Source organism: Gobius niger (genome assembly GCF_951799975.1).
Source record: "Gobius niger genome assembly, chromosome: 1".
NCBI classification, from domain to species: Eukaryota; Metazoa; Chordata; class Actinopteri; order Gobiiformes; family Gobiidae; genus Gobius; species Gobius niger.
Window position 1 is genome coordinate 45,987,024 of NC_136852.1, and position 66,233 is coordinate 46,053,256.

Here is a 66,233-nt window from a genome sequence, read left to right on the forward strand (position 1 = left end):
GTTTGGACTATCAGTAACACTTTATTATAAAGGCACCTTGTTTAGCCTTAATACATGATGAGTTAACACTTAATTCATCATGAACAATTCATTAGTTAAGTGTGACTAACACTTGATAACTACTACAGTTAATGCCTCACCTCGCACCATAGTTCACATACTTCACTGTTAACTAATGAATTGGCCATGATGAATAAAGTGTTAACTCACCATTTATCAAGGCTAAAGGTGCCTTTATTATAAAGCGTTACTATTTTATTGCCAATGGAACTCAAATTATTTTTCTTGACTTTCACTTTCTTGTTTCAATTCTTTTTGTCTTATTTTACACGTTTATTTCCCTCATTTTAACCAAATTAAAGCTCGCTCTACTGACTATCCTTGTTCAAAACAGTCCAAACATGAATCGTCTTAATTTGGGCACTTTTCAAGCAATGTATTTAAAACAAGATGGCATTTTCCCCAGTATACTTGACCATTTTATATCTGTTGTTTAATACTGTATGTGGGTTTTTCACCTTCAGTTCATGACAAAAGTTTACTTACTGCCAGTAAAACAGTCTAGATTCTTGGTTTTATTTTGGTTTAACCCCAGTTCCCACCACTTTCAATTCAGCCTCAGTTTGTTTAAGAGTACATTTTTGAGGGACTTGATGTGAAAAGTGTATCTTTATCTCCACAAAAAAACTTTAAAGGTCTTAATAAAGGTCATATTTGTCAAGTGAAACCCAATCAGCCAACAAAGTTATCAAAGCCATGAAATAAATGTATCTATTGTTCACAATATGAGAACAATAGACAATAGATGTGGCAAATATAAAAAAAAAACATTTCCAGCCTATGTAATGAGCGTAATGTAGTGAAACAAAATGTTATAAATCGCTCCGTTCACTTATTAGTCGCAATAATCTAGTCAAACAATATGAAGCCGTACCTTTTAGTTGAAACGTTGTCTCCTCGCGGCCCTGGTTTGGTGCGTTTTGTCAGTTACTTCCTCAGTCGTCGCCTTTACAGCTGCCGCTCTCACTTCCTCATTCTGTGCATTAAATGGAAAAACGGCCGACGCTGACCCAAAATATCACTGAGCCACCTCGTGTCAGAGTTCTCTCATTATGACAAAACGTGTGGTCTGTGAGCAAAATGGATATAGCAGGAGATGATGCAAGTGTTTAACCGTTATGCAGAATTCACAGCGACGTAAAGAGAAGCAGATTGTTTAATAACGGATTAATCTAGACTGTAATAGTAAAAGTAACCTCTAAACATAACGCGTTTTATTCTTCACATATTCTTCATACAAATATTACAAAACATGACTCAGGAAGAAGAAAAACTTAACCACCATCCCATACATCCGTGGTACTGGTAAATACTGTTTGGAAACACTTTTAATATTGTGTGATTCTCGTTGAAGATGTTAAACTATGGATGAACTCATGGGATTAAGTTCAGTGTTAATTTAGACACGTTTTAGTGAAGTAATTTAGTTTTAGTCAGGGTTTAATCAGATCAATCTTTTCAGTTTTAGTTAGTCAACAAAAATGTCCAGTACATTTAGTCAACTTTTCATTTTTCATTATTATGCATTTTGACGCTGATGACACAATAATTGACTGTTTTGGATTGAGCCCTGCTATACTGTAGCTGTAACAACCCTGCAGAAGGCTTTTGATGTGGTCCAGCACACGCTTCTGCAGCTAAAACACTGAAAAGATAAAAAATAATGTTGTTTTCAGACACGAAGAAGGTTCCTCAAACTATCCCCTAATTGTCCACTCTTGAGGGAAACATGCAGATGGTCCATGTGTGCAAATTCCTTGATATGTTGCTTGATGACTCCCTGACTTTCAAGCCTCGTTCACGAGACAACCTTGAGAAGAAACTTCTTTCCAAATTTGTTGTTTTTCTTTTGACATTTTTAATCTATTTTAGACGATGGAGACCTGTTGTACATGAATGCCTCTGCGAAATGTCTTCATAAGATTGACACTGTTTATCTGAGGTTTATTACTAGCCCAAATGTAGGGCCTTGTCCTTATCTTTACAAGCTGCAAATAACCTGTTCTAAACCGAAATATTAGCAATAACCCGGTCGCGGAAGGCCATGTAAATACCGGCAAAACCCCGAATATGACCCCTGGGTTACTCCTTTTCTGGCCCGAATGTTTGGTCATGTAAATGCGCATCGGAATAACCCCATCAAAAGGAGCGCAGTTTATACCATCTAAAGTGACGATCCATCCATCCATTTTCTTCCGCTTTATCCGGGGCCGGGTCGCGGGGGCAGCAGTGTCAGCAGAGATGCCCAAACTTCCCGATCCATACACACCTTTTCTAAGTGTTCTGGGGGGACCCCGAGGCGACACCAGGCCAGCTCGGAGACATAGTCCCTCCAGCGTGTCCTGGGTCTTCCACGAGGTCTTGTCCCGATAAGACATGCCTGGAACACCTCCCGCGGGAGGCGACCAGGAGGCATCCGGAACAGATGCCCGAGCCACCTCAGCTGGTTCCTTACGACGTGAAGGAGCAGCGACTCTACTCCGAGCTCCTCACCCAATCTCGGAGGGTGCGCCCAGCCACCCTGCGAAGGAGACTCATTTCGGCCGCTTGTATTCGCGATCTTGTCCTTTCGGTCATGACTCAAATCTCATGACCATAGGTGAGGGTGGGAACGTAGATCGATCGGTAAATCGAGAGCTTTGCCCCGACTCAGCTCCCTCTTCACCACGACAGACCGATACAGCGACCGCATCACTGCTGACGCTGCACCAATCCGTCTATCGATCTCACGCTCCATCTGTCCCTCACTCGTGAACTCCTGCTGATGACCAGACTGCGATAAAGTATAGCTCCAGTGCACTGCAGGTAAGATCCAATCTTGGTCCTAATCCGGCCTGAAAAGCTTTGTTTCCAACAAAGCACAATGTTGTCCAAGAACAGCCCAAAACACCAGCCTCAAATCTGCTTTGTGTGGTAAGTGAAACTGAAACTTGGCCTAGACACTTTCTTTTCTGTTCTATTTTTGTTTGTTTTTTACTTTCAGGCACTGTTTTTTATTTTATTTAGCGCACACGGGGCTTCCAATCTTTTTCTGTTGAACTTTTATTCTGGCTATAATTACATATCTGGTCAATAGAAGAATAGAAGAAGAAAAAAAGAGCTAAACATAGCATTCTTTATGGGTGAAACCCAGAACTGGCATGGTAGGCCGACAGAAAGTGTGCATCTGCCCATAAACTCAAATAGAAGGCGGTGAAACACACGCAGCACACCACACTTTTGGAGTGAGGAATAAACCGATTACTTTATAAGTGTGGTGAAAGACATGAATATTGGCGGTAGAAAGCATTGAGATAGCATATTTACATCATGATGTTCTCCGTGTGTGGCGATTTGGATCGGGACATCCCAATTGATTACAAAGACCATGTAACAGGACTCACTCTGTCTGCTCATGCATGTAAACAGATTATTGCGAATGGTTCAGACACTTTTGTTTACTCTGCTCTTTCTACATGGAACACGTTTCAAAAAGACTGAACTTACGCCATTGAACGCCTTTAAGTCCAGATTGAGACACTTGAGACGACCTCTTAAAATTATAACTGCTTTTCATCATTTTATCATTATTGGTCATTTTGTTTTGACAATTGTAATTGTAATTGTAACTGTGCATCTTTTGCTGCCTCTTGGCCAGGACTTCCTTGAAAAAAAAACAAAAAAACAAGTTCCGCTGCTTCATGGAGCTTCTCCCACACGAAACACTGCTCTGCATTCACCCACTTTGTTGTTGCGTTCGTGAGTTAGGAAAGAATGGAGCCTGGAATTGGTTCCTATTATGGACTGCAGCATTGCAACTGGTCAATATAATACTACGCTCAACGAAATGGTTTTGAGCCCTGGGTCATGACCGAAAGGAAAACATTCAGAGTACAAGAGTTCAAGCTGAGTTTTTGATCTGCAATAGTAATTGAAAAACACACACTACAGAGAAAACTTTTACACATTTGATATAGTATTTTCTTCTACCCAAGTTAATAGTTGCATTTAGAATCACAGTTTATAAAGATTCAGGCCTGGGTTCGGTGTTCTTCTTCTCCTCACTTGTCCCTCTGTAGAAACTCAGACGAAACTTCATCTTGTCCAGTTCATGTAATATTGTCTCAAACTCTTTCTGCACTGCCGTCATCCTCGATAGGGTCACGGTGTCCGTAAGAGTCTCCATCTGACCCAGCAGCTCTTCGATGCTCTCCTCCAGTCTCTCCAGGTTCTCTTTTTCTACTCCGCCCCCTAAACTGCCCTTCACATCTTCACAGCGCTGCTTTAGCTTCCCCAGTTCAACAGCCAGAGGAAAAACGGTCTTCTTAAACTCCCCAATGTGCAAGTTAATATCTAGTGCTGCTTTGAAACCAAATACGACATGCAAGACGATCACAATGACTAACAAAACTAATCCATCCATACGCGAACCAGCATCATTTTTCTGCTCTGATTTACGACCTCCCACAAGGAAACATAATCCCAGCATTAATCCTGTAAGTAAACCGCTGATAAACACCACAACTTTAGATACGTGCTGGCATTTCTGCACACATGTTTTAATCCTATGATGGCGTGAATCGAAAAGGTCGATGAAGGTTGCTGCTTTTTCCCTGAGTGAGTTCATCGCGGGGCGGGTTTCTGATCCGGCCATTTCTTGATCTTTGGACTTTTTTCTTCTTGGACCTGAACTTGTTGTCGTCGTCTGTTGGACACATAAAAAAAAAAAGTGAACCTATGCGCTGGCTCAATCCAAGCTACGATCAACAAACAGAAATTACACTGCTCATAGTAAATACTCAATAAGCTATACGGCTGATATTACTTAGTAGCCTATAAAGAACAAGCACTTACAGAAGCTGTTTCAGTTAAGTCGCAGTTTTGTTAGTCGTGTTATTTAGCAGCTCTGTCTGCTATCATTTCCTCCCCACCTTCCTTTTTTTCTTTTTAGAGTCCAATCATTTGAAGCCTGCTGCGCTCCGTGGAACAGGCTGGTCGGCTTTTGAACCTAGTGATGTTTGATTTGGCTCCTTGGGTAGAGAAACTGACTACGTTTAAGAGCAGCCAATAACCCGTTCAAAGTCGGAATATTGGAAATAACCCGGTCGCGCACGGCCATGTAAACACCACCCGAATATGACCCTTGGGTTTAGGGTTGCCAACTTGAGTACAGAAAAATAAGGGACACCTTTGGGCGACCGCGGTGAGGGGGCGACAACGTCATCAATAGACGACTTTAGATCTTTTATTTATGTTTTTTATTATATATTTTACCGGTTAAGCACTTTCTTTCTATAAGGTTAGGTATTGCAGGCTTATTAGCATTATTAGTGGCTTATTAGTGGTTAAAATTGTGAGGTGGTGGAACTCTAATCTCAAAGACTCAGAACAATACATTAGGTCGACGTATGAAAGGATGTGTGTAGATAACATGTAACAGAAGGTGTTTTATATTACTTTTAATGTATATCGGAAACAATTTTGTGCAATCTGGTGTATTTTAGGCAAACATCTGCTGTTTAAATTAGCCTTTTACACTGAACTGAACTGTCTACATTGTGATTACTTCCCAAACAAACAAAAAGAAAAGCAACAAAGATTTTTATAGCTGCAAATAGACTATTTTATTATTCACTTTTGTTATTTTTTATGTGCTGTCAAAATCCTGTGTAAGCGCTTCCCTGTGGGGCCCCAGTCCCTCTGCTGCCCGTGTCAACTCCGCCCCTGTTCCTCCTCCGTGAGAAGCTGCTCATCCTGAAGAGGAAGAGACACTCCAGACAACACCAAAGACTCAACTTTAACCAGGATTCCAGACGTTTTTGTTGCTCTTAAACCGGTCATATTCAGAGCATCAGATCTGAGGAAAGATTGTGTGGAAAAGGCCGACATGCCCCGCGCCTTCGCACTGTCCGCACCGCCTCTTCCTTTTATTGGGAAGAGTAGACTTTCTTTCATGGGTTAGTTTATGTCTGATGACTTCATGATGAATGCTGTTATATTGAGGTGCATTAAACCCGCGCGCATGGGGAGCAGATTGAGCTTCTGCTGATATGATTATTCTCCAGTTTCTCTCTGAAGAGTGGACTTCTGTCCAGCCCAGATTTAGACTTGTGTGAAATTAGCCCCCACAGTGTCCGATTTGCTTCAAAATGGTGTCATTCGTTTGTGCGTCGTTTGTGCACATAAAATTAGCGTTTGTGCGCACTATTGACATGGATCTATTATAAACGACTATTGATCATTGATTGGTAATTGATCAGTCCCCAACATTGATTTGTGTTCTGCGCATGTGCTGTCCTCATCTGAATACTTGTAGGGCCATGCGCTGTCTGGCGCACAGCCTATGCCTTCTGAAGTGAAGGTGCAAGTTTTATATTTCTGAATATTTAAGCTACGTGTCAGGCGTGTGTACGTGTCATCATCACTTACCGCTAAACTGAAGGCAAAGTTACATCCTCCAGAAACACTTTGTAAAGGTTTCTCCTGCTGATGACCAGACTGCTGTAAATTATAGATCCGGTGCACTGCGCGTAAAATCCAATCTTGGTCCTAATGAATCCGGCATCCGAAACACGAGCCTCAAATCTCCTCCATGAGCGCTTTAGCTCCGTGTGCGGAAAACGAAAGTGAAACTTAACACACCGCTGCTTTTATTTTTTTAATGTATTTGTATTTTTTAAAACCTTAGAGCACTGTGGTTTTATTTTTATTGTATTGTGAGCCAGGGCGCACCATTCTATTGTAAAGCAGCTTTGACAAATTAGAAAGCATTGACATTTTTTTCTGAAATTATAAATAGGCTGCTAAGAATGAACATTTCGGCTCTTATTTGAGAACTAACTTATAGCATTTATATCGCACTTGCACCGTAAACTCAACCTGAACGTTACACTCGAGGAAATACAAGAATAAGAAACATGTTTGCATGTTTATACTTTTTTCTGTTGAACTTTTATTCTTACTGTAATTACATATCTGTTCAATAGGCCTAGATTTAAAAAAAAAAAAAAGTATTGTAAGCTCTACGGTGGCCCTGTAGGACAAGCCAGAGTAAGTTGTACAAAAATCTCACAAATGATAGTGCTCCGTTGTCTTAGATAATGACATTGGGGTATGAAAAAAAAAAAACTAAGTGCCCACCCAATGATCGATGAAGACTGGAAACATACAATATTGGTATTTGTTGGCAGCTTCTCAAAAAATGTTTGAAAATATTCACACTTTGATTTTAGGTTGAATTGTGCGTATTCTTTTCTTCCCAGTCTTTGGTCAGTGTTTATTAAATGGTTACAGTCGTGGTGCATGTAAAGCACTTTGCATTGTTTTTATGTATGAAAAGCACTTTATAGTTTGATTATTGATTGAATAATGACAAAGTAAAGATGGAGTTCATGTTTGCTCTGTATTTACCCACATGATTTACTTTCATTTTTCCTTTAAAACATATTGAACCCTAAATCTAGAGCTAAATGATATTAGACATTATTTTGTTCCTAATGATTCTTTATCTGGAGCTTGGGATCCCTCTGGTGGACTCCCAAGGTATTACGGAGAAAGTAGTGTCTGTAAAGAGTATTTGTAATAGCAAAATCCTGACCGTTTGAATAAAATTAAGAGGTGCATTATGCAACTTTTTATGCGGTGAAAAAAGGTTTTTATGTTTGAGTGCCGCTGCCGTTGGTTTCACCCAGTGAGTGTGGGGTCAGCATGGTGCCTTTACTTTCCATCACAGTGGTCTCTAAGATGCTCCAGGATCAATGGTTTTGTAGTTTTTCTGGTGAGAGCAGTGAAAACCATCCCACAGGCCACTTAACTGTGTTGGAAAGTAAACACACCAGGCTGATTACTCATACGGCCGCTGGGTCAAGGTCAAATACGCACAAACAATCAGCTACATTTCCACATAAAAAGTTGCATAATGCACCTTTAATGTAGAGACGAATAGAGCAATGATGACTAGAATCTTTCTTGAAACAGGATCTGAGCATAAAAACACGACACAAGGCACTTGTTTTCATGTCCTACTTAGCCACATCATTTTCTAAACATTTAAAAAAAAACAAATACAACATGGCTTGCATGTGTTTGAGATTGAACAGAAGAAAAACAATTCAGCACAACAGTGAAATAAAAAAAGAACACATTCAGAGTTGCAAACATTCAAGTGAATGTCACAGGTTTGAGGTTTGTTGTAAGGAGAATATTAGCAATGGCCGAGTATTAAGCTATTGAATATTTTTGAAGTGGGAGTTATGGTGGCTCATCCATTAAACAAGACCAGTTAAAAATGTATTTACCATTTACCATACCATTTATTGGCCTAATGAAAACAGCTCTACAAACAATATAAATACGAATAGGCTAAAAAAAACATATTGGAGGAAGATAAAAGCTAAAAACTGCCAAAGTCCGGGAATAAGGTACAATCCGGATCCAGCATTCCGTTACCGTCAGGGGCGACCTGGACATATCACTGGCGTTAGCTGATATGAGTCCCTTTGAGTCCCTTTTCACAATACTCTTCTTCTTTTTTCAAGCTGTAAGCCAAAATCATATCATGCAAAGTGAGACATATCAAGCCTTAATGTGTTATAATTTTGATAATTGTGGCTCACAGCTTGTAAAAACTCCAAATAAATCATCTCAGAAAATGTGAATATTTTGAAAATGGACTGTAAGCCATAATGTTTTACATAACTCTCTTTGCATGTCATGAGTCTATATCACATGTTTCACATTCTAAGTTGTATTACAGAAAAATATGAACATTTCACAATAATCACATTTTCTGAATATCACGGTGTACATTGCTCTTTCTGTGGATTTCTCTGACGGAGAAAATCAGCACCTTGTATTGCTCAATTGTACACTTTGCTACTCATTGCCATATGAGTTTACTGCATACATACACAGTTCATGTACGTTAACCTGGGCAGGGATTGTTTTTCTTATTATGTTTCAGTGTATTTTTCTCATTTTGTAAGGGATTGCTTTTTTTGCCATTTTGCTCTATCTCCAAGACGCTGTCATTCCATATCAGCCAACCAGAGACTCCGCTCTCAAAACTCAGGGCTATAGTGATTCCTCGAGTCTCCAAAATCACTGTAGGAGGCAGAGCCTTTAGCTACCAAGCTCCGGTTTTATGGAATAAACTCCCAGCCCACGTTAAAGAAGCAGACACAGTCCCTACATTTAAGACTAGGCTCAAAACGTACCTCTTCGAATTAGCTTATAATCAGGTCAGTTCGGTAAAGCTCTGACCCACAGCCTGAAGTAAAGCTGCCTAAGGAGGAACACTGCTGTGGGAAGTACGGTCCACTGAGCGCTATCCTCTTCTTCTTACTGCAGACTTTGTCTTATCATGATACAATATTTAATTTATCTGTAGTCTGTTCATCACTATTCACATGGTGTCTCCTGTCCCACTCCCCCTCGGGAGTGCCTGTCTAGATCGAACGGAGGAACCTGGGTGAACGGAGGAACCCTGCATTCTGGAATCTGAGGACTGGACGGTCTGTGATCTTGGCCCGTCTGCTGAGGGATCCTTCGGCCCTGGGTCTCTATAGCCTGTCCGTCCATGGGAGTGGGTCTCTCCTTCTGTGGTTTTCCCCAAGGTTTCTCTTTTCTCCTGCCGGGTTTTTGAGTTTTTCCTTGCCGTGCTGGAGAGTCTAAGGACGGGGGACGCCCACGCCGCTCGTCGCTACCTCCTATTGGACATTATATTTGCCTGGATTCACCTGAACTTTTAATTGTCATATTTATTGCTCTGTTTTATTGCCTTAATGTTTGGTGCAGCCCTGTGAGGCGACTTCTGTTGTGATATTGGGCTATACAAAACCATTAAACTTAAACTTAAACTTAAACTTGAGTTTCTCTGCCCATCACAAGGGAAATGGGGATGTGGGGAACAAAAAGGGATAAAAAGGTGTGAGTCATGCAAACAAGAGTGAAAATGTAAATGCAATGTAACATTTGAATAAAAAATAATAATAACAATTTAAAAAAAAGAGCAAATAATTTGGCCGGGAGTGGAGTTCATAAAACAGAATTAAGTCTTCCCTCGAGCTGACATGTGGCTGTGCCTTGTGCGTCCAATGTTTGAGGGCCTCAAAGACTGTAATATACTGTGTATCATCCATTTCACTGTGTTCCAGGGTAGAAGCTCAGCTGTATCTTCATCTTGTTGAGTTCCGAGAGGATCTTGCTGTACTCCTCGCAGACCTGAGCCACACACTCAGTAGTAGGTCTCCATCTCAGCGTCTGTGTTAGTTCTGTGGTGAGCAGAAACACTTTGAGAATATTCCTCTCCAGCCTCATCAGCCTCACTCTGTCAGAACCACCCAGACGCCTGCGCAGGTTCTCACACACACACTTTACCTCCTCCAACTCCACGTTCAGCAACGAAAGTGTCCTTTGAAAGTCTCGTAAAGACGCATTTACTTTGTTACGTTTTTCTGCATTCTCCATTTCTGTTATGATGAAGAAAGGAAGTAAAACAAGACAACACATTATAACTACTCCAACTATAAGGGACAATATGGATTCATGAGCAAGAGCCATTAGTCCAAACAACCCAGTGAACACTGTCACAAGAGTAAAAGCAGCAAATCGTTGTTGTTTAATTCTGTCATTCATTGTCCTGCAGTTCTCCACACTTTTTTGCATCTGCTGTCGATGATGTTTAAACAGACGGATGAAGGATGCAGCTTTTGGATTCAGTTGGCTCGTGGACGGTCTGGGTTCCCTGTCCCGAGGAAGAGATGGGTCACTTCCAAACGTCATTCCAATTACCTCCCAGATGAACATTAGTCTGAAGAAACGTGAGGTTCGTCGTGTGAGTCTGGTGGAACTGCTGGGTCAATTTATCGTAACTGCAACAACAACATTAAAGGGATATTTCAGGATTTTTGACATAGGGGCCTCAGTTCTTATGTTTGAAGAGTTTCGTGGCGCTAGGCTGGTGCAAGGCTAGCGCATTTCTACGATATCAGCTAGCCTGCATTAAAAACAGTCTGACCCGCTCCACAGAGCACCTGAGGCAAATCACTTATAACACCAGACTAACCATGTAAATGTCTGTGTCGATAGAATAATTTTTGGAATATAACTGACCTTGCATCACATGAATGATCGCATTTTGAGGGACTATTTTCTAGCAGATCACTCCGCCGCTGTGTAGCTTATACAACCACGAAGCAGATGCTGCTCAAATATAAATTATTTTAAATGCAAAATGGTTAAAATTATCGACACAGACATTTATATGGTTAGTCTGGCGTCATAAGTGATTTGCCTCAGGTGCACTGTGGAGCGGGTCAGACTGTTTTTAATGCAGGCTAGCTGATACCATAGAAATGCACTAGCCTAGCACAAGCCTAGCGCCACGAAACTCTTCAAACATAAGAACTGCATGAATTACAAAAAAAAAAAATCTCCAGAAATGAGCAACACTCTGGAAAACTAGGAAATGGGGCCCTATGTCAAAAATCCTGAAATATCCCTTTAAGACAGAGTAAAGTTTAAACTGCCATTAAAGCACTGACTCACAGGGTAAAACAAACACATTCCATAATTAGACCAGTTAAGCTGTAAGGCCAAAGATAAAACAGGTCTAAATGAAAATTTAAAAAAAGACTATGACCTCAACTTGACCAAACCATGACCAAAGTGCAAAGGCTAGTGACCTGAACTACTAAACAGAGACAAGGACTAAATTACGCTTGATACTCAAAGGTAATACTGTTATAAACTAAAACGTTGTCAAAACTTACCATACACACCTGCATCGGGGCTGTGTTAAACTTTCCAAATCCGAAAGCCAAGACGTCCAAATAAATGCAACTCGTTTTGTCTCTCACTTTTATATATCTGTTTATAAGCGTTTAAGGAACAGGTTCAGACTTGCTGTGTCAGACTTTCCCCAATGAGTCATGCACCGGCACAGGCAAAGTCCAATATCAATGCCTCAATTTACCTAAGGCTGGGAACCAAACCATCTGACTGGATTGATGCCATTATCTTTATTAGGTCCGCTTTAACATCTGTTTGCCTGATGCCATTATCTTTATTATGTCCGCTTTAACATCTGTTGCCATCATTGCGCCTTCAGAATGATTTCATATTTTTGATGGCTCAGTCGGACATAAACATGAAGTGTCTCCCAGCATGTTATGCCCCTTTAAACACCGCAGCAGCGGCAGCAGATACAGTATTATAACCTTCTCAGTGACAGACACATGTTATTGTAGTTCCAGTTCTTTTGTATTACTTTGAAGAGCTGAGTCGCACCCGAACCACATGGCTACTTGTGGACGTCCATGTTGGATAAAGACGGCTCAGTTGGGGTGCCACAAGGCTCCATTTTTTGTAAATATAACAGCGTCATCAGCATTTAAACTGAACATTAGCATTAGGGCACACATCAGGCAAGTCATTGATATAAATTTAAAATAAAATAGGCCCCAGAATGCGGGTCAGGAGCACCCGCTAACGGCAGAGGTAGGCCAGGAGCGACCGCAGAGAGCAGAGGCAGGTCAGGGACGTCAGGCAGGTCAGGAGAGCCCGCAGGGAGCAGACAAAGGTCAGGGTCAGGTAGGTCTAAGCGCCCACAGAGACCAAAGGCATGCATGACGGTCATGGTACACGTCATGGTACACGGCATGGTACACGGCACGGTGCACGGCACGGTGCACGGCACGGTAGCACGGCACGGTACACGGCACGGTACACGGCATGGTAGCACAGCGGTTAGCGCTCTCGCAACACAGCTAGAAGGTCCAGGGTTCGATTCCCACCTGAACGGGGTCTTTCTGTGTGGAGTTTGCATGTTCTCCCCGTGTCTGCCCCGTATAGTCACGTCCTATTCTATACCCTAAGATTAGAATCGTTATTATTATTATAGTTTTTCAAAATAGTTGATTTATTTCTGTAATACAACGTATAATGTGAAACTAATATATGATTAGACTCATGACATGCAAAGTGACATATGTCAAGCTTCACAGCAAATGAAAAATCTCAGAAGTTTAGAGTATTGTGAAAAGGCACTATAGCTCAAAGTGTCTCCCTTTCATCAAACACCTGCAAAGGGTCCCTGAGACTCTAATGGTCTCTCATGGTTCAGTAGAATTCACCATCATGGGGAAGACTGCTGACCTGACAGTTGTGAAGAAAACCATCATTGACACTCTCCTTAAGGAGGGAAAGCCTCAAAAGGTCATAGCAAAGGAAGCTGGATGTCCTCAAAGTGCTGTATCAAAGCACATTAATGGAAGGATAAGTGGAAGGGAAATGATAAAAAAACAAAGGCTTGACATATCTCACTCTGCATGCCATGAATCGATGTCATATATTAGTTTCACATTTTAATTGAATTACAGAAATAAATGAACTTTTTAACGAGTTTCACCCGTATTTGACTGAATCTTGACAAAAAAATGAAAATACACTTTTCTCAAAAGGTTAAACTAAATAAAAATGAACCCGGTGTGTGTGGATGTTAGAACTAGCTGCGTTAACATTAGCAAATGTGTTGCGATTAACCTTTTTAGTTTTAATGACACCAAGGTTATGGCTGTACTAGAGATGGTTGACTTTTTTTTTTTTTTTTTTCAACCTCATTAAATTACATTCAGCGCCCTAAGGCCCAAAACGTGGCCTTACACAGTCACCATATTTTCATATTTTTTTCTACTTTAACTTAACATTTTGGCCAATAAAGGGTTGTGTAAATGTATGTGTCAAACAGAAGTAATCTGAGATTTTAAAGTAGAATAAAATATGAAAGTACAGTGACCTTATTTATTTATTGACCTTTATTTAACCTCTTTTTCAGGGGAGTCCTGGTCCCAGAGGGGAAACTATTGTACATGTTTTTAGTGGTAGCGGAAACCGGAGTACCCGGAGGAAACCTACGCAGACACGGGGAGAACATGCAACATGGAGACCCTACCAGGGGCACGAAGCCCCGACAACAGAGCTCCCAGGATCATTCAGGTGCTCAAACCCCCCACCACGTTAAGGTGGCGGTTCCAGGAGGGGAAAAATGATGCCCATAAGGGCATCATTTGAGGAACATCCAGTGAGTGAAAAGTCCCTAGGGTTTGTGTGCCAGGGGTTTCCTTTAGAAATCTGATTTCCTTCATATAAAATATGTACAATAGATTTATTCTCCGGCTTGACAGTCCTGATCACCTGACCTGGCACAAGATCTGGAAATGATTTCACTCTCCGGGCATTCACTCATTTGAAGGATGGGCCAAACACAGAGGACAAATACAGTGCCTCTCGTTAGTATTCATACACCTTGAACTTTTGCACATTTTGTCATGTTTACAACCCTAAACAAAAAGATTTTATTTTTATTTTTTTACTGAACGTTCACACACAAGTAACAGACAACTGTGAAGTGAAAGCAAAATGATACATGATTCTGTTAATTTTCAAAAAATAGAAAAGTGAAAAGTGGAGCTTGCATAAGTATTCATACAGCATTTTCTGAGTGCATTAAATTGCCTTTAAAACATTTTTAATGACTCCAGAATGTTCACACCTTGGCCTGTGTGTAATCTACTCTCAGTATAATTACAGCTGTTCTTTTAGGCCCTCAGAGCTGTGGTCGGAGTGTGTTGGTCACTGAACAGCATAATGAAGGTCAAGGAGCACCAGAGAGGTCAGGGATAAAGCTGTGGAGAAGTTTAAAGCAGCCTTAAGTTATACAAAGATTTCCCAAGATTTGAACATCTCACGGAGCACTGTTCAATCCATTGTTCGGAAATGGAAAGAGTAAAGCATCACTGCAGACTTACCAAGACACGGTCGCCCATCTAAAATATTAGATCAAACAAGGAGAGCATTGGTCAGAAAGGCAACCAAGTGCCCCAAGATAACTCTGGAGGAGCTGCGAAGTCCTGCCGCTGAGCTGGGGGAAACTGTACATGGGACAACTATAAGTCGTATCTACACGAATCTGGCCTTCATGAACCAGTTGAAGAAGAAAGCCATTATTGAAAGGAGGCCATAAGAAATCCCGTTTGAAGTTTGCTAGAAGTCATATGGAGGACACAGCTCCATGTGGAAGAAGGTGCTTTGATCAGATGAGACAAAAATTGAACTTTTTGGCTCAAATGCAAAACGTTATGTATGGAGCAAACCTAACACTGCTCATCGTCCTGAGTGCACCATCCCCAGTGTCAAATATACGGGGGGGAGCATCATGATGTGGGGCTGCTTTTCCTCAGCGGGGACTGGGGAGATTGTGAGAATAGTTGGGAACATGGATGGAGCCAAATATAGAGACATTTTGGAGGAAAACCTGCTGGAGTCAGCAAGAGAACTGAGGCTGGGGCGGAGATTCACCTCCAGCAGGACAATGACCCTAAACACAAAGATAAATCTACAATGGAATGGTTTAAAGACAAACATAATAATGTGTTAGAATGGCCCAGTCAAAGTCCTGACCTAAATCCTATTGAAAATCTGTGGAATAATGTGAAAACTGCTGTTCACAAACGCTCTCCTTCTAATGTGGCAGAGCTGGAGTTGTTTTGTAAAGAGGAATGGGCTAAAATGTCAGTCTCTACATGTGCAAATCTGTGCAAATCTTACTTATGCAAGCCCCACTTTTCACTTTTCTATTTTAAAAAAAATAACAGAATCATGTATCATTTTGCTTTCACTTCACAGTTGTCGGTTACTTGTGTGTGAACGTTCAGTAAAAAACTCAAAATAAAATCTTCATGTTTAGGGTTGTAAACATGACAAAATGTGCAAAAGTTCAAGGTGTATGAATACTAACGAGAGGCACTGTAGAGACAATTACAATAAGTGGCTACAACACTACTTTGGAAAAACATCCATCTATTCAATTTTGTGAAGGCGTTGTTCATGGATTAGGGAAATAAGAAAACCCACCTATTGTTTATTCAATTGAAGCATTCCTGTATAAAATTAAATGTCAGAAAGATAAAAGCAGATATGTCAAGAGACTGATCTGTCACAGAGGAAATCTCTCAACAGTAATTGACAAACAAGCAAACAGTACTAAGAAAACTTACTTTGACTAAGCATAGCCTTAACCAAGTTGGCAGTAGCATTATACTGGAGTCAGATCTTGGCTCTTTTATCATCACTTGTACCTTTGTAAAAACTCGGACGCACTTTTATCTTCTCCAGTTCATGCAATATCGTCTCATACTCTTTCTGCACGTCCATCATCGTCTCCAGGGTCACTGTGTCCGTGAGTCTCTCCATCTGGCCCAGCAGCTCTTTGATGCTCTTCTCGAGTCTTTGCAGATTCTCCCTTTCTAATCCACTCCCTAAGCTCCCCGTCACATCTTCACAGCGCTGCTTTAGCTTCCCCAGTTCAACGACCAGTGAAAAAACGGTCTTTCTAAACTCCCGCGTGTACAAGTTACTGTCGTCTAGAGTTTTCTTGTAACCAATTATGACGAAGATGACTAACAGAACGACTGTGAGAGGGGGCATACCGAAGACTAAAAGCAAATTAGCATTACTCTGTACAAAGGAATATACAGACAGACAAGTATAGACAAAGGTAAAAAATCCTCCCACTATTAGGCCTGCAATAAAAACGAGGGTAGACAGTGCACGATTAGACTCGAGCTGCCATTGACGCACACTTGATTTAATCTTCGCATGGCGTGAGTCGAAAAGGTCGATGAAGGCTGCTGCGTTTGCACTCATCAGGTTCATCACGGGCTGGGTTTCTGATCTTGAAGAGCATCGGGCCATTTCTTGATCTTTAGGCTTTTTTCTTCTCGTGCCACAGCTGGTTGTTGTCGTCGTCTGCTGGTCGCACAGTAATGAAGTCATGTGGTTAGTTACTGCTCCTGCTGCTCAGTGTGATCTGCAAGGAGAAATAAGAATAGTTTTCCTTTGGGATTCTCTTATTTTTGTCATGAGTCATCACGGTGACTCACCCGAAGACGCAAACTTTCAACTGAGAAACAATATTCTCGTAAACTGATTCTCAACTGGCTGATCAGACCAAACAGTCTGATAGTAGGCGACAGATAATATTTACTTTTGAGCAATTATTTGTGTCCTGTTGCTTATTTATGCTTATATTCTGTTGTAATCTAACCACCAACCTCCTCAAGACCAGTTTAACCTGGTCTGAGCTTGCTTAATCTCTACTTATCCTATTTTACTTCATTCCTCCTTTTTTTTTGTTTTAAAGTCAAGGTTTTGAGTCATTGTTAGCTTGCTTTGCAGACCTGCTTTGCAATATTTGGATCCATTTTAGTCTGTCAGATACTTAAAAAAGAACACCTTCTTCTTGTTAAGTATTACAAAAATGCAGGAATAGATTGAAATATTATAATAAATAACTAAATATGAGTCCACTTACAGAAGCAGCCCTGTTCCGTTGAGCCTCAGTCCTCGGTGTCTTGAGACAGGTTTGACTTTGCCTTGTTTTATGATTGCAGCTTGTACTTCTCGACTCCACCTTTTACAAGTACTAGCATGTAAACACCAGGTTTAATAAAGTACGGCCAGCACCTGCCAACTGTTTGTTGAAATGGGCCAAGGACAGAAAAACACGAACAACATTTGACGCGGATGATTTCTAAAGTTCTGGTCAACTCTTTTAAGCATGTTGACCGGTATGTTGCCAGATGTTTAGATGTTGCACTGATGGTGTTCCAGGGTCTACGGACGATATAAACCAGGGACTGCAGACAGGAAATAATCACTGGCTAAATCAGTCGAGCGCGCAGGGAGATCAGTCGTCTGGGGAAGGCTTCTCTCAAAAAATACGAAGTTCAACGTCAATAATTCAAGATTCGAGAGATTTAAGATTCAAGACTTTTTTGTATTTGTCCCGGAGGAAGTTTGTCTTGGACACACAGGGTGCAACATACAACGACATAATGGCAAGGACATACCATTCAATACAGAGCATTTCAAAACATTCCCAAGACAATCAGTGCTCTGCTCTTTGGCCTTGAGCTCAGGAGACCAACCGAAATTGGGAGGAATGAGTTCTTCTTATACCTGTTTATGAATCACAATGAGACGGCGTTCTCACTGGCACCTTCAAAACACACTTTGATGGAACATTACAGTTATTTCATACAAAAGTGTTCCAACTAAAACAACACATTTCCATTTCTTCACATCCTCAATTTCCGCGGTCATCCCTCTGCTTTCCACCAAGAAACTCTGCATGTTTTCGTAATGAGCATCGTAGACTTTGATGAAGGAAGCTGCGGCAAAGTTTAGTTCATTCATAACTGTACGGCTGTTGTGCTTTTATTTATGAAAGTGAGTTGTCATTGGTAGGTTCCTTCTCCAAATAGGCATTAAAAGTGGAGCTACCTGCAAAAGAAGGCATAAATCAGTTAATACACATTTTGTCTAAAGTTTTAATGGAGCTGAAGAAGCAATTTGAAGATTGGATTCACTATGTTCCAACATCCTGACCGACAGTCACACCCCTGTCACTCAGAGACTTTAAAGTAGTTCTGCTTGTGCAAAAGTCTCTCGATGGCCTAACGCAGTACAGCTCTGACAAGTGAGAGCCATCAACTCAACAAACCCTGATTTCTAGGCTGACTACCATTTCAATGATCTCCTCCTATTCCCAATTGGTCTGTTGTGAAACACCGAAGAGAGAAAAAAAGGGCCCACGAGGAGGTATCCGGGCAAGACTTGCAGCTAAGCCACACGAGCCTTCTGTCCCTACTATTGTCCTGGCTAATGTCGGTTCACTGGAGAATAAGACGGATATTGGTCACTGAGTCCTGGCTCATCTGTAAGGCAGAGTTTCACAGGTGACCCTCTGGTGAAGAACGGCGTCAGAGCCAGGGGAGAAGGAGGAGGTCGAAGATGAAGATGAGGAGCAAGAGGAGGTGGTGGGAGTGGAGGGAGCTGTGCCGGAGGAAGAGGAACGAGGAGGAGCTGACCAGTGCGGGAAAACCATGCTCTGAAACAGCGACAAACCCAAGAGGCGGTGCACTGTTTCAGGACTGTATTTCAGGTTGTTTTTTTTAGGATTTCTGGGAGGTTTTCTGGATGGAATGTATACATATGGACACAGATCCATCAGCAATGAAAACCTACCAGAAACCACACAAAAAACAATCGGCCCTAGAGCATCCTAGGCCACCGGGATGTACAGTAAAGGCAGCTCATACAGCCACTAGGGCACTGAAAAGTCAAGTACACACTAATAACTACTTCTTTCCCCATAAATGTTGCATAATTCACCTTTAACATTAATCATGTGTTTCCTGTTTGAGCAATGTGTTATTTTACCTAAAAAATAAAGTGGCAGAGCCTATAGTTACTCATGTTACATTATATATTTTATATGGGCCTTTACAATGTGCAATCCAGTCAGATCTCGGAAGGGCCTGGCTGGTACTTGGATAGGAGACCGTTTGGGAAACATCTGGAAGCTTGGGGTGAATGTAGTGAGTGAGTGAGTGGTTGGTGGTGGTCGGAGGGGCCGATGGCTCACACTGGGTGTCTTGCTTCCGTCAGTCTTCCCCAGGGCAGCTGTGGCTACAACAATAGCTTACTACCACTGAGTATGGAGTGAATGAATAATGACGACAGAGTAGTGCTTTGAGAAACTTGGTAATACAGTCTTGTAAAGCACAATACAATTATTATTATTATGATTATTATGATTATGATTATGATTATTATTATTATTATTAATCTACTTTTAAAAGCAGTCTAATCAGTATTGTAATATTCAAGGGCCTAAACCTATGTGCAGATGGAGTTAGTTGTTGTTTACATTTCCATGAGTATTGTGAAACGTGTTTGGATACTTAAGTTTGGACCAGAACGAACCATTTAGAAAGTACATGCCCGGTGCCAACATTATCCTTCTTTCTGTCCTTTTGTTTGTTTGTAAGTATGTTTGTTTGTATGTATGTATAAACAAAAAACAGGACCTTTAAAGTGTGTCTATGTTTGTAGGTATTTGATGAAAACAAACCAAAAAAAATATGATTTTCACATAATTTCATGTTTTGTACTTTTTGACTCTTACCTGGGTAAGTATTTTGTCTCCTCTTCCCACCTCTTATTATAGTTCAGTAATTGTGTTGTATCAGTTTGACATGATGCATGAACAGGTTGGTCGGCTTTTGGCTTTGATGACTTGTGTTGGTGTAATTTACTACAAAAGTAACTCGGCCCAAAAAAATGCAGCACCAAATCAAGTTGGACAATGGTGTGAGATCTGCAGTTGTGTGTGGTTATCGTCATCGAAGCAAAAACACAAGAGAATGTGAATGATGAGGAAAAGGAAATCTCTGACTGCACTTTTGCTCAGTGGCATTTTTACTATTTTTATAGTTTATATTTTGCCAAAACTCACAAGTAACTCAAACTAGAGTAACTCAGCTACATTTTTGAAACAGTAATATGTATTACAAACAAGGTACATTGTCAAAGCTGTAACTACTAATATAGAATATATTACAATCTTAAAGTAACTCGACCAACACTGATAATGACACTTGTTTGTTTGACTTTCTTAAGTGACTGTTACCTGGAAACACACTCCCTACGGTGGCCCCATTGGGACAAACCAGATCACATTTGATAAACACAAATTGAGTTCTTAATTGTTTTGGAAACAAGTTGGGGATTAAAAAAAAAAAAGTCTTAATGCAGTAGCGCTTCCCATATGAGCAATAAAGTTCTTGAAGATGTTTCACAGTGAGAGCCAAACAGAAAATAACACAGATCTAAAAAAATATTCATGTTTTTCAATAACAGTTTTTATTTCCTATATTGTCCAATGTTAGAAGATGGTTACAGTTACAGTCCAAAAATCTTAATAAAAGAAAAAAAAAGATGTAATCTTAAAGTCAGAAATACCCCAAAAGACTTTTTAAAGGTGCCCATATTAGCCCAAATATACCTTTTTATTTACATCAACAACACTGCCCTAAAAGGACAAAACAAAAGCTGATTTCTGATTAAATGTTTGATACTTTAACAGTCATGCATGAACTTCTTTCGAAACAAACACAATAAACTAAGTAAATAAACTATGACCATAGCCTAGTTTTAAAGATGACAATGCAATTTTTCCCCAGCAGTTCTTGTAGCTTTGTGTTTGTTTGTATTTGACGATACACATGATATTTTTCCACAATATATTGCCCAGCTCTACTTCCCATTGACAATGTGTGCCTCCCAGCACAGATTAATGTTGTTCTTTGAGGACAGATGATGATCATATCTCATTGTCAAGGCAGGACATAGATTAGCAGATTCCATGCAGTGTCTTTCCCGCAATGTAATTAAATTAAAACACCTTCAGTGCAATCCTTGAGCAGGTTCAGCCGGTCCTACGCTCTTTGTGAGTGAGGTGATCAACTCATTTATACTCTTGAAGGTAGAAAAGGCCTTGTCAAACTGCCAGTGCACCTGCGTCACAGAACCCGCCGTGACCGTGTTTCCGAGCTGTTCCTTGAGCAAAAACGCCTCCAGAATCTTCATTTCCAGTTTCATCAGCTTCTCTTGTTCACGTCCGAATGTCTCTTCCCGCAGTACTTCACACAAATGTTTCACTTTTTCCAACATCCTGTTCAGCAAAGTAACAGTTTCTTTAAAATCTTTCATTAAAACTTCCACTGAGTCAAAACATTGGTTCTTTTCGCTTTGCTGTTCAAATCTAAACCGCATAATGAACACCAACGGTAAAGTCAGAATTATAGAAAAAATTGTCAGCACAACACTTCCCAGTAAACCAAATACTGCTAATAATCCATAAATCACTTCAAATACTCTCTCAGTAGATTCCATCTCATTTATGGACTCAATCCTATGATGATGATGAAAGCATTCAGTCACCATTTGATCCATTTTCGCCCAGTTGGCATCAAAAAGATTGTTGAATGAAGATGCGTGTTCCTTAAAGTTCCTCATAAGTTCACCCTCGGGTTTGACTGCCTCTCCGTGCCTGGTTGTCTTGGCCATTTTACTTTAGTTTGTCGAAATAGTCCAAATGAGATGTGCACTGTGGGGCAGACTGGAAGCTTTGACGTTAGAGGCTCCACCCATGAGCACAGGTGGAGTCTGTTCACTGCGTTTCCTGGAGCCAATGGTCATGGAGTGAAGCCTGGAACAAATGCTTACAAGACCAATAGGCTACACAAATGAACATGAAATATTTTTGTTCAAAAAATAGTGCAAGTGATGGCAGTGTACAAAAATTCTGTGCAAAATTCATAAAAGGACAATTTCACACGACAGCATCAAGAAAGTTGGCATGCGTGGGCAGAAAATAAAGTTAAAGCACAATATTCTAATCTTAAAATATAGAAACTATAAACCTTCTCAGACCAGGTTTATCTTGTAATAATGACCTCACATGGAGCCCTCTTCAGAACAAGGTAAAGCATTCGGGGGGACAGGAGGGGCATACTTTTTACTATGCAAAACGATTAAAAGATTGATTGTCTCAAACAATCCAAAGGCCTCGACAATCTGCCGGTGCACCTCTCCCACAGACTCTGTCGAGACCGTGTGCCGGAGGCTGTTGATGAGCAGAAATAACTCCAGGATCTTCAGCTCCAGTCCCATCAGAGTATTTTTCTCCGCTCTACAAGTCTCACCGCGCAGTTCTTCGCACAGGCACTTCACTTTCTTCAACTTCATGTCCAGTAATCCAACAGTGTCTCTGAACCCCAACATGAATCTTCTCATACCCTCCAAACAGTCTCTCTCTGTGGCTTGATCAACAGTGGTTGCATATATGTACCCAGCAAACGATGATAATGTAACTAGGACGGCAAATGAACACCCAAGGCCGATCTGATTCCAATAAAATGTATTAAAAAGGAAAAGTCCAACTGAAACTCCGAAAGTTGCACCTACTTTGTAAGAAATATAGTTCCATTGTATCTGCATCACTTCAGCTGAGGTTTTCCAGCAATTGCCCACAACCTGCTCCATCTTCACGCGATTGGCCTCAAAAGCTCTGGTGAATAAAGCCCCGTGTTCATGAAAGTTCTTCATGAGTTCAGTTTCAACCTCGTCAATGTGAGAAATGTTTGCCATTTCTATGAATATTCCTCCCAGCTTATAGTCAAGTAAAAAAGAAACGAAGTCTTAAAGTTGTGCACCGTGGAAGTTGCCCGGCCAGTCACTCCTGCGTTTTGTTTCTATTCGAGAATAAGAAAAGTGTGGCCAGGCGACCGTGGAACAGGTTGATCATCTTTTGAGCCTATGACGCTTGTTTGGCTTCCTCGCGACTGTGGAGACTTGCTTTACGGTTTCCCTGTAGGACTTATTACACAGTTATTATTAAATCTAATACACCATTATTTTCTGCCATATGCAATAATACACTACAAATAATCTAAAAAAAAGAAAGAAGTGTAGAATAAAAACTAAACATTTTGTATCAGACATAACTGAAAAACATACTGAAAACACTGTAAACACAAGCACACTTCACAAATGATTTTCATGGAGGAATAGTTGCATGATGGAGTGGTGGGATTTGGGAAAAGTATGAGGATTTGGGTAAAGTACCGAGGGGAGACTGGGGCTCATCAACACAACCTCAGAGCCACTCTTACATGAAGCCCAAACCTTTGGCTGGATGTGGGTCTTGCTTCCTGTGTTATGTCTTATTGCACTAAATAGTTATTAACCGTCAAAGATAGGAATATCGACTGTGACAGTGTGCCCATGTGCGGGGGAGATGCTCAGAATGTGTGAGGTTGCTTGTCTCTGTTGTTATTAATGGTGTGTTTGAGACGTGAGATAAAAAAAAAAAAAAGGTTTTTTAAATACTCACCGATAAATGCCTGATGTGTCTGATCCTCTGCAATGAGCTTAAAATGCGGGAAATAACACAATGCAGTAAATCATGTGCTCAACAAATGCTAATGATCAAATGAATATGATCATAACAAAGAGACACAAAAACACATTTAAAATCCCTCTGTCAACCCCTGACCAATCTGTGATAACCAGCCCCAGCTGACCACCTCACAAAATGTCTGACCTCTCACATGACTGAGCCTGAAAGCTCAATTATTGTTCAATTCAAAGCTGTGACCTAAAGCTCTCAAAGCAGAACTAAGCAGCTTTTGCCCCTGGAGGCCACAAGCGCCACTGCAGCTGTCGTGACATGTTGCGCTTTTTACTCATTGTCCGTGAGAGTAAATACTACGCTGAGCAAAGACAAAAGGACAAAGGGATATTGTACATTGTGCCACAACTCAATTACACAATAGATTTTTTTCAGCTCAAACTTGGCTGTAAACACTGCTAAAGTGGCGCTAACTCAGTTAGCTTTGCCCGTTAGCCTGTTAGCTTCTTCTGATCGTGATAAACCAAATAACATTTTACAAAGTGTTCATCAACAAACCGAAAGCTGTAGACAGAATACAGGCAGGAGTTACCTGTACCATGTCATAAACCTCGGGAAAATTATTTTGTTGAAAACTTCGAGCAGCGAGGGAAGTGTTTTCCATTAGTGTGTATTGGGGCTGCCGGGTCGGAGGAAGGGAAAGTTGCAAGTGTGGTTTTCTGGCCAGAGACAGCGGGAGAGATGAAAGACCCCCCAATCATCCCATTAACACTTGTATTACCCCCAGAGGGACGACGGAAAGGATTTATTAAGGTAGGGAAAAAAAGTTAGTTCTTAGTTGCTTTAACCAGATATACGATTTTTCTGAAACTATAATCACCTCCAGGTTTTCAACATGAAAACATCAGACAGTTGGAAAACTGGCCAAACCCACACAAAAAGACAAATCCTCTCCACATTTCAATTGACTGAATGAAAACATTACAGCAGGAGAATCATGAGGTTAAACTTGATGTTCAATTACAATTTCAGTGTGTATTTCTAGTGTGGCTATAAAAAGTTATTTCTTTATTTATTTTTCCAATGCCAAAACAAGAAGTGAGCTGATTTAGTCATGTAGTGCTGATTTATTCGAATACATTCACTCATAAACCTCTTTAAAAACATCACAATCTCACAGCTTTATCTAAAAGATATTATCCCAAAAGTTTTTCCCACTACATTTTACACTAAAACATGTATCTCTATGGCCCCATTTCACAATTGGCAGCTTCAACGACATCAACAGAAGTTAGTGATGGAAATAACTCGATTTTTAGTTCCTAGGTTTATTTCCTAAAGCTGTAGTGTAACGGAGTTAGAGAATTTTACCGTTTTGTGTTTTATTTTGAAAATCCTGTATGCACGCTGCTCCCGGATGTTGTATTGGGTAACTTGCCGCTCCTCCTTCAGTAGCGCGGTGTCTGCTGAAGAGGGTGAGTGTGTCTCGGTGTAAAATAATATATTTAACACATTTCCAATTAGATTTCGTCCCCATCCAAATATATATTGATAAGATAACATTTTCGCACGTAGTGCACGTAACCTCATAATAGTTTTCATCCAAAATTTTAAGTTTGTGCACTTTTTCCAATTAGCTAAGTATTACATAGGTATTACTGTCCCGCCAGTTCTGCAGCCATTTTACGGTGCTGTTTTTATTTTATAGGGAGCCAGTGTGTGTCAATGAGGAGACGCTGAAATCGTATTTCTGCTGTCTCACAGGTATGTTTTTATTTTATTTTAATGCTTTTCTCTGTAAATGTATTCCCCCACTGACATCTATTGTTTTGTAAAGATTTATTATTAATTTTGGTTCATATAAATATTGGAGAGTCAGCTGTATCCTGGAAAGAAAAATATATATGTATGTAATTTTTGTAATACACGGCCATATATTGCTCCCCCTCTCTCTGAGTAGCGCGGTGTCTGCTGAAGAGGGGAGCCAGCGTGTGTCAATGAGGAGACACTGAAATTGCATTTCTGCTGTCTCACAGGAGTAAAAGCGACAAACTCCACACTGTTGTCCTGTCCTGATCGTTTACGGCCTGCCCTACACCGTGCAGCCGTTACACTGGTGCCGTGACCCTTTGGATCGCCAGATCTGCTCTACGCCGATCACCGTGGTTGCTCCCCTCTTGCCGCTCTGCTCTTCACCTGCACCTCCGCCTGGTCCTCCGCCTGGTCCTCCGCCTGGGACTCCGCCTGGTCCTCTGCCTGGTCCTCTGCCTGGTCCTCTGGGGGTGTAGTCGGTGTGGATAAGGGAACATTTGAGGGTGTTCCTACGCAGTTTAGCACTTTTCCGTGCTCTGGTTTATTTTGATTACACAACGCAAGTACAGTTAAGAAATATAAATCGGTGTTATTACGATGGAAGAGACTACCACTCCTGTCATGCCTAGGGGTGGGTTGTGGAGACGTGGTGGTGGGACTGTGGGACGTCCGGGTGTGTTGTCCGTTGGAGGAGACATTGGATTGGGTGTATGCGAGGGTTTTGCCGATACTGGTGGGTTTACAGGTGATGATGTACACACGTCTACTCCCAATACTGACGCCAATGCCATTCACCAGCTTACAGATATGATGGGACAGTTAGGCGCCCAGATTGGTGAGTCAATAGTGGCCAAGCTAATGTCCGCTGGTGTGGTTAATCTATCAAGCGATACCCTGACTCAGACCCCCGTTCGTTCCCCCTCATCTGACATGACCAAAAGTGACTCTCCCCATGTGACCGTACATGTTGCACCTAACAAAGACTTGCACACTTTTAAAGGTGACAGTACTGACAAACATTCCGTCCAGGACTGGATTGACATGACTAAGACTTATCTAAAGAAAAGGGGGACCCCGTTACATGAGCAGGCTGAAGAAATCATGGGGCATTTACTAGGCAAGGCCAGGGACGTCGTCAAAATAGCCCTTCGTGGGGACCCTGACCTCAAAGTTACAGAAACGCCCACTATAATCTTTGACATTCTGCTCCGCTATTTCAGTGATGTGTCCTCTTGCCTCCCCCTTGCGGACTTTTACGCCACTCTACCGAAAAACAAAGAAAATCCTGTCGACTACTGGATAAGGCTGAACAAAGCAGCTGACAGGGCACAAGAGGGCTTGCAGAGACAAGGTAATGCTACGAGCAGTCTGACTAGTGAAGTTGCGCTCATGTTTGTTAAGCACTGCCCAGATTCAGACCTGTCATCCACATTTAAATGGAAGCCAATTCACAAATGGACCACAAAGGATGTGCAGGCCAGGATTGATGATTATCAGAGGGAAATGCGAGCAAATCAAGGGACATCAAGTGCAACACAGGTTAAAGTTCATGCTGCGACTGTTGCCTCTGGGGACTCTGATTCACAACTTGCTAGTGCCCCTGACAGCCCCGCAGTTAAGCCTCACCTCACCTCAAATGCTCCTGGCAATGCTTCAGTGCCAGTTGTGGCTCAGAATCTTCAGCAGTCTGACGAGAGGCTTCTCCGTCGCATGGTTGAGATGTTTCAGGAGGTGATGGATAAAGTGCAAACGCGCAATCCCCATCCTGCTGTTGACCGCGGTCCTTCTGGTGCTCGGCAACGTCGCTTTAGGGAATCAAGTTGTAAAGTGTGCAAAGATTCTAGCCATTCAACTATCTCACACTGCAGAACAGAGAGGTTATGTTTTGAGTGTCTTGCCCCAGGTCACATTAAGTCCAAGTGCCCTCTTGTATCTTCCGAGTCGGTCCCTTCCCAGCGTCAGGGAAACTAGGTGACCTGTATTTGGAGGGGGGCAGTACGGGTCCTGACACAAACTCCCATTTTAACTCGTTTTCTGATGCCGAGTCTGTCTATTCCTCCGCCCTAGAGTCATGCCACAGCCATGAGACCGTTGTGTACCAGAACATACAGAAAATAGGCAGTAGTGACAGCCTCTTCTATGCCGAAGTGACTTTTGGTAATTCGGTTCATATGGGTCGGATGCTGGATAGCGGCTCTATGGCCTGTAGCATTAGCGAGGATGCAGAGTGGAAATTAAGGCAGGCTGGGGTACTCACTGACGAGAAGCTGTTTAGTACAGACATTGTTTTGGTCGGTTGCGGTGGGGTCTGTGTTAAGCCTAAATGCACTTTTGAAGTGGAGATGGAAGTCTACGGCTGTAAAATGTTAGTCCCTACTCTCGTGGTTCAGGGCCAACACGATGATGTCATTCTCGGTGCCAATGTTATAAAACATGTGTTACAGCAGTTGAAGCAGTGTGACTCATATTGGCAGACGGTGTCAAATCCCAAATCGCTCAAAGACCCTGATTCGATACAGTTTCTGTCTATGCTCTCAGGTCTGATCCCGTGGCAAGGTGAGGCCGTCCCTGACAAAATCGGCACAGTGAAGTGTAACTCAGCTACCTGCCTTGAGCCTGGTCGTGAATATCTCCTGTGGGGTAAACTGCCTAAAAATACTCCCGTCTCCCCAGGTGCAACTGTGTTAACTGAACCCACTTCCGCACGCTCAGCTCCCAGAGGTGTCATGGTCGCTAGAGTTGTTACTCATCTCTCAGGTGATAGGTGGGTTCCTCTCAAACTCATTAACACAACAAACAAACCAGTGCTGATAAGACGCAATGCAAAGTTGGCCGATCTGTACACTTTTGCCGCTCTAGAGGACATTGACACTGATGGAAATGACAATGTAACCAAACTGTCCAGCAACGTTATGTCAACAGCGCCACCTGCGGATCTTGAGACGGTCAAATCTCAGTTAAACTCAATGGGCCTTTCTACTGTTGATGTTGACTCATGTGAAGTGTCGGACGAGTGTAAAAGTAAAGTGGCTGACCTTGTTTTGCAGTACCACGATGTCTTTTCACGTAATCATCTGGACTGTGGAGAAGCTAAGGACTTTGTGCACCGCATTCGCTTATCAGACAACAGACCTTTCAGACTGCCATATCGGCGCGTCCCGCCCAGTCAGTACCAAAAGTTGCGTCAAGTTTTGACGGAAATGGAGGAAAAGGAGATTATCAGAAAATCAACCAGTGAATATGCGTCACCATTAGTGCTTGTTTGGAAGAAAAATGGGGACCTTCGTATTTGCACGGACTTTCGCTGGCTGAACAAAAGGACTCTGAAAGACGCTCACCCACTTCCCCATCAGTCGGATTGTTTGGCGGCACTAGGAGGTAACTGTCTGTTTAGCACTATGGATTTAACATCGGGTTTTTATAACATGCCACTCCATGAGGACGACAGGAAGTACTCGGCCTTTACCACTCCAATGGGCCTGTATGAGTACAATCGCCTTCCGCAGGGCCTCTGTAACAGTCCCGGTAGCTTTATGCGCATGATGACTAGCATTTTTGGGGATCAAAACTATCTAAGTCTCCTTTGCTATTTAGATGATCTTTTGGTCTTTGCGCCGGATGAGAACACAGCACTTAAACGTCTTGAAATGGTGTTCAGTAGATTGCGAGGTCACAACTTAAAGCTTTCGCCCAAAAAGTGCTTTTTCTTGCGGAGGTCTGTAAAGTTTTTAGGCCATATCATTGATGACCGCGGCGTTTCAACTGACCCTAGCAAAGTCGAGAGTATCTCTAACATGTCCTGTGCTGATCTGATGGAGCCGGATGGCAATGTTCCTTCTCAAAAGCGTCTGAGGTCATTCTTGGGGATGGTGAATTACTATCAGCACTTTGTCCCAGGATACTCTGCTAAAGCCAAGCCCCTGTTCGATCTCCTAAAGGGTGAGAAAAAGAAAGGCAAGAATCAATCAAAACTCCAGTGCAAGAAACTGTCTGCCTCTGATTGGACTGACGCCCAGGTTCAGGCCTTTGAAATGTTGAAACAGAGTCTGTTAGATGCGGTGGTCCTGGCCCACCCTGACTTCTCTCGTCCCTTTGTGCTCTCCACTGATGCCTCTTTGGATGGTATAGGTGCAGTTCTGTCTCAAGTTAAGGAGGGTGAATCACATGCGAGACCTATAGCCTTTGCAAGCAAGTCACTGACTCGGTCTCAGAAAAACTATCCAGCACATAGACTCGAGTTTTTAGCCTTAAAATGGGCTATATGTGATAAGTTCAGTCATTGGCTGAAAGGGCACACATTTTCAGTCTGGACAGTTAATAATCCCTTGACTCACGTATTGACCAAACCAAAACTTGACTGTTGCGAACAGCGCTGGGTCGCAAAACTTGCCAGCTACGACTTTGACATAAAGTACATCCCGGGCCCGAAGAACGTTGTAGCTGATGCTTTAAGTCGTGTCCCGTTTGTCAAAGAACCAGTGGGCCAAAGACTGTTTGCTGAGCCGTATCAAAATCTTCTCAGTCAAGTTAAGGATATGTCAAGTGCTTCAGTCCAACAAGCTTTCCGTTCTTCCTGTGGCCGTGGCCAAATCTTCTCCAACGTTCAGTCCATGCCCAGCCATTTCCACTTGCATGCGGACGCAGTTTCAGCCGTTTTAAAGTCACATGTGTGTTGGGACACAGGTCCTAGGGCCCGTGCTTTAGCTGCCATTCAGTATCTGCCCCAACTTGTCACTTCTGGTGCTGATGCCTTGCCGGCTTTTTCTGAACAAGACCTGCGTGAAAGACAACAGAAGGACAAAATTCTTGAGCGCGTTCTGTTCTATGTGGAGAGAAAACGGAGGCCTTCAAGGAGGGACAGAGCAAATGAGCCAGTCAATGTGATGAAATTGCTGAAACATTGGGATAAACTGACTGTGAGCAATGGCGTCCTGTACAGAGTTTCAACAGACCACAGAACAAAGTCTAAACGTCACCAATATGTTGTCCCAGATTCACTAAAAACAGATGTCCTGCGTGGCATTCACGATGAAGCGGGTCATCAAGCCCAGTCCCGTAGTCTCAGTTTGACCCGTCAGAGGTTTTTCTGGTTGACGCTTGACAGGGATGTGAGAGACTATGTTCGCAAGTGCCAGCGGTGTATCGTTAGCAAGACTTCTGATCCTGAAGGTCGGGCTCCCTTAGAAAGCATTGTTACATCTAGACCGCTAGAGCTCGTTTGTATTGATTTCTGGTCTGCTGAAGATTCTCGCAATAGGTCAGTTGATGTGCTTGTAATGACAGACCATTTTACAAGAATGGCACAGGCCTTCCCCTGTAAAGACCAGACAGCCAGACAAGTCGCAAAAGTTCTCTGGAACAGGTATTTCTGTGTGTTCGGGTTCCCGGAAAGGATCCACAGTGATCAGGGACCTAACTTTGAGAGTCAGTTGATCAGTGAGTTGCTTAAAGTCTCAGGCGTCAAAAAGTCCCATACTACACCATACCATCCCATGGGTAATGGTTCAGTAGAACGTTTCAACCGTACCCTGGGTGGTATGATCCGTGCGCTGCCCCCTGAAGCTAAAGTCGATTGGCCTAGCAGATTACAGACACTGACCTTTGTCTACAATTGTACGGCTCATGAAACCACAGGCTTTCCCCCGTTTTATCTCATGTTCGGGCGCGTACCCCGTTTGCCTGTTGATGTAATGTTTCGTTCAGTCCTTCATGATTCCACTGTGTCTGGCTATGATAGGTACGTTGAGTCCCTCCTCAGTGATCTTAAGGAAGCGCTTGTGGTCGCTCAAGAACATGTCACAAAGGAACAACACAGACATGCATTGCTGTACAACAGGAAAGTAAAAGGCTCAAACATTGAAAAGGGTGAACAAGTACTGCTCGCAAACAAAAAGGAAAGAGGAAAACGGAAACTCGCGGATAGATGGGAGTCAACAATCTACACTGTACTGGATGTCAATCACGACACCCACACGTTCAAAATCAGTGGCAATGGCTCTGGGAAAGTTAAAGTCGTCCACAGAAATCTCATAATGCCTGTCAACTTCCTTCCAGTTGAGCTTCCTGATGCTTCGGATAATGATTCAACGCTCGTTGGCGGCTACTCTGTTCCAAGTGTGGAAGGAACAAAATCGGACTGTGGAAGTGAACGTGAGGAAATACGGAACCCTGTTGTTGAGTCGGACTCTATAAGCCCATCCGAGCCTGCAGACTCTGAGAGAAGGACTGTTGAGTGGGTGACACAGTTGACTGAGCCAGGCTTGACTCAGACCGACTCTTCTGAACTGTTGACCATTGTCCCTGTTCCCCACCATGCTGACCCGTCTATTGACGATAACTCTAGTCGACCGGACTGTGACTCTAATCGTGCGACTGGTCTTACCTCTGACGCTCGAACTGGACTGTCTGACTCTAGATTTGGTGACCAGACTGATCTGACTGCTCCAGCTGATCCTGCTGATGACCGGACGTCGACTGTACTGTCCGTTGCACCTACAAATCAGTCGCGTGTAAGCACTAGACTTGGACGTTTGGTTAAGCCAGTGAACAGACTTATTCAAACTATGTCACGCCAAGACGTAGTTCCAGGCACCTTAAGTGTAAAGGGTGTTTGCAAATCCGTGTTCCAAACCCTTACGAGTTAGACCTTGAGTAGGTGTGTCTAACCTATTTTTTTGGTCATTGCTGTTCTCCTGCATTGTTCGTTTTTGTTTTGCCCCGTTTTGTGAGCCGGTACCGTCAAGTCTGTTGTTTACGATTGGGGTTTTGGTGGGGTGTATGAAGGCACCTTACTGCCAGTAGATGGGTTGGGGGGGTTGGCCTCCCCCTCTTCTCGCGTCATCCTCCTGGGATACTTAATAGTTGGTTTACCTTTGGGTTACCCCTGTGGTGTTGTGATCAGTCCTCGGTGAGGCATCCTGTGTACCAGTGGCTCAAATTCGATAAAATTCAGTGGGGGTGAATGTAACGGAGTTAGAAAAAGCGTTTTATTTTTATGCTGTTTTATTGTGAATTTTACCGTTTTGTGTTTTATTTTGAAAATCCTGTATGCACGCTGCTCCCGGATGTTGTATTGGGTAACTTGCCGCTCCTCCTTCAGTAGCGCGGTGTCTGCTGAAGAGGGTGAGTGTGTCTCGGTGTAAAATAATATATTTAACACATTTCCAATTAGATTTCGTCCCCATCCAAATATATATTGATAAGATAACATTTTCGCACGTAGTGCACGTAACCTCATAATAGTTTTCATCCAAAATTTTAAGTTTGTGCACTTTTTCCAATTAGCTAAGTATTACATAGGTATTACTGTCCCGCCAGTTCTGCAGCCATTTTACGGTGCTGTTTTTATTTTATAGGGAGCCAGTGTGTGTCAATGAGGAGACGCTGAAATCGTATTTCTGCTGTCTCACAGGTATGTTTTTATTTTATTTTAATGCTTTTCTCTGTAAATGTATTCCCCCACTGACATCTATTGTTTTGTAAAGATTTATTATTAATTTTGGTTCATATAAATATTGGAGAGTCAGCTGTATCCTGGAAAGAAAAATATATATGTATGTAATTTTTGTAATACACGGCCATATATTGCTCCCCCTCTCTCTGAGTAGCGCGGTGTCTGCTGAAGAGGGGAGCCAGCGTGTGTCAATGAGGAGACACTGAAATTGCATTTCTGCTGTCTCACAGGAGTAAAAGCGACAAACTCCACACTGTTGTCCTGTCCTGATTGTTTACGGCCTGCCCTACACCGTGCAGCCGTTACAGTAGCATGTAAATTAATAAAAGTTTTCCTCAATATTTTCTCAGATTTCACTAATGAGATCACCACATGCCAGATTTCCTGTTTACTTTCAAAGCAAATATAGATCCTAAAAAAATCCAGAGCTAAATCTACCCCACTTTGTTCCTAATGTTTTATTAAACATTCAGATCTCTGGATCCCTCTGGTGGACTCCCAAGGTATTGCAACTGACATAAGTGTTAAGAGTTAGTTTTTAAAGATCAAATAAATCCTTACTCTGAGATCGTTTAGCAAACAATCAAACAAAACATTAACCCTGTAAATAACAGTAGTTTTGTGAATAGAGGTCTTAATGTATCGCCCACTGTAGCAAGGAACAGAGTAATTATGACTAAAATCCTTCTTGAAACGGGATCAAAGCATAAAAACACGACACATGGCTTTCAGTCAAAAATATAGACTTTACCAAATCATTTTCTAAACATTTAAAAAACAAATACAGCTTGGCTTTGTTTGCATTGTTATGTGTTTGAGCCTGAACAGGAGAAATATGGTTACATTCTAAAATAATGAAAATGACTGTTCTGAGTTCAAGTCATTCTAACTATTGTGATGTTCTTTATTAATGGACGCCTATTCACTTTCTGTACAGGCTCATAAAAGGACGTACTAATAATACTTAAGTCAGTGTTTACAAGAATCCATGTTTCTTCTTGTTCTGTGCGTTTCTGTCAGCTTGACAAACGATTCTTCAAAGTGCACTCCGCCTACGGCCCATAGTGGCAACAACGTAGTGATGAGAGATAAATAACGTGGAGTCGAGAGTCTATCAGAAGTGAATTGTGCAAATTTCCCAAGTAAAATAAAGTCCATCTTAGCAGCTTCAAAAGTGACACTGCATTTAGAAGTAATGCTCTGTCTCGGTGTGTGGAGAAGATCATCGTTTAAATTACAAATTAAAATCCAGAAATGATAACGTGACGTGAATTTTCCCTTTAAAACCTTGAATATTATTGCTTAAAATAGATTCACATTATCCAGTTGGCAGCACAATTTGAAAGACTAAAAAATGTAGCTCATGGCAAGGTTTATTGGCTGCTCTCCTTCAGTCTGTGACGGATGTGAATCACCTCCTCGTCCTGGAAAGAAGAGAGGAAGAAAAAAACATGAGTATTTTTTTGAAACTATTAATAAAGCAAGTAAAGAGTCCATTTTATCAGATGTCATTTCAGCATAATGCATAAAGTTAAGAAAGGCTGTCCATTGTTTATATTCCTACCCATGTCATCTCGACTGCATTCTTTTCCCACTCTTAAAAAGACTTTACTCCAGGACTTCGTTTATTTACCAGAGAAATGTACGGTCTATCCATAGAAATAAAAAGGAAAAGCCTGTCAACCATCGACCACATTTAGGTGACGTCAAAGCCGGAAACCGTTAAAAAAATGTCACAAATTCAGTTTTGTGGGGTCGGAAACACCTCCAACGGCCATCATATAATATTTTAATGATGGAGAAACCTCACAAATACATGTAACAGATATTTCATGGCATTTTTTAATACTTTATAGAGGTCGACTGATAAGGGTTTGTCTAAGGCCTATGCCGATTTTGGGGGATTATTATTGGCTAATGCCGATATGTACGTCTGATATTTTCGGACGATTTTTCCAAATGTCCTAATCCTGTGTATGACGCTCCTAAACTGTAAAATGTATCCGTGTTGAACTGTGACAGCAGCGGGCGCTTCATTAGTATATTTATGTTTAGTAGGTACTTTAGAGTACCTGTAAACATCGGCCCGACCTTGAATACTTCAATACAATGCCAGGCTTCACCATTCATTAGTTTGGGGACAGAACGTTCAGTTCAGACAGGTGAGACTGTACTGTGCAGATCCTGTTTAAGTAAATCTGTTTTGGATTTCCTCTTTTTGATCTCACGCCTTTATAGTGACAGGCTCAGCTAGCTAAAGTATTTTTGTGATTTCTATAGGTCTATCCATTGGTCTGTATAAGAGCTGAAAAAAATTAATAAAAAAAAATCACATAAAGGACGGAGCTCCATCTTCAGTCAATTGAACAGGTGAAGCACTAGCACTGTTGATTAGAGACGCTTCAAAGTTGGCTCTGACTGATATAGCGATATTTCAGAGGAAATCCCTTTATACACTTTTGAGTAACGTTCTACAAATCAACAGCTATGGTTGGACTATCGTAAAATCGGATGGTGAAATCGCTGAGCTGTGGGGAGAGTTCCAGACGTACAGTTTCCGCGGTGGTCTCCTCTCCCTCCGTGTATTCGCTGCCTGCCGGGAAAGCCTCAAAATCGGACAGAGCGCTCTCCACCATCTCGTCATCGTAGTCCGTCTGGTACTCGTCCGATGGCTCCCCTACAAACAGCAGCAGTTTTAATTCATATTCTTACTAACAAATACTGTATGTCAGTCTTATTCACAGAGGGACTTACCGTCTACGAGAGCAGCTTTGACCGGCTCGATTCGGGACACGATCTCTGCCAGGTCGGTGAAGGAGGCGTTCGGACACGTCACCACCTGAAATACACGGACGGCGTTAGACGAAACTGGAACCTCTGCAGTGTCTAGCTGTGGCATATCTGTATAATCGCTCACGTGTCCCGTCTTGGTTTTGTGGAACTCCTCTTGGTGCCGGTCCTTGAGCATGCTGTCGATGACTCCGCTCCTCTGCCACACGTCGAACAGAGTCTTCCCGTGCTGGTAACCCACCTCCTACACACGCAAACCGGTGAGACTAAGATTATATACACAGGCCAGGGTGCAAACAGGGAGCGGCAAGTCCAAATGACTAAATATTGTGCTTTGTCACAAATGCAATAATCTCATTTCATTCGATCAAGAGGAATGAGCAGAAATGTTGGCATTCTCAAGCAAATTGTGTGTTCGACCATATTTTTTGGTCTTTTTTTACTAAAGTCATGCAGTAAAATATACAACCAATGTAATTATTGTGTTTTTAGAAAATTAGATTTAATGCCAATTGGAATCCATAAATGGAGAGTGGGCATTATTTTTGCAGGTATTTGGGATTAATCTGAAACACAGCTTTATCACCATCTTACATTTTGTTGGATTGAAAATACAATATTGATCTAAAACACTTCCTGACCCTCCAAGTGAGCGACCACAAGCCCCTCCCACCCCACCCCTTCCTCTTGCTCCCTTTGGCTGCACAGATGTTTCAATAAAGAGGAATAAACAATAAACACAAATACACCACTCAGCATGTGAGGCTGTAGTTAAGTTATGGAGAATGTTTTTACTCAACAGTATTTATAACTCCAGGATTGAGCTCAGCAAGAGATCAAGGAATGAGGAAACACTTTCCTGGATAAATCAGACCTCAGGAAGATCTTTTTGGGATCTGTCGCCTTGACGCTGAGAATAGCCACTGGGGAGGATTCAAAGATTACTGAAAGATGCGCTTGTGGCTTGACACACAACTCCAGGTCTGTTTTTGATGAGAACAACATTATGATAAACAGGCTTTGACACTTACTGCGATCTCGTCAAACTTCCCGAACTCGAGGGTGCCGTAGTGGTCGATGGGCGGACGGATGTACTCGCAGTATTCGCTCTCTTTGACCACTTCGAGCTGGCGCACACAGCACACGTACGCCAGGCGGGTTTGGATCTCCGCCATGCCCAGCACCTGGGAGCACAAAGGACACTTCTTAGTACTTTACTGCTTTACGTACAGATGCAATCTATCTATCAGAGAGGATGCAACAATACTGACAATAACATGATACTGGGAATAGAGCTAAATCTGCATAATTACCTTGACTCTCTCTGCCAGTGGGTTGAACCTCTTCCAGAGCAGCCACCACCCGTTCAAAGAGTCTCCGTAGTTTGTTAGGTCAGTTTCGTCTCTGCTCCCGACGTCGATGGCAATGACCACCTTCGCTCCCATCGACCGAGCCACATCAGCTACAATAAAGAAAAGGAAGAAAAGTGTTTGAGCAAAGCAGCTCAGCATGAAGGTTTAATTTCAAAACTCAATAATCGGAAAGTGTTGATGTGATTTTAATTTTGTTCAAGGCCCAATAGGCTGAAACGCCCTGGAACTACACTAAACTGCCTTGGATTTTGTATTTATTAGAAAGACATATACTTGCTGAAAAAATATGCTGATATTAATGGAAGGTATTTTGTATTGTTAAAATGGCAAAAAGAGAAAAACAATGTGTTTCCAATAAAACGTCTTTTTACATGTTTTCCAAAATCAAAACAAAAAAAATGAGTTAGGCAATTATGCTATGTGGCTAACGAAATAAAGGCTTGACAGTTTAACAGTGACAGTTTAGTTTCACAGTTTAAGTTGAAAAACTGAAGTAAATGCACTTTTTCATGATATTGTAATTATATGACGAGCACCTGAATGTGCTAAGATATGCACACTAACTAGAGTGACCACCTTAAATAGCACAAAAAGTAGAGCTAGATGTGCAATTAGGAGGAACATTTAGGGGAAGACTTGAGAAAGCACTGCTTTAAATATCTGGTTTACTGTTAAGGCACATTATCCACAAAAAAACAAACAAAGCACTAAGGAGCTATGAATTGTAAAACTAATTTAAGCTAATGATTTATGATTTATTTTCTTTTTTTTTACTCACACTTTACAAGGAACCAATGACAAAGTGGGCATCATCTAAATAGGTGGAGCTCAGAGACCTGAATGGCTAAAATACAACCATAAAGGACTAAACGGAGTTTTAAAAAATGTTAATTAAGTATTTTCCTCCCCCTACATGTTCCAGCCATGTCCTAATGTGTAGAAAGAGCCCAGACCTGTTCACCACAACTGCCTCTAAAATCCTGCACTGTCGCTCAAAAAGGTGTTACTTCAGGTCCGAAGTGCCGTCATGCACGAGCTTAATATAGAGACTGCAGTTACGCATAAGACCTGAGGTGGCAGTAGTGAGTATAAACATGACCAACATGCATCTAGTCCCTTTAACCTTAACTGGAGCCTAAATGGCTGTGCAATACGACCAGAAGAGGGCCTGGTGGTCACCCTTGCACAAACGTTTCATCAGAAACACTGAATGAATGGGAGTAACAGATCAGCTGCTATTGTCAATCCAGAAAACTCACTTCCATATTCTAATTATTGATATAGTGCTATTCATGCTGTAAAACTATTTCAAACTTTGATCTTAAACTGACCGGGGAGGTTGTTGATGTAGCCTCCGTCCATGAGTAAGTGTCCGTCTTTGGGGTCGCAGAGCGGGGGAAGGTATCCGGACAGAGACATGCTGGCTCGGACGTACCTCCAGAGGGAACCTGGGACAGGGTTCATGTGGTTTATTCAAGTGGTTTTCAATGCTTGAAATCAGCTTTGTATCGTATTACACAAACCGTAAGTGTGAACCCTCATGGCAGAAGCGGTGATGTCCGTTGTGATGTTGAAATACGGCAACCATAAATCCTACAGGAAAAAAGTGAATTGTATGTATTTGTAATTCAGTTAAAGGCAGGCAGACATAGCGGTAGTTGTCAAATAGTGGGACAGGCCCCTAAAACTGATGGATGATTAAATAAAGTGGACATATTAAGCATATGGAGCTTAAAATAGACTTAAAACATTATTGTAGGTGCCTAAGCATTTCTATTTTACTTTTTAGCATTTTAAATGGTCTCTTTAAAGAATGAAACAGTATTACCATTTAAAGACCAGAGTGATTGAAATAAAAACACTTTAATAATAAACAGAATGACTTTACCTCTATTTGTTTGCCTTTGAAAACGGAGCTGATGCCAGAGTTAAAAGCAGCTCCTGAAAACATGGAGGTGATGGGATACGTCAGGTCCAGGATCTTTTTAAACCAAGACGTCATGTCCTGAAAAACACATTTACCTTTTTATTAACGTTATCACTGATATTATTAACTCGCTCTGTTCCGCTCACCATGGACCACTCTCTCGCTCTGACCCTCATCCGGCTGCTGCTCTTCTCCTCCGCGTACAGCGCCCCCAAAAGGGAGCCGATGGAAGTGCCGCCCACCATGTCGATGGGGATCCCCGCCTCGTTCAGGGCCCTCAGGATCCCCACCTGCGAACAGCCCCTGGTCGGAAACGCGGACAGAACAGTTAGACAAAAACATCAATGAATGTACAAAGACTTGAAGAGCACACTCGGCACAAAGAGCGCACACAGCTCCAACGATACGACAACTAACAGGTATTTTTGCAAATCCAGTCGACTGTTATTCAAATAAGCCGTAATGGATGAATGGAAGGTACAGTTTAGCAATGAATCAATAAGTAAAGACAAACTTGGTGCTTTGGAGCCCAAACTGAAAACTATGTTGTCTATATGTATCAAAATCTGAGACTAATACATAGAGGTGGGCAATATATTGTCTACAAGATCATATCTAGAGCAGCGGCAGACATTTGTCCCGGGGGGGGGGGGGGGGGGTCACAAAACATGCAATTTTTGGGCGATTAGACAACATAACACACAATAATTTTCTGTTCACAACTGTGTCCGAGTGAACGGAACAGCAGTGTTTTGGCTGCAAAGGCGTGGTGAGCTATAAAATGCAGTGTGGTGGAGGAGGGCGCTCTGGACCTGCCTTTAACTCCAGCGCGCACTGAGGAGCCTCCATGAGCCAGTTTTACGTCAACCCCTGGAGGACGACTGGCCAGAGGAGCAGGTCCTGGTGAATGTGTAGCTCTGCGCTCTCACGCTGTAATCTCCCCTCACACTCCGCTTCTACCACAAACGCCATCACACTGTAGTCGAGCTTTTAATAATATTTATGATTATGACTTATGATTATTATGATTGGGGGTGGGCGCTTATAAGCTCTTGCTTCTGCCCACTCCTTTTGAGTGTTTGCTGCTCAAATAAATATATTATCAGGCGGATGCTCAGGACTCGAGAGAACGGCAACAAACTCATGAGTTGAGTGAACTTTTTACTGCTGTTGTGTGTAATTTCCTCATCCAGACTTTGTCTCGCCGCAAGAGGACTTGGTCTGTTCTTGAGCAAAGGGGTCTGACTCTAAAACATCAGCTGAACTTCAGCTCATTGATTCAATCCAGTGAATGCCTGTAATAATGATCCTGGAGTCCAGCTCAGGCCGACACCTGCTGACGCTGATCGAGCCTCTGAAGCACGGTCGCATTAACAGCACTGGGCCTCGGACAATGTGCCCTCCTTTAGATGGAATTAAAACCTGTCCTACTCACTCCTTTTCATGTCAAAGCAGTCTATGACGTCTGAGGAACTAGTGCTCCTTTGATTAAGTGGCTAAAATCTTTGGCGCCGGTGCTGTTTGGAAGATATGCAAATTCACAATAACGAGTGTATCCCCAATGTCAGAAAAAACAACAAATGTCAAAATTTTTTTTTTGACAAAATTGGGGACAAATGGAGGAAACAAACTGGGAAAGAATGGGTTAAAAATTGTGAAAAACTGTAAAAAATAGAGTTGTTTTTCTGCCCCTTTGTAGTCTGCCCTGGACAAATATCCTTCTGAGTGACAAAGCGATAAGATGTTGGCCGGCACAATTTTGCAAATTTCTGATGTTTGCAAAAATATCGCTTCATCACCGTTATTGATATTCATTTTTGTCCATTGCTGGGTTGCAGGTTCTAGAATGTGACGATGTCCTCGGACCCAACGGGGGGCAGGAGCCAGTTTTTCCTATTAACTGCATTACACTTTCACAAGCCGTAGCTAAAAAGAAAATATACAAATTAAAAATTATCATCATTAATCATTAATATCAGTCACTGGGTCCATGATCTCTCTGTGCAAGACCAAAAATTTCCTCAAAAACAAAATCATTTTTCCTCTATATAATAGTATAGGCCTTTGGAATGCTGTGATGTCACCTGCAAACCAGCAATATCACCCAGCCCTACAGCTACTATATTCCCTACACAAGACACTAAATAAATCAACGGTCTAGAAGCCTTAAAGATATAATACTAGATCCATTTTGACATAATACACAGGGACATGAAAACATACAGTGCAGCTCTGGAAAAACAATGTTTTCCTCCACATGTGGGATCTCAGTGTTTGTTAAAATCAGTTCAAATTAAGTGTCTGCATTTCCAGAGGTGCAAAGTAACGTCACTTTGAACTACACCCCTACCTTTGTCACTGCTGCAAGAAAAGAATAATGAAGAAAAACAGAAACATTAGATAATCCAATCTTTTGATCATGTAATGTAAAACTAATGTCCATCAACTCCACATACAGTTATGCCGTGTAAATAGTTTCATGGCAGAAGCTGCAGTACCTGGCTCCGCCTCCGCCCAGTACGATGGCGATGCTGTTCCCGGTGAGGATTCTGGCCAGTCGGGAAAAGTCGGAGTGGCGATCAGCACACTTCTCGAAAACCCGCTGGTACAACTCGCGCTGTGAAATAACACACACATCAACTCACATGAAGTCATCCCTAAATACATTGTCAAGATGAACAGTCAGAGGCCTGGTTCGGTTGAATAAATCCAGTACCAGTTTGGGGAGGCTGCGTCGGGAGAAGACTCTCCGGGGGCAGGACAGGTGGTGGTGTCTGGAGATCCAGCTCCTCATGTTCAGCCACTCGGCCGTGCCTTTGGGAGGAGGACCGTCCTCTTTGTGCAGCAACACCAGCTGCTTCTGCGCTCGCACCGCGCTGCCCTCCAGCATACGCTCCAGCTGACACAGAGATACATAATGTCTGTGATCTTTATTAGGAATTTCAAGGACTCATTTATCCTGATATATTGTTCCCCGCACCTGCTGAACCTGTCGCAACATTAATGTGTTGACTGACAGATAATAAAGATGACGACAAACCTTTTATCCATTTAGTTTGTCAGGACTACATTTATCTTAGGCTCAGGTTGTGTGATTTTCAGTAGCGTCAAAAGCCAGCTCTCGCCGCACTCACAACAAACGACACTCTTCGTCATGTATCTGGGATTTTACTTCAATAAAAACACAATCATTTTATTGAGAAGTGTTCTTGTTGTTTCCTTTTGAGAAGCTGCTGAATGCAGGAAACATGGACCAAAAGTTCAACTTGAGACTCCAAAATAAAAGCAGTAACTTTTAGAAAGCTGAACATTTGTGTGTATAGTACAAATGTTCGATTTGATTTAGAAGATTATTTTTACTTTCTACCTGAAATTATTCAGGCTGGGACATACACGTTTGTCAGGATCCAATACGTATCACAATACTGAGGCCCGATACGTACGTATTGCGATATAATATAATCCAATGCACAAAGTATTACATTTATACATTTTCTTTGATAAAAACTGAGATATTTAACACTGAATGAGTTTAATAAGAAAGCACAAGTTTAGTTACCAACATTTATGAATGAAATATAAATCAGTCTGATATTGATTAAAACATTATGAAAAGCACAATTGGCCGAAGCGTTTTAAAAGTCAGTCATTTTTGTTTAAACCGATCTGGATTTAAAGGGACTATACAGAGTGTAAAAATGTTAAAATTATGTATTTTCCTCCCCCTACATGTTCCAGCCATGTCCTAATGTATAGAATGAGCTCAGACCTGTTCACCACAACTGAGTATAAAATGAAAACTTGCATCTAGCCCCTTCAACAAAACTATATTTAAGTAGAAAACATTTGTAAAAAAAAAAATTCTAAAACTGAGAAATAAAAGTAATAGCCATACATAGTTTCCGATTAGGGATGTCATGATTAAAATTTTTTGAGGCAAGATTATTGTGAGAGAAAACATCGAGATTTTACGATTATTCACAATCATCGACCTAATGAAGGGAGATAATTTTGTTTTGTATTTTAAATACTTTTTCAATACTTTAATTTGCTCAAAATAAAAAGCCTTCAAGACTTTTTCGCATTTAAAAATACATTGGATAATGCAAATCAAGAGTGAACTTTACTACTTTATAATTATTATGATTATAATTTTATCATATACTATTATATAATCTCGGGGGTTAACCTACCGTGCTCTTTTATTATTGTGGTAATCGTAAACCGGTTAATCAGTGACATGGCTATTTCCGATACGATACATGTATTTCAACAAAGAAGTATTGCGATATTGTAATTAGATTATACTTCCTGCGACCTGTATAAATCCTGTAAATGTGACCTCTAAACTAAATTGGCCCACATACTCTCTCGGTGTTGTTTGCAGCACTGACCTCTCCCACAGTGGGCTCCTGCTCTCCCAGCCCCACGATGAGGATGCAGTCGGCCTGACGAATGCAGCGCTGAGTCCAAGGGGTGAGACCTGGGTCCGACTGGTACAGGACGATCCGGTGAATGTCCTCCTGCTGCCCCAGCCAACTGGACAGACGGTACTCGTGCACACTGCAGAAGGGGAAGGCAGGGAATTAAAACCAGATCACTTAAAGAGGAATGAATGTTGTGTTTTTGTACAGCACCTGTCTAAAGCTGTGGAGCCCAGGCGCTGCTTGATGCTGTCACTGGTCAGGAGGAGAGCGGGGCCTGCACGAAACAGAGTCAATGACATCCTTATCGTTTAAAGACTAAACCACTGACAGAATGTGGTGTAAAGTATGTGCTCATGTGTTACCGATGCCGCTGAGCGCGTGGTAGAGCTCCAGACTGAAGGCCGTCAGTGGGACCTCGTCGGACACCGGGAGGATAGCCACAGTCGAGAGGTTTGAGGCGGGATTCCCACTGTCCCATTTACTGGAGGGAGTGTGGAGCCCCAGGCCACGAGCTGCAGAGACAAAACAGGGAAATGAACAAATGGAATTCAAATGAATTCAAATGATTTATTTATTTTATATAAATTTATCATTTTGTTCTTTAAAACAAAGTATTAATGGATACATGTGTTGAAATTGAATGAATGAACCTGGAAATATCAATATTAGTTTTAGCAGTACATAGAATATGACCGAACTAAGCTAAGTCTTGTGATCTTTCTCTACATGTGTTTCTTATGGGGACATGTGAATCAAATATCAACTTTTTTTGTAGCTTTTCACGATATTCCCCTCATCAAAAACATATCTATTGTACTTCCAACCTCGTCTGCCCAGTCATCCACTCCTGCTTTTCGTAAAGAATGGGAAAGTTTTTATTCTGGCTGGCCAGGATCTTCTAACCTGTATTTCCTGGATTTTGAAACAGGATCACTGGACCCGTTCTGCACTCAAACTGCATTTATCACTGTGCCATAGCATATTAGCGTGCCATTAGCTAAAAATAGTGGCCTGTATCTTTCACGGCTAAATTCGTTGTATTCGTTTATTACTTCATTTGAACGGGACAATGTATATTAATGAACAGACGTCTAGTGCTGTAATAATGCCAGATTTAGTTCTGAGGAAGTTTCTGCAGAACTATGATATAAAAACCTGCTGATGGTGAGGATGTTTGCAGCAACTTTGGAGATTAATAAAACAGTCCTTACTCACAAGTTCCTTTTCAACACAGTACCTGTCAAAAGTGTATCGGCTTTTCTTTATTTTCAACTCTATTCACATTGTGTGTTTCTCGTTGAAAGCTATGAAGGAACAAATGGGATTATTGGAAACAAAAAACGGTAAAATAACTAAATTGCCACCCTTTCATCTTAGCATTTTCTCAATGAGCTTCATAAGGTTGTCCTGAAATGGTTTAACAGTCTGTGAAGTGACTACATTGAAATAAAAGAATAACCAATACACAAAAAAGCGTTTCCAAACTTTTGACGGGTACTGTATATACTAAAACCTAAAATATCAATGCTGCGGTTTATGCAGTACGTCACAATCATGCAGGACAAGTCTACTTCAATATCAGTGATTTCGTTACCAGCCAGAGGCCCGTTGACTTGCTGCATGTTTCCGAGGATCTTCTGCCCCAGCAGGTGGATGAGTCGGGTCACCACCTGCGGGTATCTGCGTTTGATGGACTTCAGGGCTCCTTCGGGCAGTTTGGCCAGCTCCGAGTCCCGCACTGCGTGGACCGTCGTGGCTCTGTTCATGTGGGTCAGAGCCTCCACCTGAAACACAGACATGAAGATTCAGTCAAATCAAGCTAACTACGCATTGGGTCATTTGCTTTTTTGGATGCGACTGTTGTATCCACGGTTTGAGCCATACTGTATAACCACTCACCACACCAATCAGATCCCCTCGACCGTACTCTCCTGCTAGCTCCTTTTTCCCATCATCCTTTGCAATTACAGATCTCAGTCGACCACTGAGGACGATGAAGGTGCTGTCTGACTTGTCTCCCTGCCTGAAAAAGTCATATGCATTTGAAATGAATAACTAAAATGTGATTTTATTTTGTGAATCTTGCCACAGATCTAGTGCTAAGAGATTTCTTCATATGAATACCAATACAAACACTGGATTTCACAGGGTATTTTGTGACAGTTCTCGAGACGAAGCATTTCCCTGTACATTATTACCTGTACACAGCTCGCCCTGCCTCCACTGCCATCCAGTCCAAGGCAAAGTCGATCTGTCGGACGAACGGGGACACTCTCTTCACCACAGTGTGAGCTACGTTCAGCACCACCGTCGGCTCCTCGCGCATGATCCTGTAAAGTTCAAAAGACATGTGCATATGAACCACAAACTCCAGTACAAAACGGCGTCCTTACTCGTAGAAGTGGGCCTTGGAGATGGAGAGGAAGGTGCAGTCTCTGTGAGCTTTGACGCTGAAGATGAGCGGCTCCCCGGTGAGAACGGCCAAGTGTCCGACCATCTCCCCGGGATGAGTCACGAACAGCAGGGACTCCTCCTCGCGGTCGATCATCCTCTGGTAAACGTGCAGCGAGCCCGAGATCACAAACGCCACACTCACATCCTGCATAACAGACAGAATACTAATAATAGAAAGGAGAGTGAGGCTCCAGACTACAGATAAATCAGCTGTTGCCTACCATTGCATACTTTGGGGTTTTATTAGTAAAGATTTCTGAGAAGACATTACAGTAAAAAGGGAGAGATGTGGACATACCTGATCTCCTTGATGAGCTACAGTTGTCCCAGCTTTGACCTGGCGAAGATTGACTCTTCCTTCTAGTACGTTGGGATTCTGGTAACACACACAATCGATTCATGTGGCACTTTACAAGCTTCTCTAAGCACTTTTACAGTAGTTATTCTTTCACTCTCAGCACTACTTCTAGCCTACTTCTACTTCTGCCCTTGCAGGCACAAACACAAGATTCATACAAGCAGCAAGGATGAAGTGTTCTCAAGCATCTATACAATCACACAACTGCAGAGTTGGAGAGTGAATTACCTGTATTTGAATGACTTGAAGCAGATCCTTTTTGGCCGCTTGGAAAATGGCGTTGACTTTATTGTAGTGACTGTGTGTCCCTCCGGAGTCTGCGTAGTGGTACACGGCTGAGGGAGTCTGCTGCATCGTGACGCTCTTCTTCAAAATCGACTGAAAAGATCCGAAACATTAATTTTAATATCCAGTGATGAAAAGAAAACACCAGCAAGTTAAAGGAGCCAAACCTTTCGGGGACTTGAAGGTGCGGACTCGTCTTTAGGGACTCGAGCTCGTTCATAAACATTGTTGAGCGTCGCAGACATGTCGGCTGCAAACACAGCAAACGTTCTACTATCAACGTAATCTACTTTGAGCTGACAACAAGAGACACATAATAGAATCCAAATGAGAGAACAAACAGCACATACCTGTCACAGCCATTGGAGTGGATTGGGACCGGGATTTTCTGTATTTTGTTTCTGAAATATTGGACTTTTCTGTTGGAACAAAACTCTATTTAAATGAAGCTATATGATTGTATTTGTGTGTTGGCATAAAGAAAAGCTGTGCTTTCATGCCTTTTAATTACTCAAAAAACAACATGCTAGAAAAATGAAACAACAAAATAAAATACAATTTGATTTTGGTTGATACAGTCATGTAATAGAAATGACTGTGTGTAAAAGAGCAGTTGTGTCAAACCTGTGTCTGTCTTCTCCGCCCCGGAGTCGTCTTGTTGGGACGGCTGACGGCGCAGCCCTCTGTGAGGGTCTGTGACTCCCAGCACATGGGCCACAGACACAAGGGAGATGGCTTGACTTTCCTTTGTCACAAAAATGTCATGTTTTGCAAACATATGCAATCAAAAAAGTGAGTGATATCAGTCTGCCCCAAGGCAGATGTGACAACAAATTAAGAGCAGAACATAATCATGAAGGCGTGACAGTACATGTGCATGTGGTTTGCAGAAAGACGATATTTGAAGTGAATGAACACACCGGGTTAAACAGCTCCGTTGTCAGGCCGAGGTAGTTGTGTAAGGCAAGAAATGTCACTCTTTGAAGACGCACCATAATAATCTGGACAAGACAAAAACAGATACATCTGTAATATATGCTTTAAAGGTACTTATAATTAAACTTTATACACTTCACCACTGTATGAGACTTTTACACTGTACCTGGATGACCCGGACCAGAGTCTCGGGGTACTTCTCGAAGACGGACTGAAAGGCGGCAGCAGGGAGGCGGAGGATGGTGGTGGGAGCTGCTGCTCGAGCAGACACCGTTTTATAAGGAGCTGGATAACCCTAAAGAAAAACATTATATATGTCAGTAAATATGTTAGCAGTGGAATATGAAGGGGCTACAGTATTGTCATCTGTTGAACACTGTACACTTTGTTTGTGGACGTACTGTGATGGTGTCCAGAATACTGAGCAGGCTGTGGACACTGTCTCCGGGTAAAACGTCCTTCACGACCGCCTCGGTACCGTCCTGCAATGACACGACACGTTAAGTACCACATAATAACAAAAAAAAGAAAAACTATTAATATTAAGCTTACGTTTTCATGGATACACAACTCGAGACGGCCATCTTGGACCACATAAATACTGTCATCGGTGTCTCCGGGTCTGAACAGCGCCTCCCCCTGGTGGAGCTGGATAAACACCATGTGCCGACACAACTCCAGGAAGAGCGGCTTTTCGAAGTGACCAAGGACCCTAAAAGTACAGAATCCTTAGTGACTGATCGAAGACATCATTACATTTGTCTTCCAGTGCAAACTGACCGGACATTCTTGAGCATGTAGAGCACCTCCGATGGCAGGTGTGAGTTCTGCACGTCGAACTCGGTCAGATCGGCCTCCAGTAAAGACGGAGGCGGCTCTTTGGGCTGCAGGGTTGTGGGTTCTTTCCGGATGCGCAGGATCCTAACCACACACACAACACGAGTCAGACATAATGAACAGTAGGAACTTTTGTACTCAGCAGTTGCAGATGAAACAGCGTAAACAGATAAACATACTTTCTGGCTATCGTTAGGACTTTCGGCCTTTTCCTTGATTTTTGCCGATAACCAGAGCTTGAAGAGGAGGACGGTGGGGAGGACAGCGTTTGAACCTGTGAGGAAACAAAAACATTGTGATTGTTATTCATCTGACCTTTTAACAAGGAAAATTTAATGGGGATACGCAAAAGTCCAACACAATCAAATAATGAACCACAAGCTCCACATTATTAAAAAATCCTATACCAAAAAGGTCATATATGGGAAATCAAAAATTACTGAAATTTCTCCACCATTACTTTAACAAATGCTGAATTATGAATATATTATTCTACTATAAAGTAGAATAATACCATGAATACTTAAAAAATGGACAATGCTAACTAGGAATCTACATTAGCTTCATACAATATATGCCAACGTTAGCAATGGGTGCCGTTTTTCGCTTCTACCGAAAAATGCGGGGAAAAAATCCATATGAACCTGATTTTGGCTTAACTTTATTGGTGTGTGATACAATGTTTATAGTGCGCCAGAAAACGGCCAAATAGAGAAAATGTTTGATTTCCATGAGAGGATTTCTTCCCCTCAGCTAGACCACGCCCCCTTGTATTTTTCATTTTGTATTGATGATGGGAGAGTGTGACCACTGCGCAAAGCGATCTCCAGCACATCCCAAAGATTCTCAATAGGGCTAAGATTTGGACTTTCGAGCCCTATGAAGATGGCATTGTCATCTTGCCATCAGGGAAGAAGAAATCCATTGATGGAATTACGTGGTTCAGGTTGATCTCATTCTTAGTGCACAAAGTGTTGCTGAACCTAGACGACCAACTGCAGCAGCCCTGGATCAGAACAGTTACTTAACTCCAAGTGGCCACTTTTGTTTGTTCGAGCAGTCATACCTTTAGCAGCCACATCTACAACTTGTCGACTTACTGTCCAAACCCACCTTTCTCATGATCTTTCGTCCATAGAACATCACTTTGTCTCTTTTCCTGAAGCGGTAGTGAGGGACTCCAGCCTCCATCTCTAAGAAACACAGCAAATTCAAATGAATAAACGGCTTCTGTACTGCCACGTGTAAAGACTGTTTAACACTTACTTGACTTCTTGTATCTTCTATAAAGTAAAAACACCACAATTCCTAAGATTGACACGACTGTCCCTGCAGCGATCAGCACAGCCGTCCACTGAAGACACAATTAAAGAGATAGTCACTGTATCTTAATGACATAACATGAGCCTTCAAGCCCTTTTCACGCCCATAAGATTTAGAACATGACGCGTTTACATAAAAAAAATACTATTTATTTTTACTATTAGATTTTACATAGTTATAATAAGCCATATTGTAAATGGTAAATTGACTCAACGCTTTTCTACCTTCATTAGGCCCAAAGCGTTTTACAGCAAGGAACCAGTCATCCATTCACACACCAATGTACGCAGACACAACAACAGTGGGCATCTTCAGGAGGTGGGATTCGAATCCCTGACCTTCCGATCATGAGACGACCCGCTCTACCAATTACGCCACTGTCGCCATATGTGAGGACAACTATATCACAAATCGCCAGAGGTGAGAAGAGTGGCCAAAATATTTACTCAAGTAAGAGTAACGTTACTTAACAATAGTAGAACAATTATAATTTTACTCAAGTAAAAGTAAAAAGTAGTGACCCAAATAAATACTCAAGTAAAAGTATAGAATATAGTTTATACGTTTTTTTTTTTTAAGTAAATAAATCGAAGTAAAGAAGTACTTAGAGAAAATGTTACTTGAGTACTGAGTTCGAGTGCAAAATTCCGATTTATGTTTCAGTGATGATATAAACTATGAGAAATAAAACTGCAAATATATCCAAAGAAAATACCAAATATTTCGAATAAAAAATACATTTCTAAAAAAAAAAAAAAAGGCTCGAAACACAAACTATATATACAGTATTTTAGGCTTTTGCAACTTTAAAATTTACTCACAGTGGCACAAGTTACTTTCCCCCCCCCCTCAATTAAGAGTAAGACACTTCATTACTTCATTACAATATTACTCAGGTAGAATTAAAGAAGTACTGAAAGAAATAACTACTCGAATAATTCCAATTTCTTCAAAAAAGATAAATCAAACATTTCTGTAATATTGCATAACTATGAATCGAGTGCATTACTATATTTATTTCAGTCCTCTCCTCCACAAACTCCTGCATCTTGGCCGTGAGCTCACTGCCGAGGGGCACTCTGAAGAGGCTCTGAAACAGACAGCATGGAGGGCAAGAGTTATAGGCTCCAAAAAGAGAGAGAGAAGACACTATACGACTGTTTAAAGCAGAAAACAGCGATCACCACACAGCACTCACTATAGCGTGTTCACGGCAGCCTTTGTTTCACAGAAAAAAGAGAATATCTTAAAATGTAGACACCCCATGAAGTAGTAGCTTTTGGATCGGGGCCCTCAAATATTAAATATAAAAAATAAATCACAAACTAACTATTATGTATTCCTGCTCCAGTTTTGCTTTACCCAAATCTAAAAAGCTTGGAAAAATGTAAAAAAAATAATAACAAGAACGTGACAAAAACGCAGCAAAACAAGTAACAAAATGGCAACACAACAGACGACAAAACTGCAACAAAAAGGTGACAAATATACAGTGGAAGAGCGATGACAATGCTGTACGCTCCAGTGAAGGAGCTTTTTAAATTTGGGTAAAGCCAAACAGGAGAAAATATGCTTGGTTAAAGCGGGGGATAAGAGGTTAACAGGCACATCTATAGTAATAGACATTAAAGTAATACGAAAAAGAAAATACACAATAAATAGGCTTCAACATTAACAATACAAGAAAAGAGTTTGGGATGAAAGAGTGAATTATAACTAAAACACGTGCTTGGATCAAAAGTGGCACATGCTGTTTTTTTTAGCCGTTCTTCCTCACAGCAAGAAGGTCCATTCTGGGTCAGATTCCCCCGTTTATGCGCTTTGTGTGAAAGGTGCCGAGCTGTAGTGAATCCCTTGCACTCTCTGGATTTCAAATGGACATATATTTTCCTAAGCACGGGAGTATAGATGATAAAGACTAAGACCAATCACTGTACATAATGTCATAATAATGATTGTACTCGGAATAAGCCTGTCAGAATAACTACTATATCGACTTATCCTTCAAGAAGACAAAGAATATAGTGTTTATTTAAATTATTATGTGTTATTGAAGAAATGTCAATATGAACTTTTAAAACAAGACATTACTGCGATTTGATTTCGGTCTTAAACGCTCTTAAATAATATTGTTTATCGCGATCTATTCTTGCGTCAACACATAGAACTTAAAATGTTGTAACACTGACAGGTCTAACTGTGGTGGTGTTTTGTTGGATGGGGTCAATGCATTGGAACAACTACAATTCCGATTAAATTTGCAAAAATCGTTAAAAATCAAAACCAATTGTTCACTGTGCACAATTTATAAAAGCACAGTTAAATATTACCTACAAAACAAATAAAGAAGCCTTTCAGAACATGGTCTACACTAACATTCAAAAGCTGATTTTGATTCAGTTCAATAGGATGTGATTATTCATCCGCACAGAGAAAATGACATACCGGATATATGCTGCAGAGGCCCTCATCCTCGCCATCGTCACTGTTGTCCATACCTTAAAAAGTTAAAACAGCATCGTCAGCTTTGCTCAAGGATCTGTTTCATACTAATCACTGCAGAGTTTAATCCGCTCTGAACACAATGAAGCACTGACCGAAAAGAAGAATCTAGGTTAAAGATCAAGAAGCAAAAGAAGAGGTCAAAATTTGTAACCAGAAACCCACAGCAGCTACACTTCCACTAACACAGACTAAATATGAGTATGTGCCCACATAATGAGCTGTAAGCAGTCAGCGATTGCATGAGTCACATACTGTATGTTCTGCATAGGGTGAGGGCGTGTGATGATAACATGTGATTAGATTGTGTCGTGACTCCTCGTGAAGCCTCAAGACAAACCAGAACTCGGCACATGTGGCTCAGATTGTCTTGCATGTTTTGTATCTGGTTCCTGTTATTGCTTACTCACGGACTGACCAGGACATCCTTGATAAAGAGATTCTTAATCTCAGTGGATGAATAAAAATATATATACTGTATATATACTGTAACTATCCAAGTAACTACCTTTCTGGGCAGGCTATGTCTCTTAACGGCCCTTCACCTGATCTGTATTATTTATTTATTACGAACAATAAAAGGGGAGGCCACTAAATCAACCTGTAAATCACTCACAGGTAGGTCCATGAAATTGATACAAATGCTTTATAATTAGATGTACCGTGTTTTCCCAAACAAACAAATCTTGTTCAATTACTAGGAAAAAAAATAGTTATAGTGCCTTTAAGTATAACTTAACAGCATTAAGACATGTAATCTGAACCAGATTTGGAAAAATGTCTTATAATGGAAACAAACCTAGCACTGCAAGAACCAAATATAAAGGAATTAAATTGGAGCCTACAGTGTAGACTCAACTTGGATTCAGCATTACCTACACTCTGACACATCTGGTACATCTTATTAATCTTAAGGCGATCAATAAGGGAAGAAAGGTACCTGAGTCTTCTTTTCTTGGGGCATTTGCCTACTTTCTTTGCTTTAGAGCCTGTCCTTAAGCATTTTAGTAAACAAACAAACAGACACCGGGGTCTTTCATAATCTAGCAACATGCGAAAATGTGGAAAAAGCGAATAGGAACAGTTGGAGTTTGTAAAACATTGCCACATTTTAAGCAGAACCATAAGGTGAACCAAAATAAAGCAGTGATTGGTGACCTTACACACCACCACCACCCCCGAGGTCTCCCCTTTCATTCCTCTATGCAACAACATGCGACGCAAAACAACCTAAAACACATCGCTTATGACAGCGCCAACCACAAATCATGACAGAAATCAACAAGTGTTCCTTTAAGCACGTTTTCCCCACGGTTAACCGAGCAAAAACATTGAGCACGTACCTTTATTTGTCAAACTTTTTGTGTATACATGCCGCGTAGTAGCGTAAAGTCCACGGAACCACCATGACAACGGTTACCCCGTCCTTTCAAAATAAAAGCAATGTTTACAAAATGTACACATTACTTTAACCAATAATTATATGAGTGATCAGATTCTCTTCGTGGATGTGTTCTTAAATATTCAAGTAGATGCATAACCATAGCCTACATGATAAAAGAGAACTTAAAACAATGAAAGAGACACATTATACACTTTTTTTTTGCTAAAACATTGTTAACACAATTATATGTAAGATTTTGCTAAAGATTGTAGCCAGTTTTCTTAAGTTTGACCATTTTTGGGATGTTTATAGTTTCACTTTCTTGTTGGAAACCGACAGGAAGTGACATAGATAGAGGAGAATTTTAAACTGTTGCCATGCCGACCATGTTACGTCAATGGGAAACGGGTGAGTCAAACTGCAGCTATGGAACTTTACCTTTATCTATGTCACTTCCCATAGAAATAAAAAGCAACGTCCTGTCAGTAGCTTAAAAATTCAAATAATGTCCAACATTTCTTAATTAATTTGCTGTTTCACTGAAATAAATGGTAATTATTTACTTACAACAGATAATATTCATCAAAATTAGTCACATTTTCAAAAGCATTAAAACCGTAGACTGTAAAACCTGTCATGTGCAATGTTAGTCGTAGCTCAAACTCACTCAAACATATTTGTTGCATTCCAATTCTTCACAGGGACAAGTTTATTGGCACATTTTACAGCTGGCAGGGTCACTTTCGCGGAAATGCTACAATGCTATATTTAGCTCCTGGGTTACTAAATGTGTTGGTTTATTAATACAGAGTGCACCTGGAATCCCTGAAATCACGCCAGAGGTCTATTCATTTCATAAACAAACTCAACCACCCCCTCAAAAACAATAAACACTGTGACCAATCAAAGAGCCATCAAAATCCATAATGCATCCTATAATCTGTTACCACACTAAACGTGTTGTATTATTTATATCTTTATGTCATCCCATACTCTAATATCTTGATGCAAACGGTCCCCTTTCCTGTCTCATTCTGTTGTGTACGATTTCATGCCTTATTATATATATGTATTTTTTTTTTCTGTGTCTCCCTCCTGGCTTTCACCATATACATTTGTTTACGTGTACATATATTTATTTCTGCTGCACTTTTATTTTGTAATTATACATCTGTTGTTTGCCATTTTTGTTCTGTTCTTACTGTTACAAAGTGAGTTGTATCAAAGAATTACGCTTTACTTTTGCGAAACACGTTTTATTTTGAAGAGCAAGTCCTTTGACATCCTGTTATTTACGCGTCTACGTCAGTGACAGTGACGTGAGTATCTCGGGATCTGATTGGTGGACTCTGGCGCTTTCGACCAATCACCGGCTCCGGCTTTGGGAAGTCACGCAGACACATTTCTTGTAACACAGGCGTTCAAGGTGAGGAAATACTTTTTAGGCCAGATTTAACTTAAAAGTTATGATAAATTAAGTCGTTGCGCGCGATGCCTGATTAGCGACTCTTTTAACAACTGCTGGCCATCTTCTTAACTCGGCAAACAACTGAGTAAAGGCTATATCCAGGCAATCTTTAGCTGGCTTATCATAGTGCATGCTAATGTACTGGATCCTTGCGACCAGATTGCACTGAATTTGGGCAAATGTGTTTGAATTGAATTTAAGATGAGTTTGTGCCAAATAAGTCCACAGTTGTAATCTATCATTTGGATATTGTTTAATTGTGTGCATTATTTTCTGATTGTTGCTAGTGTTATGTATTCTGACAGTTCTTCATATTTTCTTTAGCTTTTTCCACTATATTTGGTTGCAGATTTAATCAATCAAATAGGCTACTTTTCATTTTAACTGAGATTTATCATTTAAAGATAGTAACTGGAATAGCATGACAATAGTAGCTGCAACTTTTATGGAGATTATGGTGCCTATTGCACTTCAATTCAGTCTTCATAGTCCACTGGAATGATCTTAAGATTTCCACAAGAAGGTCAAAAGTGGAACAAATGCTCTTTCCAAACTCAAGTAAATTTTATCATGGACACTGTTTGAAATGACACTAGCGCATTTGAGTTCATATTGTACATTTTATAAACAAAATCTCAAGACTTCCATGTGATTTTCCCCAAAATACATTGCAATTCAAACAATAATTAGTTATTTTTCTGTCTCATTCTACTCTAGGAGGAACCATGGGCGTCTTATCCACGCTGATGCGAGGAATCATCAGAGGCGCAGACCGAATGTCAGAGTTCACCAGCAAACGCGGCTCAAAGACTCACAATAAAGGCAGAGGATCGAGACCGACGGGGTACAAACTCTCCAGCAATAAGTTTGTGTCCATACGGCAGATGATTCCGGAGTTTGTGGTCCCGGATTTGGAGGGATTTAAACTGCAGCCGTACGTGTCCTACCGCGCCCCGAGAGGAACCGAGGAGCCCCTGACAGCGCAGAGCCTGTTCGACGAAGCTGTGGCCCCTCAAATCAAGAAGGACTTTGAAGCAGGAACTTTCAACAAAGAGCAGCTGGAGAAATATGGATTTGAAGTAACACAAGACGGAAAGCTGTTTAAATTGTTTCCAAAGAACTATTGGCGTTAGAGACTTTTGTGAAACATCGAAGACTTTTGGCTTTTGTTCAATGTTCAATTCTGGAACTGAAGTATCAATTGAAATCTGTTGTTGAATTGTTTGTAAAAAATAAAATTATGCGTTAACATAATCAGAGCAATTATTCTATTCCTGACATTGATATATGTTATGTGTTAACTTTAACTTATAGGCAATAGACAACTTTACATTTTCCGCTTTACATTGCACTATTCGTTCACTCCATACTTGGTGGTGGTAAGCTACTATTGTAGCCACAGCTGCCCTGGGGTAGACTGACGGAAGCGAAGCTACCAGTTTGCGCCATCGGCCTCACTCACTACCTTCGCTAGGCTTCCTGGTGTTCCCAAACGGTCTCCCATCCAAGTCCTGCTTAGCTTCCAAGGTCTGACGGGATTGGGCAGAGCAAAGGCGGTATGGCCAATCCATACCGCCTTTGTATGTAAGTGGTACATACATACAGCATATGTAAGTACCACTAACATATGCTGTATGTACTAGTAAACAAGGTTCAAAAGAGAAAACACATGAATTTAGCTATAATAATCAAACAGTGTATTTATTACAGTGCACTTACAATGTAGATCAAAGTAATTGTCCAGTGAACAATATTGTTCAACAAAAACAATAAGCTTTAATTAAGGACTTTATATTACAACAAGTTCAAAATGAAATGACATTCATTCCCGCAGTATAAAACATGTTTTCTTGTATTTCCCTATATTTTCTGTGCTTTTTTTCACTTGACTTCATCCAAACAGAAGAAGAAGAACGATGCAGACTGAATTTACACCAATCAAAGGCACTGAAAGAGAGAAGCATAAAACTGAATTAGCCCACAGAACATACGCATTTCAAGAGAAAAAAATAGGAATCCAATTTTCGTGAAGTGGTTTACCAAGTTCATGTTTTAAAGTGCAAATGACAGGTTGGACACATTTATAATCAGAACACGCTTAACCCAAAAACTCACTTTTATCTGCGATATTTTACCCCCCAAAAAAGTTCCCCCTAGTTGTTTTTTGTGTGATTTTATTATTGCTCTTTGTGTGTCGTAATGAAGAGGTACAATTTCCATAACTTGCTGTGGTGCAAACTGTTCTAAAAAGTCTGAAATCTATGGAACAGTCACTAATATAGAATATAGCAATTTATTCCCTTTAGTTTCCCAACTTTTCATTTTTCGTCACAAAATATTGCCCTTTATCACTGCATTTACATGAGCGACGGGCACCGGTTCTGTTCATTACTTTTATGGACAGAATTTCTAGGCGCAGCCAGGGGCCGGAGGGTGTCCGGTTTGGGAGCCTCAGGATCTCATCTCTGCTGTTTGCGGATGATGTTGTTCTGATGGCTCTAACGAACCAGGACCTTCAGCTGCTCTGGGGCGGTTTGCAGCCGAGTGTGTAGCGGCCGGGATGGGAATCAGCACCTCCAAATCTGAGGCCATGGTTCTCCACCGGAAAAAGGTGGTTTCCCCTCTTCAGGTCAGTGGGGAGTCCTTACCTCAAGTGGAGGAGTTCAAGTATCTCGGGGTCTTGTTCACGAGTGAGGGACGGATGGAGCGTGAGATCGACAGACGGATCGGTGCGGCGTCAGCAGTGATGCGGTCGCTGTATCGGTCTGTCGTGGTGAAGAGGGAGCTGAGTCGGGGCAAAGCTCTCGATTTACCGATCAATCTACGTTCCCGCCCTCACCTATGGTCATGAGATTTGGGTCATGACCGAAAGGACGAGATCGCGAATACAAGCGGCCGAAATGAGTTTCCTTCGCAGGGTGGCTGGGCGCACCCTCCGAGATCGGGTGAGGAGCTCAGTTACCCGGGAGGACCTCGGAGTAGAGTCGCTGCTCCTTCACGTCGAAAGGAGCAGCTGAGGTGGCTCGGGCATCTGTTCCGGATGCCTCCTGGTCGCCTCCCACGGGAGGTGTTCCAGGCATGTCCTATTGGGACAAGGCCTTGTGGAAGGCCCAGGATACGGTGATGGGACTATGTCTCCGAGCTGGCCTGGTGTCGCCTCGGGGTCCCCCCAGAACAGCTGGAGGAGGTGTGTGAGGATCGGGAAGTCTGGGCATCTCCGCTGAGACTGCTGCCCCCGCGACCCGGCCCCGGATAAAGCAGAAGAAAATGGATGGATGGATGGATGGATGGGCGGGCAAGTCGATTTACAAAACCCATGTAAGCAACCAAGGCAATTACTACTTTGTATCTAACCATCCAGAGACACAACAGGCAGAATTTACTATTTTTAGATCTGTGATTTGGGTAAATGATAAAAAAAAAACATTCAAGAACATGCTTAAGTTCATGACCTGGGTTTGAGTTCTTGTTTGTTTTGTGGCAAATGGACAAGACCTAGTTTTACACCATGGCTGCTGAAACCATTGTGACAGCAGCACAGTGTAGGCAAAACTTAGGTTGTGTCTGTATTGTGCTCGGAGCGTTCCTCACAGTGAGTATTTGTACAATATAACTACTCAAATAGAGATCTGTTTGTTATCAAATGCTTGTGATTGACAAACTGAAAAATATCCCAACAATAAATATGATGTTGAGGCTGATGTTTGTTGTATTTTTGTAGAACCCATTGCAGATACGTAGCATCTGTCCAGTCTTGAGAGCGAACATGAGGCAGATGCTTCACTGGATGTTGGTGACTTACACAAACGTAAGCAACAAAACATGAAAACCTGTCATCTGCACATCAACTACTACTACTACTCTTGTACTACTACTTCTAACCTGTCATCTGCACTATTACTACTACTCCTACTCACCTCTCATGACAGTCCTGACAGAGCGGACCAGGTTCATCATCTGTGTTTTTATGCCTGGATCATCTCCAAAGCCCCCGACTCCCTGGTCCACTCCCCAGCCGACTGGAAAATCATGGTCGAAACGAAAAGTCACATTTTACAGTCTGGCGAGAAGTATCTTGCCAAAGGACACAATGACAGCGGGCTTGGGCAGGGATAGCAGTGTCATACTGTGTTTTAGTTTGGAGTTTTATAAAGTAATATGAAGAAAATTCCACGACACCATCATCCATCATAACCATGCTTAACATTCTGAACGCGAAAGATGAGTTAGCCTCTTGCTAGTCCTACCGACTCACATTTAACAAAGGCAACTTACTTTTACTGAGAAACCTTTCTTCGTGGAGAACAGCTACAGCGTTTACGCAAAGAATCGCGGCCTGAATCAGGGAATAAAGCGTAAAAGCCATTTTACTGCTCAGTACAGCCGATCAAAGGTTAGCTCCCTTTAGCTGCGAATTAGCTTCAATCTATTTACATCTGACGTAGCCTATGGTGGCCGCAGAAGATCAAATTAAGGATGTGAGTTTTTTTTTTTCAATTCTTCAAATTATTTAAGGTTGTTTTGTTAAAGGAAGAAGAAAAGAAAGGTTAAACTGTTTTCAAATGAAAGTAAGCTCAAGTCATGTCTTTAAAGATTCCAAGATTTTTATTTGAGTATTCTTAATATTACTCAAGTAGAAGTAAAAAGTACCATATTTTAAACCTACTCCAAGAAATGCAATTACTTCAAAAAGTACTACTCACTTCTGATGTTGGCCAATATCATGTGTGCAACAAGCCAATTTGAAGTTGGGGCAGTGACTTATGAGAGTCTTTGCTGCTATGATAAAATACAGATTATTGTGTAGCCTGACTGGTTACAAAAATGTATTTTATTACATTGAACATTATAGCAATGCATGAATAACTGAGCAAATTTGTCTCCACAGGGTGTCACCTGATGTGCCTGTATACTGAAATAAGAGGAGGCATTCTGCTTTGAAATATTCTGTCTTCATTAATAATAATAATATAAAAACATGTACAACAGGTGGATCCTGATTCTGACCATCAGCCTGGCTCCACATCTGGAGACGGGTCCCCGGGCGCTGCCCACTGCTTCTTACAGGGCGTCCCAGCGGTGTCGGAAGGATGGGTCAAATGCAGAGGATAAATATCAGTGTACAGTTGTATGACAAATAAAGCACCTTAACCTGAACCTAACCCACACTTGAAGTGCACTTTACAAGCCAGTGTTGACAACTTTCTCAAGTTTCTTCACTGTCAGATAGTTGCCTTAAACCTCCCCAAATAGTAGTTCTAAATGCGGTTTCTTTGTGTTGAGTTCTCCCGAAATACAGTAAATACAGTTTCAAAGGTTGTAACTGGAGAACCGTGAACCTCCTTTACAAAATGGGAAAGCCTCAGTGCTGAATGTGTGGTGCATCCGCAGGCGTTCATCTCCCCAAAATAGCAGATGACCCTGTACCATCTGAAGAAGCCCTAGTGTTTGAGAATTAATGGACTTGCAAATAAAAGGATCTCATCTAAATAACTCACAACTATTTGACCTGTTAGGACCATCACACAAACAATGTTTCCCCTGTCCCACATTTGGGCAGTCTCTGCTCTACCACATCTGTGCTGTTTATAATAGTTCACTCACAACAAAAGTAAATGATTCTTTCCAATACTTTCTTAATAAACTGTAAACAAAAAAGACAATACAAATCAACCATATTTACAAAGGTTTATTGATCACTGCTCTAAGTGCTTCATGGCGCTGCACAGTCAGAAGGACCCCGCTGCAGCACCGCCTCACCTCAGCTGGAGCTCCCTCTGTGGCCTCTGTGCACTCCAGTGACCTGCCACTTCCAATAAGAGAGGAGGACAGCGGGTCGTCTCATGGTCAGAAGAACCCCGGCTCCTGCAGGTGCACACTGCCGTCGTGTCCTTGCCTCCGGTACCTGCGTACATCGGTGAATGAATGAGAGTGTGAATGGGTGAGTGGTTCCTTGATGCGAAGCGCTATATAAGCTGAGACCATTTACCAAGAGCAGTGGCCTCCTGAGAATTCACAGGTCACTCCCAGGTCCCTCTGGAGCTGCGTTTGTGTGGTGTTGGTCAGGACCCCCTCTGCTGGTGCGATGTTCACTCCCGGATGTGGACGGCTCCATGTTTCCCTGTAAACAAATAAAGCAAAAACACACACACCCTACCTACGAAAACACACCTTTTTCATCTTTAATATTGTGGCATTAGCCATACATTAGATGAAAATCATGCAGCAGTTTTGATTAAGGCCAGTTTTAAATTGACATTTTATTTTTCTAGTTTTATTAATGATAATAATAAGCCCTTTGTCCACACCTTTCACACCTTTTAAAATAGTTTTTGTATTTTTGATAAACCCAAATCAAGTGCAAAGAGGCAAGTCAAATCTTTTAATGACATTAATATAATACAGTACAATAAAAAAACAAGATAAATGGAGAAGGAGGGAGTGTCCCACAAACTGATGAGTTCATGGACAAACCCAAGTCGCCACGTTACAGATCATCACAGTCAGTAAGTGTCTCCAAAGACACACTTACCTCACAGTACAGCAGTCAGCCATTCACCCATTCACTCTCTCCACACACACACATCCACACTAGAGGCGGGTCAAGTGTCTTGCCCAAGGACACAACGACAGCGAGCGTTGCCAGTATAAGAGATCGAACCTCCAACCTTTGAGTTAGAGGTCAAACTCTACCAGCTGAGCCACTGCTGTCCCATAACAACAACCTCATCAGGAGGACAGAGATTGTCCGACCAGCTCGTCAACAAACCCAGACCTCCTGATCCAAATGTTCAGTTTAAACACAGCCAATAAAGAAGTCAAATGGAATATTTACACAAAACGCACAGTGAAGGAGTCGCACAGACAACCCTCGGGTTATGGGGCGATCCTGTCTAACCCTCCTATGCCCAGAGTAGAACTAGTTAAGGCACACCTACAACTGCAGGAAAAGTGCAAATACACTGAGTTTAAACTTTTTTTGTCTCTTTGTCTTAAAGCAAACACAGCTACGACTAAGAAGAATAAGTAGAATGTACAAAATATTGTAAATATATAGTTTCAAACACACACACTTACCTTTACATTTAGAAAACTGGAAACACAGCTACTATTACAACAAAGATTTTTTTTTTTGTCTTTTTGTTTTTGACGCACACACGAATACTAGTACTATTACTTCTTACTTACTTACTTACTTACTTACTACTTACTTACCACAAGAAATATATATTTGTTGTCTTTGTTTTTGACGCACACACAGCTACGACTAAGTAAAGACTATATACAGGTCAAAGCGCGGCGACGTGGACGGTGCTAAAAGTCGCCGTTACGGAGGTTCCAGGTCCAAAGCTTTGAGGCTAATACTCAGTCCTCGTCTGACTCTGGGTCCTGGAGCAGGAACTGGAGGGACTCGCGGGGGAAGTCCCCGGACGTCGCAGCAGAAGTGGAGAGATTGTCAGGCCGTCTTAGGAAGAAAGGCGCGGGCGCTTGAAGCCGACCTCCTTGTCTTCGTCATCTTCATCCCTGCTGCGCTTGGATCCGCCGAGGGGCAGAAAGTCCGGAGCAGAACCTGAAGACACATCCAGGGCGGGACGGGAGGGTGCAGGGGGAGAGAGCTGACCGAGGTCCTGACGGTGAAGCGCTTCCTCGAACATCCTCTGCAGAGCGCTGAAGGCTGGAGACAGGCTCTCTGCTCGCTGCTGTGGGACAGGGTTCTCCACAGCTTGAGCAGGAGGGGCCCGCCAGCCAGCCCAAAACTCTTCTGGAGGAAAGCGCTGGTCATCCTCTTCACCCTCCTCTTCCTCTGAAAGACAGCTGTCGCCAGAGTCCGCAGAGTCTTCTCCCCTCTCCTCTTCATCAGAGTCCGCAGCGTCTTCCTCCTCCTCCTCCTCCTCCTCCTCCTCTTCATCAGAAGATGCTAGGAAAAAGAACAACTCATTTACCTCAAACCAGTCGTCCTCGTCCTCGTCGACCTCTGGAGCGTCCCACGGGTCTTCCCACAGGGCGACCGACGGAGCGTCCAGCAGAAGGCCTGGAACAAACAAACATAAGCAACTTACAGGAACATGTAATAACTATTAACCAACTCATGTTAATTACCATTCATTGAATGCTACAATATTACATTTTAACATTTAAATATTACAATTGTAAGAAATAAGTGAAATATCACTAACCTCAGTTTTGCGTAAGTTCACAGGGCCCCTGATAGTGCCATCTACACCTAAAAATGCACAAAAGTCAACTAAAACAATATTGATCTGCTTTTTAAGCATTGCCAATGCATTTCTGTAACTAATAATAATCTGCCAGTTTAGAAAGTTGGACTGGAAAGCTTACATAAAACATCCATGAATGTCCATGTTGTGTAACACACCACACATGTCCAGAAACTAAAACACCTTAGTTTTTCAACAAATTCCTTGATAATGTTTTGCTTAGGACTCCTACTGATACATTTAAGCCCTTTTTATCAGGCATTAACCATGCCCGAAAAAGAAATCGTCGAGTGAAAGTTATAAACTACCTGTGAAGGAAACCATTTCAGCAACTTGAACACTGCGCAAAACTAGACGCCCAGAAACGAAAATACCTTCGTTTTCCAACAAATTTCTTGATAATGTTTTACTGAAGACTCCTACTGATACATTTAAGCCCTTTTTATCAGGCATTAACCATGTCCTAAAAAGAAATCGTCGAGTGAAAGTTACCAACTAAGTTACCTGTAAACTTGACCATTTCGTCAACTGAACCACTTACGACCCAAACATTAGCTTTAGCAAAAGCCGCATTGCCCTCACGCGGACAAAACTGTTGCCAACATTCAACACTCACGCTATGTTTGCAATATTTGTCGATATACAGTATTTTAGACAGGACTTACCACGAAGAGGGAACTCGAAGAACGAAGGTGCCATTGTTCAGTAGTTAGCTCGTTCAGTAAATCTGCAAAACACACATAACAAGAGAAACAAAGTGTTACAAAGTGTTTTGAATGTGTATTTGACCAATAGTTGACATGGACTTCACAAGAAATGAAGATACAGACCTCACGTGTAATCTCCAACTCGGGTTGTCAGTGACAGAAAGAAAGATTCTGGTCAAGTCGCTGTTTAAATAGCGCGCCGTTTCCATGGCACTGACGCACGGCACGTTCGTGACGCCGCGCGCGTCAATCGGGATTTGTAAAACCAGATGGAGAGCCTGTCGACTCAATGATTTTATATACTGTTGTCATTGTAAACATTGCATTAATAAAAATAAAACATGATGGAGAGCCTGACAGCAATGTTTGTCTTCTTCTTCTTCTTCTTCTTCTTCTTCTTCTTCTGCTTCTTCTTCTTGCTCTATGGTAATGGTGAGTGATATCAGTATGAAGTTATGGATTGGTTTGGAAAGTTGGAGACTGAAGTATCACCGTCACCTAATAGGGCTGGACCTCCGAGCTCCTATTTTTTCTAACGGAAATGCCATAAAAATATAAGAATATTGTTCTGATTAATAAAGTATATAAACACAAACTACATTTATTGCATGTGTCAAGAAGATGCTTTTGCCACTTCAAGATTAACTCACTGTGGAACGAGTAACTATAATTTTTACTCATGTAAAAGTACAGTTACTTCATTATAATAGCCTATTACTCAGGTAGAAGTAAAAAGTACCATATATGAAAACTATTCCACGAAGGGAAATTACTTCAAAAAACAACTGAGTAGTAAAGTCGCCTCTGAGGTCGGCCAACTACATCATGTGAGCAACAAGACAATTTGAAGTATTGATTGTTTGTTTTTGTTTTTTTAATCTGTGCTGGTATTATTAAATATAGTGTATTGATTATTGTGTAGCCTGATTGGTTACAATAATGTAATTTATTACATTGAACATTTGAGCATCAATAAAGCACATTTGTCTCATTTTCAGTTCATTTTTCTTTTAATTGATTTCATTGAAAAAGTGAAGTGCAAGTACTTCAAAAAGTAAAGGTACTACTCACATCTGATGTTGGCTGCCGTCATGTGAGCAACAAGCCATTTTGAAGCAGATGAATTGTGACCTGAGAGTCTTTGCTGCTATGATTAAATACAGAGTACAGATTATTGTGTAGCCTGGTTGGTTACAATATTACATTGAACATTTTAGCAATGCATGAATAACTGAGCATATTTGTCTCCACAGGGTGTCACCTGATGTGCCTGTATACTGAAATAAGAGGAGGCATTCTGCTTTGAAATACTTTGTCTTCATTAATAATATTGGCACTAAAACATGTACAATAGGTGGATCCTGATTCTGACCATCAGCCTGGCTCCACATCTGGAGACGGGTCCCCGGGCGCTGCCCACTGCTTCTTACAGGACGTTCCAGCGGTGTCGGAAGGATGGATCAAATGCAGAGGACAAATATCAGTGTACAGTTGTATGACAAATAAAGCACCTTAACCTGAACCTAACCCACACTTGAAGTGCACTTTACAAGCCAGTGTTGACAACTTTCTCAAGTTTCTTCACTGTCAGATAGTTGCCTTAAACCTCCCCAAATAGCAGTTCTAAATGCGGTTTCTTTGTGTTGAGTTCTCCCGAAATACAGTAAATACAGTTTCAAAGGTTGTAATTGGAGAACCGTGAACCTCCTTTACAAAATGGGAAAGCCTCAGTGCTGAATGTGTGGTGCATCCGCAGGCGTTCATCTCCCCAAAATAGCAGATGACCCTGTACCATCTGAAGAAGCCCTAGTGTTTGAGGCGAGACACTGCAGGTGAATAGGGAAAAAATGTATATTCACAGATATCAATTTGAAACTGTTGCTGTAGATCACTGGTATAAATGTGAGAAAAAAATACATTGCAAGTTTTCTGTCATTTTATCTTTTCGTATAAGAACAAGGTGTTTTATGCCTAAAAATGCCCCAAATTTCCCATCTTTTCGGCGGCGAAATCTGAATAATGGATAGAGCTACATTCAAATTTATGGTTTCATTTTATTGATTAATGAGTTGCCAAGACGTTTTCAGAGGGGATTTTGGATTTCTTGTTTAGTTTTAAAAT

The 66,233-nt window shown here is 41.6% G+C and overlaps 4 protein-coding genes across 4 annotated transcripts in view; 1 reads left to right on the forward strand and 3 right to left on the reverse strand.

Moving 5' to 3' along the window:
• Window positions 1–1,057, reverse strand: part of LOC306972374 (leukocyte surface antigen CD53-like) — a 7,795-nt gene extending 6,738 nt beyond the window's left edge. The window contains exon 1 of the mRNA XM_079568964.1: window positions 935–1,057. The gene's annotated coding sequence lies outside the window, so the exon portion shown is untranslated. The remainder of the gene's footprint in view (window positions 1–934) is intronic.
• Window positions 1,058–34,325: 33,268 nt separating this feature from the next.
• Window positions 34,326–53,728, reverse strand: LOC306970857 (patatin-like phospholipase domain-containing protein 7). Its single transcript, XM_079566891.1, has 35 exons — window positions 53,678–53,728; window positions 52,278–52,330; window positions 50,842–50,922; window positions 49,776–49,863; window positions 49,623–49,702; window positions 48,689–48,783; window positions 48,453–48,593; window positions 48,225–48,384; window positions 48,074–48,154; window positions 47,839–47,967; window positions 47,657–47,737; window positions 47,361–47,481; window positions 47,087–47,155; window positions 46,904–46,986; window positions 46,680–46,829; window positions 46,392–46,469; window positions 46,033–46,238; window positions 45,838–45,969; window positions 45,539–45,662; window positions 45,234–45,423; window positions 44,002–44,151; window positions 43,850–43,913; window positions 43,607–43,775; window positions 41,929–42,111; window positions 41,711–41,829; window positions 39,359–39,515; window positions 39,174–39,290; window positions 38,809–38,878; window positions 38,617–38,733; window positions 37,226–37,374; window positions 36,944–37,096; window positions 36,040–36,156; window positions 35,877–35,961; window positions 35,675–35,799; window positions 34,326–34,546 (listed from the first exon to the last, which is right to left on the reverse strand). The coding sequence occupies exons 2-35, from the start codon at window positions 52,326–52,328 to the stop codon at window positions 34,496–34,498; spliced, it is 3,966 nt and encodes a 1,321-aa protein (XP_079423017.1). The 5' UTR covers window positions 52,329–52,330; window positions 53,678–53,728; the 3' UTR covers window positions 34,326–34,495.
• A 1,342-nt stretch (window positions 53,729–55,070) lies between these two features.
• Window positions 55,071–56,419, forward strand: mrpl41 (mitochondrial ribosomal protein L41). Its single transcript, XM_079564426.1, has 2 exons — window positions 55,071–55,144; window positions 55,904–56,419. Exon 2 carries the CDS (start codon window positions 55,912–55,914, stop codon window positions 56,317–56,319), a length of 408 nt encoding a protein of 135 aa, XP_079420552.1. The 5' UTR covers window positions 55,071–55,144; window positions 55,904–55,911; the 3' UTR covers window positions 56,320–56,419.
• A 464-nt stretch (window positions 56,420–56,883) lies between these two features.
• LOC306972480 (immediate early response 3-interacting protein 1-like) lies at window positions 56,884–59,634 on the reverse strand. Its single transcript, XM_079569107.1, has 3 exons — window positions 59,462–59,634; window positions 59,104–59,205; window positions 56,884–57,133 (listed from the first exon to the last, which is right to left on the reverse strand). Exons 1-3 carry the CDS (start codon window positions 59,550–59,552, stop codon window positions 57,078–57,080), a joined length of 249 nt encoding a protein of 82 aa, XP_079425233.1. The 5' UTR covers window positions 59,553–59,634; the 3' UTR covers window positions 56,884–57,077.
• Between the last annotated feature and the right edge of the window lie 6,599 nt (window positions 59,635–66,233).

What these genes read in the sequence shown, in the direction of transcription:
- LOC306970857 (XM_079566891.1), bottom strand. Translation starts at nt 52,328, where the DNA reads ATGGACAACAGTGACGATGGCGAGGATGAGGGCCTCTGCAGCATATAT. An exon ending in AGAGGACTGAAATAAATATA is followed by an intron (nt 49,864 to 50,841) that starts GTAATGCACTCG and finishes TTGTGTCTTCAG; the next exon opens with TGGACGGCTGTGCTGATCGC. An exon ending in GGCGGAGAAGACAGACACAG is followed by an intron (nt 47,156 to 47,360) that starts GTTTGACACAAC and finishes TTGTTCCAACAG; the next exon opens with AAAAGTCCAATATTTCAGAA.
- LOC306972480 (XM_079569107.1), bottom strand. Translation starts at nt 59,552, where the DNA reads ATGGCTTTTACGCTTTATTCCCTGATTCAGGCCGCGATTCTTTGCGTA. An exon ending in AGAAAGGTTTCTCAGTAAAA is followed by an intron (nt 59,206 to 59,461) that starts GTAAGTTGCCTT and finishes ATGATTTTCCAG; the next exon opens with TCGGCTGGGGAGTGGACCAG. An exon ending in TGTCAGGACTGTCATGAGAG is followed by an intron (nt 57,134 to 59,103) that starts GTGAGTAGGAGT and finishes TCTCTCTTTCAG; the next exon opens with TGCCTTTGATTGGTGTAAAT.
- mrpl41 (XM_079564426.1), top strand. Translation starts at nt 55,912, where the DNA reads ATGGGCGTCTTATCCACGCTGATGCGAGGAATCATCAGAGGCGCAGAC.